General features: G+C 35.6%; 1 protein-coding gene across 1 annotated transcript; it reads right to left on the bottom strand.

The window, feature by feature from the left end:
• Window positions 1-17,994: 17,994 nt before the first annotated feature.
• CRISPLD1 (cysteine rich secretory protein LCCL domain containing 1) lies at window positions 17,995-63,952 on the bottom strand. Its single transcript, XM_008000926.3, has 15 exons — window positions 63,507-63,952; window positions 62,171-62,490; window positions 39,697-39,815; window positions 39,238-39,370; window positions 38,149-38,264; window positions 37,336-37,436; window positions 35,507-35,647; window positions 35,272-35,332; window positions 35,100-35,166; window positions 34,774-34,904; window positions 32,317-32,360; window positions 32,151-32,223; window positions 26,992-27,067; window positions 23,069-23,199; window positions 17,995-20,347 (listed from the first exon to the last, which is right to left on the bottom strand). The coding sequence occupies exons 2-15, from the start codon at window positions 62,426-62,428 to the stop codon at window positions 20,296-20,298; spliced, it is 1,503 nt and encodes a 500-aa protein (XP_007999117.1). The 5' UTR covers window positions 62,429-62,490; window positions 63,507-63,952; the 3' UTR covers window positions 17,995-20,295.
• Window positions 63,953-72,089: the final 8,137 nt, after the last annotated feature.

Genomic DNA, 72,089 nt, shown 5'->3' with positions numbered 1-72,089 from the left:
CATTTCAAACCAGTCAGGGACTGTCTCCATCAGCCTCACATCACCTCTGGTTTATCTCTACTCCTAAGATGGAGCATTTTTGGCATCTCAGATTTTCCTAGGGCCCTCATTACTGACAAGTCTTGACTCCCATTGTCTACCACTGTGATATTGGCAAAAGTTTTTTTTTTTTTTTCCAGTTATTCCATGTTTGGTTTTTTAGCATCTTGTCTTTCAGAGTATAATCAGCAAATTCCCTGACCTCAAGGGGAGCATTATTCAAGGCTTAGTACTACTTTGTGCCTTTCTTCTTTGCCAGACATGACCCCTTAGATTTTGGCTGCTTTTGCATCCGTAAACCTGAAATTTTCTCTTCAATGAGTAAAAAACACATTGTTAGTTTACATCTCTCAACAATCACTCTCTGCCTAGCTGTCCAGCTTTGTATTCAACACAAAAGTTGGGACTTGTCCTGTTGGGAAGAGGAATATGTGTAAAGATGGTCTTACTTCAGTAATCTTTCTTTTCCCATGGAGTCTGGTCTTTTGTATCTTAGCTGCCTTAGCAATTCTAATCTGTCTTCAAATGGATTGGTTATGAAAAATGTAAGCTGACTATTCTAATTCTTGGTAAGCATTGTTTCACTATTATAGTCAGAAGTGGAAGTTCTACACTGAGTCTTGAAGGACAAATTGGGGTTAGAAAGTTGTAAAAAGCATGTAGTATTACAGGCAAGAAACTACTATTATAAAAGCACAAAGTGGATAGAAACTATGCTGTGTCTTCTGGACATAGAATTCTAAGAAGAGATGTAGCACAAGATTGAAGAGGGATGAATTTAGAGAGATATTCTGGGTCCAGGTAAGCAAATACTTTATCTTTCCAAGTAACTTAGATTTTTATCCTACAGATATTGGGGTGCCATTAATGAATTTTGGCATATAAATTATATAAGATATACGTTGTAAAAAATAACTCCTATGATATTGTAAAGAATGAATTTGAAAGTGGCAAGACTAGCAGGAAGATCATTTAGGTTGGTGTTGCTATAATTCAAGCAAGAAAGCCGGAGGATTTAAAGTAAGATAGCAGCAGTGGTAGCAGAGAGGAGCATAGCATAGAGTCAATGTAATTTTCTGGTGGATGAAACATAATAAAGGAAAAGACTGATTCAGAAATAGCTCAAGTTTTTGGCTGAAGGAAAGTATTACCATTCAGCTGTATATGGAATACAAACAACACAGATTTGTTAGGGAAGAGAAGAACATATTTGATTTGTTGACTTTAAGATGCCTCAACTATGTGAAGATATACAGTAGTTGGTTATGCTTATGTGCCTGGATATTATTGCAGAGATCTTGGCCAGAAACAGATTAGGATATCATTGTGGGTTAGGTAATAGTCATGAGAGTGGATAAGATCTCCTAGGAAAAACTTGGTCCTTGTTTTCCACGAGCAATCTTGCTTAGTTACAGCTTATCAGTCCTTCCCAATTAAATCAAGATAAAACCCAGGAAGAGTCCCTCTAGAAGTCTTCTAGAAGTTGTTATAAATTTGTTTGGACTGCAACACATTTTCAGGTTTGCCAAAGTTATTTGCTGAGACCAACTTGGTCAGGGAGACCCTAATCCAGCAGTGCTAGAGGAAATAAAGACACACACATGGAAATACAGTGTGTGGAGTGTGAAATCAGGGGACTCACAGCCTTCAGAGCTGAGAGCCCTGAACAGAGATTTACCCACATATTTATTGACAGCAAGCCAGTGATAAACATTGTTTCTATAGATTATAGATTAACTAAAAATATTCCTTACAGGAAACAAAGGGATGGGCCAAAGCAAAGGGATGGGCTCTGGCTAGTTATCTGCAGCAGGAACATGTCCTTAAGGTTCAGATTGCTCATGCTATTGTTTGTGGTTTAGAAACGCCTTCATTCCAGTAAACCCACAACCTTCAGCGTGGGCATCATGGCCATCATGAACATGTCACAGTGCTGCAGAGATTTTGTTTATGGCCAGTTTTGGGGTCAGTTTATGGCCAGATTTGGGGGCCTTTCTCCAGCATGTCCCCCTTCTTGTTTTTGCAGGGCAATAAAAGCAAAGGCAGCTTTATCACAGTGAGCTACTTCTCACAGGAGTCGGGATCTGCATCTGCAGACTCTACAGAGAAAAACAACATGGATTAATAACACAATCATCATTGAAATCACAGAGCCTCCAAGTATTTTTATCTATTTTAATGGGTTACTAGCTGCTAATCCATCTGAAGCTCCTTTAAGCACTCCAGTTCCTGGCATTAAGGTCAGGTCCTGGCATTAAGGTCAGGTGTGCCTGGGATGCTTTAAATATTTGTTCTTTTAATTTTTCAACATCTAAAGACAAGTTTGTAGAGTGTCCTTCTAGATGCTTATGTATTCTTTCCCAAATTTTGATCTTATTAAGAGCCATTAATAGTTTCCACAAATTCTTATGTTTAGCTCCTAGAGCAGGCCATATCATTTGAGGTCGAGGTGCCGCTATACACCATGTTTCCAGATAATAGGAACTCTTGCCATATTTCTTACTATTTCTACCATCTGACCATTTTGTTTAGACCAGCTGAACATAGTGTGGCCATGGCATGCCGATTAAGAGTTGCGATTCAAGCTAAACATCCCCTTATGGGACCAATCAATAATGATTCCATAGGAATTGTTGCATAGCACCTCTGCCTGTTCTGCAGTGTAATCTTCCCAAATAAGTACGTTCATTATTTCTGGCTAGGTCCAATTCTATTTACAAATAGATTTTTCAGGGTAGTATGCCTCAATTAAAGGGGCAGATTTATTATGGTAAATACTGAGATCAGAAAGCTTGTGTAACTGTGTCATAGAGTGATTACAACCAGGCATTATTGCCAGCCAAGATTGATAAATATGCCCAAATGAGTATAATTGTTCTGTGTGTCAGCCCTTGTTGAAAGAATACTCATGACAATGGTGATCACTGCTATCATAGGTATCACGAAATTACTCATTGTGACTCTTTGTCCTGCTTTCCTCAGGTTTCCTTCTTCCATCTGTGACAGCTTCTTAATCTGTCCCCAGGTAGGTGGATATGTTCGATGAATGTTGCTCATGACAGTTGGGGTCCTCCTCAGCATCAGTCTCGACATGGCTGCAACCGGGGGTCCTTGGGATCCTCCTGGAATCTCTTCCTCAGCATTGGGCTCATGACAAGGTTCCAGGTGCCTTGATGGTATCCAAATCAGCTGATGATTCTGGCCTGGAGAAACACAAGCATAACCTCACCCCAAGTTATTATTTTACCTATTTCCCAACTATTTGTTATCAGATCTCTCCAGCAAATCAGTTGTTCCGCTTCTGTCTTTGCAGCTGGTTTCTGTAGATGCTGTTCAGCTGCTGATAGCATCTGACCTTTAGGCAGGCTCAAAAAATTTAAAGTGGATAATGCTAGATTCAATTGCATATGGGGTGTTCTGTAGTCCCTGTTTCCCCCTTTCTGCTTTTGCAATTGTTGTTTTAGAGAGAGATTCATTCATTCTACAATGGCTTGTCCTTGAGAATTATATGGGATGTCAGTAATGTATTTAATATTCCATACAGAGGAAAAATGTAGCTAGAGTTTGGCTACTATAGCCTGGGGCATTGTCCGTTTTAATAGAAGCTGGAATGCCCATCACCACAAAACACTGCCAAAGGTGATGTTTAACACAGGCAGAAGACTCTCTTGATTGGCATGTAGCCCAGAAAAAGTGAGAAAAGGTATCCACACATACATGTACATAAGTTGGTCTCCCAAATGAGGAAACATATGTGGCATCTATTTGCCAAAGAGAATTAGGTTCTAATCCTCGAGGATTAACTCCTCTTGTAAAAGATGAGGAATGTACCATTTGGCAAGTTGGTCATCACTGGATAACAGCTTTAGCTTCTTTCCAGGTAATGCTCTGCATTTGAGACCAGAGGCATTAACATGGGTTAAATTGTGAAAGTGTCTAGCATTAGATATTGCAGTAGCAACTAGGCGATCAGCCATTTGATTCCCTTCAGTTAAAGGTTCTGAAAAAGTATATGAGTCCTAATATGAGTGATGTAAAAAGGGTACATTCTACTCCTTACTGCTGTTTGCAATTGTGTAAATAAAGTCATCAGTTGTTCATCCGTGTGAAATCATAACTGAGCATTTTTAACTAACTGTGTGGAAGGAACCACATATGAAGAATCAGAAATCACATTAATAGGCATATTAAAAGCAGTCAATACCTCAACTACAGCTACAAGCTCCACTTTCTGAGCTGAAATATAGGGCATCTGAAAAACTTTACTTTTCAAGCCAGAATAAGAAGCTTTACCATTACTAGACTCATTTGTAAAAACATTCTCAGCATGGTTTAAATTTAGAGATTTTAGGGAGAATTCAATTAGTTAATTTCAAAAATTGAAACAGTTCCATTTTAGGAAAATGATTATTGGGAATACCCACAAAGTCAGCTAAATGGATCTGCCAAGTAAGACTATTTATAAAAGCTTGCTGTATTCATGCCTTCATGATAGGGTCAATACTTTTTCCAGGATCATATCCATGTAATTTAACAATCCGAGTTCTCCCATTACCTATCATAGTAGAGATTGGATCCAAATAAAGAGTCAAAGTCTGTGAATTAGTATGCGGAAGAAAAAGCCGCTCTACAAGATCTTGCTCTTTTTGTTTGTTTGTTTTGCTTTGTTTTGTTTTGTTTTGTTTTTTGAGATGGAGTCTTGCTCTGTCACCCAGGCTAGAGTGCAGTGGCCGGATCTCAGCTCACTGCAAGCTCCGCCTCCCGGGTTTATGCCATTCTCCTGCCTCAGTCTCCCGAGTAGCTGGGACTACAGATGCCCGCCACCTCACCCAGCTAGTTTTTTGTATTTTTTAGTAGTGATGGGGTTTCACCTTGTTAGCCAGGATGGTCTCGATCTCCTGACCTTGTGATCCACCCGTCTCGGCCTCCCAAAGTGCTGGGATTACAAGCTTGAGCCACCACGCCCAGCAAGATCTTGCTCTTGAACAATAACACCAGTAGGTGAATGCTGAGTTGGAAAAATTAGAAAATCCAAAGCCTTTTTTGGATTTATTCTACTTATTTGAGCTTTATGGACTTGCTTCTCAATTAGCTGTAGCTCTACCTTAACCTCCTTTGTTAATTGAAGAGGGCTAGTGAGACTAGGATTTCCTCTAAGGATAGAAAATAGATTACTCATGGCATAGGTAAGAATGCCTAGAGCAGGACGTGTCCAATTAATGTCCTCTAGTAATTTTTGAAAGTCATTTAATGTTTTCAATTGATTCCCTACATAGGGCTACTTTCTGTGGCACAATGGTAGTGGCATTTACTAAGGTTCCCAAGTAGCAGTAAGGAGTAGTAGTCTGAATTTTGTCAGGAGCTATAATTAAACCAGTGCAAGAAATCAAATTTTGCAAGTGATCGTAACATTGGAGTAATATTTCTCGAGTGGGGGCAGCACAAACTACATAATCGATATAATGAATGATGTAACACTGAAAATCTTTTACGAGTAGGTTCAATTGCTTGCCCTACATAAGTCTGGCAAATTGTTGGACTGTTTAACATGCCTTGTGGCAACACTTTCCAGTGAAAATGCTTAGCAGACTGCACGTTGTTTACTGCAGGAATTTTAAATGCAAACCACTCAGTCTTGCTCAGCTAAGGGGATAGAAAAGAAACAGTCTTTTAAATCTATGACTATTAAAGGCCAGTTTTTTGGAATAATAGCAGGAGAAGGCAGTCCTGGCTGCAATGTCCCCATAAGTTGTATAATTGAATTAATGGCTCTTGAGTCAGTTAACATTCTCCATTTACTTGATTTTTTCTTAATTATGAAAACTAGAGAATTCCAATGGAAAAATGTTGGAACTATGTGTCCTTTTTCTAATTGTTCAGTAACTAAGTCCTCAGAGCCTCCAGTTTCTCTTTACTCAGTGGCCATTGTTCTATCCAAATTGTCTTACCTGTTAACCATTTTAAAGATATAGGTTCTGGAGGCTTAACAATGGTCGCCATCAGAAATGATATCCTAAACCTTGGTGGGAACTTTGTCTTTCCACTTGAAGTGGTTCCTTCTAACCTTGAAAATTTTTTTCTAGTCCCATACCAGGACATACCCCATTTCATGCATCCTATGTTGACTTTGAGGGTTATATAATTGCTCTGGAATTAGAACTTGTGCTCCCCATTATTGTAATAAATCTGTCCCCCATAAATTTATAGTACAGAAGTTACAATTGGTTGAATAGTCCCAGGTTGTCCATTGGGCCCTTCACAATTGAAAATATAACTCTTTGATATACTTCAGGGGCTTTACCAACTCCAACTATGTTAAATTGAGCAGGTTGAATTGGCCACATGGACGGCCAGCGCTGTAGAGAAATGATTGAAATGTTTGCTCCTGTATCTCGCAAATCTTTAAATTTATTTCCCTGAATAGTTATTTCACGGATAAGATGTTTATCAGTAATTTGATTCACCCAATAAGCTGCTTTGCCTTGTTTATTTGTGCTTCCAAATCCTCCTGTTGGTTTAATTTCACTTTTCCCCATTTCCACATATGGCACAATCAGGAGCTGTGCTATTCACTCTCCTGGCTCTGCTTTCCAGGGAACAGAAGTAGACATAACAGTCTGAATTTCCCCATTGTAATCTAAATCAGTGACTCCTGTTTGTACTTGCACTCCTTTTAGATTTAAACTAGATGTACCTAGAAGTAATCCTATCATCCCTGCTGGCAACATCTGACTGGAGACAGCAACATTCTTTAACAGTTCCATTACAAAAGGAGAACCTGGTCCATATTGATTAATAACTTGTTTCAATTCTTTGAGTAATTTAAAAGGAAAAGGCTCAAATATAGCTATAATATTTCCCTGTTGATCTGGGAGTTGTATTCTAACAGGGAACTGCCAAGCCTCTATATCACCCTCATGTCTAACTTGCCGGATTCCTGCCTGAATAGAACTGAGAGCGGTCACTCAGGTGCTGCTTGAACAGTCACTGGGGCCACTACTTTTCACCCAGTGTCCTCCAGAAAAGAAAGATCTGGAGGGTCAGGCCACTCTTTTTCTTCAAAATAAGGAGGGGGTGCAGAAGGGTAGGGATGAACCTCTTCCTCCTTTGCCGCTTTAGCTTTAGCTGGCAAACAAACTTGCCCTGTTACCTCTTCTGTTACTTCGTTATGCTTTCCTTTTTCCTTATAATCTGTGTGAAAAGGTTCCACGGTGGAATGAACCAGAGCCCACACTTGTCGCATTGTTACCCTGATGCTTCTGAGCTCCCCTTCTTACTCACCACGGGGATTGCTTAAGAGTACTCAGGTGTCCTCTAGCTTAGTTCCACATCCTCCAACCATCGCTCTGGCAACCTTTCAACCTGGGTTCGATCCCCACGTATGGGCACAACTTACTGAGACCTGCTCAGTCGGGGAGACCCTAACCCAGCGGCACTATAGGAATTAAACACACACACACAGATATATAGCATATGAAGTTGGAAATCAGGGGACTCACAGCCTTCAGAGCTGAGAGCCCTAGAGATTTACCCACATATTTATTGACAGCAAGCCAATGATAAACATTGTTTCTACAGATTATAGATTAGCTAAAAGTATTCCTTATGGGAAACAAAAGGATGGGCTGAAACAAAGGGATGGGCTCTGGCTAGTTATCTGCAGCAGGAACATGTCCTCAGGGTACAGATCGCTCCTGCTATTGTTTGCGGTTCAGGAATGCTTTTAAGTGGTTTTCTGCCCTGGGTGGGCCAAGTGTTCCTTGACCTCATTCTGGTAAACCCATAACCTTTGGCATGGCATCATGGCCATCACAAACATGTCACAGTGCTGTGGAGATTTTCTTTATGGCCAGTTTTGGGGCCAGTTTATGGTCAGATTTGGGGGCATCTCCCCTGCAGTTCTTCATAGTCTTGATTGTATAGTTGTTTTATGAGGTCTTTGGGCTATGTATTTAAGTGTTTTTTTTCATGTATTGTCAGGTTTTATTCTTTCATTTCCATGTTTAGAACTCCCTTAAGGATCCATTGTAAGGCTGATCTAGTGGTAACAAATTCCCTTAGCAGTTGCTTCTCTGGAAAAGATTTTATTTCTCCTTTCTTTATGAAGCTTAGTTTGGCTGCATCTGAAATTCTTGGTTGGCATTTTTTTTTTCTTTAAACAAACAAAATAGGTCCCCAGTTTCTTCTGACTTGAGAAGTTCACTGTTGGGGTTTCTTTCATGAGTGATCTGACCTTTTTCCCTAGCTACCTTTCAGATTTTTTTCTTAGTGTTGACCTTGGACAGTCTGGTGACTATATGCCTTGGTAATAATGTTCTTCATATGAACTATCCAGTTTGGTCTATGCTTCCAGTGCAGAGATAACTGTGAAATTTTGCAGAAGTGTTATTATTCTGTAGATATAATATTATTACTAGAGGCTTATAGAAAATAATTAGGCAGGATTCTAGATAATATTTGCTGTGGATTCTTTTTCCTATTCATTTGGGAAGTCATTCTTGCAAAATAAAGCTTTTCATTAACAGTAGAGAATTCTATTATTTGAAGATATTTTCCAGATTATAAGGAAAAAAAATCCTCCTGGCAAAAATAACTCATCTGGGACATATTAAATTGTCCTATTATTATCTTAGATATTAGATCATATGTTTACTCATTCTGATACCATTTGCATGGAAAAAAATAAAAAATCTAAAACTGGGTAAATTTATATAAGATTAAAAAGGTACGTTATCAACATTACTTGGATAATACATTAATATATCTATAGTATCAAATATTCAAGATGTTGTTATAAGGAAATAATACTGTAAATGTCAAAAACATATTAAAGAAATCAGCTCAACTTCTAAGCTCTTAAAATAACTCTATCTAATATATTTTAGCTTTTTTTAGTTTTGCCCTTTTCATTTTTTCCATTTCAGGATTATAATAATTCAAAGCATTTGTGGTTCACAGCTTATGCCTTTAGCTTATTTTTAAGGCAACATTTTTGATTGTTTAGAGATCAAATTATCATGTTGAGCATATGTTTTGTGTTCTTCCAAGCTCCATTAGGCCTTCAGCATGCATTCCTGCTTTTCTTATCAAAATATTGGATCTAATAAGCTTGTGCTTTCTGTGAGAAGTCACTAACTTTTGATCGGAATTAGTAATCCACATATTTGAAATCATATCCAAACTTCTTGCAAATCATACTATTTTTCAAAGAAAATCTGTATACTATTATTTAATTTTTTAAGCTAATCAAATTAAAAAATGAGAGTTTCTCTTAGATTATCTTTCTTTTTATTAAAAATAAACTGAAGATTTCTCTTCCTTACTATAGTGAAATAACAAGGCTCAAACTTCTCTTCCCAACATACATATATATGAAGGAGGAAAAAATATATGATACAACTGTTTTCAGATATTGGTCACTAGGCAACACTTGTAGTGCCTAAGAGAAAGGAGACAAACAAAGTGATCCCCATGATCACCTGTCTGTGGGTCTTGAGAATCATTCCACCTGTAGTCCAGAGAGGAAGTTCCCAAGCAGAGCATCATTGTGTGAGTTGAGCAGACAAAGAATTAAGTTCAAGAAAGCTGAGACAATCAGAAATTGCAATGCAGAGTTTTGGAAAAGAGGAAACTATTCAAAGAAAGAAGTCCAAACATTTGCATGAGGTCACCTTCAGTTTTTCTGAATACCAGGCCACTCAAGCATAATATAATACTCCAAATGACTGACAAACAGCAATCAGAGAAGAATAAACAGAACCATTTTTAGAGCTCACCCCAGACTAGGAGAATATTTAGCTCTGATCAACAAGAGTGGAGATTCCTGGCTCATCACCTGGAACAGTTAATAGAGATCTTAATATGAGAGTAAACTATCTCTAGATTGTGACAAAGTGACAGTCCTAAAAGCTGCCAAAGTAAAAAAGAACCATTTCTATAGACAAATACATACAAGAATGACTACAGATATCTCTTCAGAAATTACATAAGCCAGAAGACAATGAAATAACATCTTTAAAGTGCTAAAAGTATACAACTATCAACCTAGAACCCTAAATCCAGTGAAAATATTTCCCAAAAGTGAAAGCAAAATAAAAACCTTTGAAGAATACCTGTAATAATAAGTTTGTGTGTAAATATATTTTATCATTTAAAATGTCACATACACTTGACTGTTTCAAGAAACATAATAATAAATTATGATATTTATAATAATGCAAAAGCAAAATTATGACACAAGTAGCCCAAAGAATGGAAAGGGGTAAATGGAAGCATTTTGTTGTAAGGTTTTTATGTTATATACAAATAGAACAATACGTTTTGCAGAATAACTGCGATTATCTAAAAATGCATATGATAAGCATTAGAGAAATTGTCAGAAGCATTTGAATCAGAGAGACTCCATCTTGTATGGGAGCTAGGTAAAATAATGCTGAGACCTACTGGGCTCCATTCCCAGGAGGTTAGGCTTTCTTAGTCACAGACTGAGGTAGGAGGTCAGCACAGTATACAGGTCACAAAGACCCTGCTGATAAAGCGGGATGCAGTGAGGAAGACCACCAAAACTCACCAAAACCAAGATGGCAATGAAATGACCTCTGATTGTCTTCACTGCTCATTATACATTAATTATAATGCATTAGCCTCCTAGAAGACACTCCCACCAGCACCATGACAGTTACAAATGTAATGGCAATGTCCAGAAGTTACCGTATATGGTCTTAAATGGGGAGAAACCCTCAGTTTCAGAAAATCGTTGCCCCTTTCTCGGAAAACTCGTTAATAATACATGCCTTGTTTAGCATTTAATCAAGGAATAACTATAAGTATACTAAATTGAGTAGCCTATGCCACTGCTCTGCCTATAGAGTAGCCATTCTTTTATTCCTTTACTTTTTTAATAACCTTGCTTTCACTTAACTCTATGGACTTCCCCTGAATTCTTTCTTGCATGAGGTCCAAGAACCCTCTCGTGGTGTCTGGATCCGGGCCCCTTTCAAGTAACAAAATCACTAAAAAATTAAAACAAATAGACTTGCCAATAAGCAAAAAGCAGAGATAAAATGGAATATTAAAAAAATTTCAATTAATCCAAAAAAATACAGGAAAGAGTTAAAGCAGGTAAAAAGCAAATAGCAAGCTGAGAGATTTAAGCCTTATCATTTCAATATTATATTTAATGTAAATGACATAAATATTTAATTTAACAGGATAAATTATCAGACAGGAAAAAAAAAAAGGCCCAATTCTGCTACCTACAAGAAAACTATGTTAAATATAAAGCAATGATAAGATTAAAAGTAAGTCTTTAACAGCGAGATCCCACTGCACACCTGTTAGAATGGCTAATAGTACATTCTAGCAAGGATGCAGAAGAACCTTCAGACATTGCTGGGAGGAATGCAAAATATGGTACAACCACATTTATTTGGAATATTGGTGTTTTTTTAAAGTTAGCCGTACAATGTCCCTTATAAGGGAATCCTTACAAAGCTTTATTTGTGATCACCAAAATCTAAAATGAATTGAAATGCTTTTCAACTGGTAAATTAATGATGTATTATGGTACATCCACATTATGGAATACCACTCAGAAGAAAAATGCAATGTACCACTGACACACAACAGCATGGATGAATCTCTAATCGTCTGTGCTGAGTGAAAGAAGCCAGACTCAAAATATTACACTGATTTTATTTTTTATGAAATTCTGAAAGAGGTAAAACTATCTGACCAAATAGAATGTGGATTACAGGGACTGAGAATAGGGGATGACATTGAAGACAAAGGGCCACCAAAGAATGTGTGGATTGATTGTGTTGCTTGCTAGATGACTGTATGCACGTGCCAATAATCTGAGAATAACACTAAAAATTATGTAATGTATACACTAAAATGCATAAAAACTGGGTCTCAAAAAAAAAGTAAGTGAATGGATGGAAATTATTCAGTCACTACATGTGAATCCTGGAGTGGCAATATTAATATCAAATAGTCTTCAGAACAAAATTATTACCAAATATTTTTATGCAGATTACATGTTAATAATATTTTGGATATGTTAGATCAAATGTATTATTCACAAGAATTTTTTTTCCTTTTACTACTGTAGATATTAGACAATTTAAGATCACATGTGTGGCTCATATTAAATTTCTATTAGATGGTGCTGGAATAGTGTATCTGAAGATAGATCCATATACTAGTGATCAATTGATTTATTTAACAGACGATAATGGTAATTCAATAGGATAGCATCACCTTTTCAACAAACGGTACTTGAAAAATTGAATATCCATATGGAAAAAATAAACCTCCACCTTTACCTCACACTATGCACAAAAGTTACCACAAATGGATCATAGACTTAATAAAACTCTTAGAGAAAACCATATTTAAAAATTCTTGCAACTTGTTGATAGCAAAGACTTCTTAGATATGACACACAAAGCCTAAATCCCAAAACAAAACAAAACAAAAGATAAACTGGACTTCATCAAAATTTAAACTTTTTGCTCTTCAAAAAACGTCATTTAAAAAAAAGGTTAAGCCACTAACTGGAAGAAAATATTCAAATTTTCTATATATAGTTTAAATATATATATGTGTATATATACTTAAAAAGATATACATATATATTTATATATGTATTTATATATTTATATCTAAATATAAAAACATAACCAATCAATTTTTTAATGGGAAAAATATTTGAACAGGTATTTCACAAAATAGATATACAAATGACACATGAAAAGATGCTCAATGGTATTATTCATCAGGTAAATGCCAAATAAAACCCCAATAAGGTAGCATTACACACCCGTTAAGTCACTAAAATCAAAAAGATCAATTAAAATTAATTTATTTAAATTAATTTAATAGATTTAAAAGACTAATTAAAATTGAAAAACAAGTTCGCCAACATGTGGAGCAAATGAAAGCTCTGTTACATTTACTTTGAGAATATAAGATGACACAACCACTTTGAAAAATAGCTCAGCAAAATCTTTTAAGTTTAATTGCATATTTACCATATGACCCAGAAATTCTACTTATTTACTCTAAAAATGAAAATATATGTATACCCAAAGACTTGTACATGAACATTTATAACAGCTCTACTTGTGTTAATGAAAGGATGGAGCAATGTTAATAGGTGAAAGATAAGACAATTAATGGATATTCATATAATAAAATACCACTCAATCATAAAAAGAAGAAAATTACTACTAAATGTAACAGTATGAACAAATCTCAAAAACATTATGCTAATCAAGAAAGGCAAGGCAGAAGACAGTAATACTATATATTAATATAAAACTCTAGAAAAGAGAAATCTAATAGTGGCAAAATGTGCAACAGTTGTCGCCTGAATCTGAGGGCATTTGGGGAATTGACCAGGAAGAAGAACCAGATAATTTGGGGGAGGCTATGAACATGTTTTATATCTTAATTATAGTGGTAGTATATACAAATGTGTACATTTGCCAATACTCATGTTATGGTTTGAATTGTGTCCCCACTAAATTCATATGTTTAAGTGCCCCAGTACCTTAGAAGGTGACCTCATAGGGAAATAGGCTCATTGCTGATGTAATTAGCTAATATGAGGTCCTGCTGGAGTAGGATGGGTCCCTAATCCTACATGACCAGTATCCTTATAAAAAAAGAGACATTTGGACACAGACCCACACACATGGAGAGTGCTGGGTGAAAATTACATTAATGCCAGAAGCCAAGGAATGCATAAAATTTTCAGCAAATCAACTGACGGTAGGAGGGAGGCATGGAACAGAACCTTCCCTAGTACCTTCAGAGAGAGCTTGGCCCTGCCAGCACGTTCATCTTGAATTTCTAGCCTCCAGAACTGTGAAACAATACATTTCTATTGTTTAAGCCACTTAGTCTGTGGAACTTCATTGCAGCAGCCCCAGGAAACTAATACACGTCATCAGAATGAATAATTAAAAGCATACATCTTTTGTATTTAAATTATTCCTCAATACATTTGATTTAAAATCATTGAACATGGTTCATGAAAATCTGAAATAAAATCCACACAACCTCTGAGAAAATGCAATATACATATGGAATTATCATTTAGTTAGTGTTCAGCAAGTGCTAGCTAATTTCAGCCATGTTCTATCATTTAATTTAATTCTGTTATCAACCCTGTGAGGAAGTAATTATAATTCCCATATTACATATGAGCAAAATATGCTTAAGCAAAGTTTAATGAAACTTGAATGGCATTAGCCAACTAAAAAGAAGCAAAGTGACTTGGACACACAATGTTTTTCCCTAGAAATGCGTTGTTATATCACAGTTTATGCCTAATTTTACATGATTATTAACGATATCTAATGTTATGTATATGGATCTCTATATGCATTTTGCATTTTTGTCTTTAACAAGAAATTTTCTGTTATGTTTTTCACTTCAATGCTTCTCCCAAAATTCCTACATTCTAAGCACAACCACCAAGCATGTCATCATTCTTGCTTCCTGAAGTCCAATGGCTAAGTTTTAACTACTTTAATGTCTTTCAAAATATGGTTTTCTTATTCTTTGATGGTTTCTTTTCTACACTAGTCTGTTCTTGTTTTATGGGTGTACTGTATTCCCTGAGGATATTGATGGTAAGATTTTAAGAGGTACTTTTCTCTGAAACATCTGCTTCTTCTGGTGTCAGTTGATGTGATGCTTGCTTTTCCGGGCTTTTGTCTGACGGTTCATTTTGTCTGTTTTTATATCTGTTTGAAGAACTGGATTGATTAAAGTAGGTATCTCTCGTTGTTAACCTGTCACCTGGATAAGAGAGGTCTGACTTAAAGTTGTTTATGTGTATCATGGCATGTTAATTAGTTGGACTCATTTGAGGGTATGTGGGCAGGGTGGGGTTGAAGGGTAGAGTGAAATCCAGGAGCCCACCTGAATGAAAATCAGAAGGCAGATTCTTCAAGCACTTTGCTTTATGGTTGTGCCTAAAGAGAAGCCTTCTCCTCAACTGCACCCTTCTCTTGGGTGGGCTCTGAGTTGAGGCTCCATGTGTTCTGAATTGTCAATATGATTTCAACTGCCATCCACTTTCAGGATATCCATGATTTTATGAGCACAATATTTTTATTTGTCTTATTTCCCTTTTTATGAATTGGTGAAAGGGAAGTAATTCAGTGTATTTTCTTGAAAAAGTAGTTTATTAATTCCAAATCTACGGAACACAAACCTCATCCTTTCCTGGTGTTCCCTGAATCAATGTTCTTGTTAAAATTTTTTGTAGTCTACTTTTAAAGAAAGCTAAATCTCTACTCCTCTTCTATAGATCTTTCTACATCTAACAAATGTATGGCACATTCAAAGATTACAGAATTCTGTATAAGAATATTTCTAAAACTGACATAAGGAGAGCTAGTGAAATTATTCCCTGTCCCCATGGAAATGTCCAGCAGTAGCAAGAGATGGGCTTTGGATTTAGAGAGACGGAAACATGAATCACATTTCTCAAACTCAAGACCCTAGACAGTGTAGATTAACCTTTTAGAATCTACATTCTAAGACATAAGAATGGGAAAATAATATTGTCCCACAAGTTTGTTGTGAGAAACAAATACATTAAATGTATAGCAGTGTTTCTAAAATATTGTTGGTTCTCAATACACGTCATCCTCTCTTCCTGCTCTCAATCATCTTCAATTCATTGCTTATAGACATATTAATCATGTAAGAATCAAACTCCAGATCCCAGGAGTATTAAAGAACTTTATTGTAAAGAGCTATAAAACTCAAAGTTTGTTATTAATACAGAATGTATCTCATACTTTGCTCCTGTGCTCAAAATCTGAATTCCTGAGTGCCTTTTGAGTATACTGGTATGTGTCACATCATAGCATTATTCATGTTGGGCATCTGTTAGAGCACCAACAGTGCCTTTTAACCCTAAAGAGATTCTTTCAACCTTTCTCTGCTTCCCCATTTACATGTCCAGACTCAATACAGCATGGCTTTGGCTTTTTGTTGCTGTTGTTTTTACGGTATTCCTGTCATAAGGTATTTTGCATAGTGTTTATTTATGTAAGAAATTATTCCCCTTCCAAGTTACTTCTGCTCATCCTTAAGTTCTTCTGAACTTTGTCAGTTCCTCAGGAAAGTCATCTTTACTCTTCCTCCAAGGTCAAGTCCCACTTTTGAATACTGCCATGGTACTATACAGACTTTCTTTGTAGTAACAAAGCTCTATAATCTCCATTGTTTCCTGTATTTACTTATGTGATTATCTAATTAATAATGTTTACCTCACTAGAATCTAATTTCCTGAGGACATTTTTGCTTATAAACATCTACAGTGATCAGCACAAACCTATAGCAGATTGTAGGAACTCAGTTTTTGGATGAATGAAAGCAGAAAGCTTCAGAAAGGGTTGTTTTTCATTATATTGTCCCTGACCATGCTGCTCTCATATCATTTTGTAAAAAATTCTTATCTGTCTTAGCATAAGGACTCAATCAGGTTAGGCTTTTTAAAAGCATTTCTAATTTTTTTTTTTTTTTTAGACTAGGTCTTGCTCTGTTGCCCGGTGCAGTGCAGTGGCAATCACAGCTCACTGTAGCCTCAACTTCCTGGGCTCAGGTGGTCCTCCAACCTCAGCCACCCAAGCAGCTGGGACTAGAAGTAGGCAACACCATGCCTGGCTAATTTTTGTAGAGACGGGGTTTCATCATGCACAGACTGGTCTCAAACTCCTGGGCTCAAGTGGTACACTCACCTCGGCCCCACAAAGTGCTAGACCACAAGCCTGAGCCACCACACCCAGCCTCTAATGGTATTTGTAATCAGTTTGTGCCTTTTAATTATGTATCTCTAATTTCTACTTCATATTCTGTACATGTTTCTTTTTAAAACTGAGCTTATCAGATACAGTCATGTGTAGGCCCTTTGCTTTTCATCTTCATTGGTATAGTGGTAAACATAATTGCCAATTCACTATTGTTAGTAATCATTGGAAAATTAGTTTTCATAACTTAATGGTTCAGTGCAAGGATGTTTGCTTACCAGCATTGTTTCACGGTCTGGTAATTCTGTGCAAAGTGACATAAGGATTGGGGGATAAGAGGAAGTAGAGAATATCTAATTGTTAAGAGCAGTGTTCTAACGAGTTTGCTTGCCTTTTTAAAATCTCGAACTGATATAATTTCGACTTAATTATAACAAATTAATAAAAGAGGATCAGATTATTTCACTAAACTATTTCTTCAGCTCCTGAATATTATGGTGCCAGGGTAGAAGTATCACCTCAGATAAGTTTTTTAAATCAACTCTAACAATGTAATTCTTTGTGCAATGAATTAGCTTAAAGTCCAAATCTGAAATTTGGTATGTCTGCAAAAATGATAGCTCTGTTTCTTTGCTTGGCTCACCATGCTATTTAGAAGTTTACATTTCTTTAAAAACATTTTAGAATGGCTAGAGAACAGTCAAGATTTTAGAGTACAGTATTGAAAAGTGGACCCTATAATATGCAAATTATCTAATATTAATTTATTTTCAAAATACTATGTTTGAAATACATAATAATTTTTAATATGTGAAGAGCATTAAAGTAACACATGGTCTGGTAAACTTTAAATGCTAATGTAATATTAATACTATTCTATAAGCATTGATCTGTTTTAAATCCATGTCTATCAATAAATTATTTTCACTAGCTATAGTACTTTATGTTTGTGTTGACATCACATTTTAATGTGGAAAAAAATCATTTTCATCAAAAATAAAATTACAAATTGTTGGAATGCTCACTCAACAATACTGATACACCATTTGTAGAGTCCACGGACGTAAAAATCATTGAGATAATTGTGCTCTTGGGTAAAGAGATGAGTATTACCATTCACAAAGAGCTTATCTTTTAAAGAATATAATCAAACACAAATTAAATAATTTAAATGGCCAAATTAAAAGGATATCGTATTAGCATTTATTTCTTACAAGGAGAATCACAGGAAAATTCCTGGAGGATTTCACATTTACTTAAGTGCCAAAGGATCAATAGTATATGACAGATGAATAGTTTCCTCAAACTAAATAACAAAAGTTATGATAATAATAGAAAATGGCATCCACGACCACGTGTTTATTATTCCTTTAAGTACATTACACATAATGTGTCAATTAATTCGTAGAGCAATCTCAAGGAGATATTATTTGTTCCATTTTACAGGTAAGGTAAATTGAAGCTAAATAAATTACCCGAGGCCACGCCTTGTGTCAAAGATAGGTAAACAATATGAACAAGACTATGAAAGTTCTCAAATGTTTTTACAAGGGTGTTCGGTTTTTCTTAAGCAATGGAAACTCACGGAAGAGTTAATTTCGAGGGTTCTGGAGCTGGGAAATACGAATGCATTAAAAAGGAATGGAAAAAGACACAAAGAAGAGGCTTCAGCTGAAGACATTACAACAGTAAGGGGAATTGATGATGGAGATTTAAACTAAGAGCAAATAGAAGAAAATCTTATACTGACAGAACTGATGGGGCGTCCCTGTTGTGGGAGGGGCAGTAAGGACCAGAAAAAGAGTCTATGTAAAGTCACACTATTTAAGAAGGTGGTAATGTATCCTTTCAAAAAATGTTCCCATAAAAATCTGCTTTTAAGTTTTGCAATCTTTAATGTATACATCATTGTTTTAATTACCAGTATTTGGAACCACTTAGCTATAAGCCAATACTTATTAAATGATCCAAAATGTTGATGTCTTTATAATTTGCACTCCAGAAGTGATTTATGTGAGCCCTTCTTCTTTCACTTTTGTATTATCCGCTCTCTTGCTTTCCTTGATCACTGCATGGTATTTATCTCTTTTATTCCTCCTAAGCTCCTAATCATTTACCTTCTAAAAGTATTTGAAGTATTTATTGTCCTGTTAATTCTTTTATAATCACTTTGTACCTTTCAGATTTTTTCCTACTTTATAAATTCATCTCTCTTTATTCAAAATCTCCCTTGCTATGTCTCTAAATATATGTTTCTCTTTCACATGCAAATACTGAAATAATTAGGTCAATTTTGTAGACATCTGGTATTAAGTATGTTATCGATACTAACGTCAATAAACCAAATTTAGAAGACTTACAATAATTTTGTTCATTTATCTTAAAGTGATTTCTAAATCAAAATAAGCATGCAAAAGGAACTGAAAATAAAATTTGAAACATGATTAATTTTAATATGTTTATGTGAAATAGTAAATCCACCAGCAGAAAAAAAAAAGTTACCAATACTAACATTTTACAGATTTTAGTATCAAAGCACAATACATTTTTCATAGAAACAAATATATCACCATTATAGGCACCATGATATGGCAATATTTATACACAAGGTCATTTACCATTAAAAAAAAAAATCAGTGGCAATGGTGATGTAATACATTAGTTCATCTTTGTTCAACTTTTTGCTATTATACTTCCTGCCCTGCAGGAGTATTTGCCAGGATACAAAAGAAAATATGTGACCTTAATTTTAACAGTACATAGAAAGCTCTGGCTGCCCATGCTTAACCCTACATTTACTATATGATCACTAGGAATGTTTTCATACCACTACTCTAACTTTATTACATTTATTTTTAAGGCCACTCCCAAGGAATCAAACATTTTAATAGATTCATTTGGATATTAAAGGATTATTTTATATAAAATAAGAAGTGCAATATCAGAACTTAATATTCTATATGCCTAAATTAACAGAAGAAAAAAAACCTTAGTTATTAAGTGGAAAATTATTTGAGATTATTTGGAGTTGATAATGGCATAGCATTGAACTGGGGAAAATGTGATAAAGTTTCTTTCAGTTTTATAGTCGATAGTTTTTAAATGTACTAGGTGATTTTCTGAGGGCCATTCACATTCAATGTTTAGATTCATTTTATTAGTGGCATATACAAAGCACCATATAATATATGAAATGTAGAACAATCATGACTATGTAATTAACTGTAGAAATAACTGCTAAGAAAATATAGCAATATTTAACACAGGATTTCTAAAACCATTATATTTTCATTACTTTTCCCAAAGCTAATGTCCCATGTTTTATTTTATAGACTTTGTTTATCAAGATTTATATGTATTTGGCACTTTTGGGAGCTGAAAATAGTTGATGTACTCTGTACAGTAATGTTACAGTTTTATACAAAATTCAGAAATACTGCATTTGGAATAGTCTTTACAATCCTCTTCCAAGTATTCCATTTCACACAACAGCAAATACTCTGAATGCCTTTCCTCCTGGAGGATTCTGTAAACTGCAAAAGAAAAAAAAAATACACAAAGTATATTGTTATCTCTATACATAATCCTTCTTATAAATCATGCTTTCTTATGACAGTCAAGAAAGCAGCTCTACGAATCCAGATGGTCAACTTTCTTAGGCTACTATAATTTATAGTTATTGGAAAGCCTGAACGAAAGAGCTTAACTCTTGGTTCCATGCTGGGCTGCAAGTACTAACAACATTTAAGATGTGTAATGGTAATAATAGTAGTCTCTACAGAACTTCATAGATTCTACATCATGTTTCCCTATATTATTTCCCTTCATTCTCATAAAGCAGAGTTTGGCAGCTGTTATTCCATTTTAATGGGGAATACTGAGATTCAGATTTACAACTGATATGCATGGTTACAAGCTAAAAATACAGCTGATACTTAGGCAATACTCTAGAGCACTAGCTTATTATCATTGCCCACTAGTTTATCATCATTGCCCAAGTCTGACAAAATTTAAATTACATTGCTATCATACCAATTAATACTCTTAACATCTATAATTTCAAGAAAAATATTAGTAAGGATATTTAATGGTCAAATCTGAAAGGACCTAAGAATATCTTCACTGAAATGAAAAAATACACACACACAGACACACACAGACACACACACACACACAGACACACACACATACACACACACACACAGAGCATTCAATCTCATTTTGAAAGTACTTTTAAATAGAAGTTAAAAGTAATGCAGACTCATAAATTTTACTCTTTACTAAATTGTTTATATTTATTTAGCAACATAAATCAAGGTATGTTTTGTTTAAAAGTCTAAAAGTTAAAACAGATTGGTAGTACCATTAATCATTATTTATTCAAATCAACTGTAAGCTTTTGAAGCTTTTACATAAAGTTTTATTTCCTTAATAATTACAAAAAACTTTTGGAGATCAATAAAATAAATGCTAAGAAAGAGAAAGTGAAATATCTTTTATATATTTATTCGTACAAGAAAAAAGGGAGAGAATTTTTGAGTGAGCAAAAATAAGGGTATCACAAGGGTGCACACACAACATATACACACATGTGCATGCATGCATGCCAGGTTTTTCATGCAAGTAGATGGCCAATCCAAATATTTTATTTATGAAAAACAGACTGACTGAGTGCCTCAGGAAGTGAATGTGTTTGCTGTGTTTCCTTTTTGTACACAGTTAAATACTGGAATAACACATATCTCTGAGCCTACGGACTGAATCTAAGCTTTGAGATTTACAAGTTATATGAACTTGGGCACATCATTTAACCCCTCGGAGTCTCAGTTAACATATATATACATATGTATATGTGTATATGTATGTATATGTGTATATATAAAATGTATGTGTATATATATACATTCACACATACACAGAAACACACATATATACATAAATATGCATATGCACCCTCACACATATATACAGTCACACACATATGCATATACACACTTATATACACATACTCATATATACAGACACACACACACATATACATACACACACACGCACACACACATACATACATACATATATATCTCTCTCTCTCTCTCTCCGGGTATAGACCTCACATTTCAAGGATGTTGAAGCTGAGCTAACATACTTAGAGTGCTCAGGAGCATCTAACATCTGGAATATTCATAGTAGGTACTCAAAAATAATTATTATACCATTTTATTAGGATATCACCTATCATTTTATGGTTTTAAAATAAATCTAAGAATTACGAGGCATGAATAAAACCGTATCACTCAGTTTAGCTTATAAAGTTGCATATCCAATTTTATAACTCAAAGATCCATTTTATATATTATTCTGCTTAAAGAGGACATCAGCAGGTTGTAGAGATGTCACTTTCTCAACACTCACCTCTTGATATAGTCTAATATGAAAACAGATAATGCAGATTTGTATTTTTGAGAGGATGACACCCAGATGGTTACATGGAAGCTAATCTAGATACCTCGCATGACACATCCTTTGGTGTACATATGTGTGCTCTCCATTGGAAATTTTGAAGAACCCAGGAAATACCTAAAAGTTAGGGATTTTTCTATATACAAATAAATAGGACTTTTAATATTACTTTTATAAGTAACAATGATTTAAAAAATCACCATTGCTTCATTTATTTTAATATTTAGTGATACCCGATAAAGTGAGTTACAAGAATTTTCTCACATCACCAAAATACATGACACTAGTGGGTGGGTTAAATAATATGAAAAATGACCTGAAAGAGTTCATTTATATCACACTAGGCATCCAACTTCAAATCAATTAGAGAGTTTGGTTCTAGGGAAAATCAGACATTGTTTTCGTCAAATACTTTGTCAGATAACTGGATTAGAGAAATATGCTGTGCCTTGCTCACCTAGAAAGAATTAAATATAAAAACCAATCTAGAAAATCCAAAAGAGGATGAAAGAAAGTTCCTAATTATAAGATCAATTAACAAAAGAGTAGTTCTGACTTGTAATCCGATTTTCATGTTGATTTTTATAAGCCTGCAGGAGACAGGCACCTCTGGTACTACAGCTTCTCCCATCCCTGGAAGGCTGACTGGTACACAAGTGTGCAAAGGAACACATTGACTCTGCCACTTAACTTTGAAAAAAATTAAAAATGTTAAAGTGGGTCAACTGTGCAGCAATCATGAATAGAGTGATAGATGGTATGTAAAATTATACATACATATGTTTTGTTTTTACCTTTCTGAGAAGATTCCATTCTGAAAAGAAGCAATGTAGGTCTTTCTTTTGTCCACAGGCATTACATCAACATAACCACCGTGATTTCGAACCACTCCAGCATGTACTGCTGCTCTGCAGATACTGGACAGCTGAGAAGGCAAGGAAACAAACAAACTGCCATTATTGGAAATTCCTGTTGGACTTGTCCAGCCTATTCTTCCGTTATTAATAGACTGAAGTCGCTGACATCCTGATGTCATGGATAGCCAGTGAACAGCTACAGGATGAGGTTTTGTGCATAAAGGAGTGTTTGAAATGTCACAAAGTCAAAGCCAATTCGGAGCAAGGCTGAAGGCCAACCTTAAGGGTGATGCAATGGTAAGACCCCTCCCCAGTCTAATCTAGCAAACACCTGTTCGGTCCAAACAGTAGGCTTTAGAGTATCAAAGCAATAAAAAGCAAATAAGCTTCTTTTATCTCATCTAGCGCCTGTTTGTCATTCTTCAGTTTTAGCCTTTGTTCTATACTGGGCTCACTCTGACTAAATGCTCACAGGTTAGATTATTCATCCCTCAGGTATGTTCACTTTTGCCTAATACAAACTCCACCATAGTTCTGCATATGACTATGGCCCTTGTTCCAAAATACAAGAAATGGGGTAGTTTTTTTCTTAGTAAATAATGTAATCTACACAGATAAACTTTGCCTAATAACCCTAAAAAGAAAAAAATGAAGAATCATCATAGCTTCTACCTAGATTTGTAATGCCTGTCAATTTAGTTTGAATGGTCTGACATGAAATACTAGGAAAGTCCTCTGATTACATTGTACTAGTCATATAATCTGAACTGAATGGGATTTCTATGGAGAAGAAAATTATTGTTTCAGTTCCAGTACTTTCAAATTTTTAAAACTACTGAATTCTAAAAGTCAGATCATTTCTTTTGGCCCATTAAAATCTTCAATTTTAACATTTGCTTTAGTCCAAATGTTTTACCAAACTTTGTCAACAACTAAGTACAATCCAAGGAAATCCGACCAAAGAAAATATTTTAACTGTTTCAGTATAAAGCAATCCATGTCAAATGCCCATGGGTCTTTTCTGATTCCATTGGTGTGTTCTTTTATCTCTATGCACATGTGAGTGATTTAATATGCTTTTTTAAGTTCGCATAAGCATGTATATCTTACATGACCTTGCTTTATTACTGTGCTGTGAACTCTAGAGCATCAGTCAGTATTTATTAGATCAGAGTCTGAATGCCAAGCTGTTTAATCCTTTCCATGCTTTTGCTGTATCACAAAATACCATGTATCTAAAACCTCCATCCTTACTCAAAGGCATTTTCTTCAACATTTAAAGTCCCACTGAATTACATTTGCATCCAATATGGTTCCTAACAGATGGAATTAAAAATAATTCTGTGCACATTTCAGTATTTGTTCTGTTAAAAGAGTATTAATCAGCATTTTTCCCAAGGCAACAAAAGTGCTTAGATACAACGTTTACTAAGTCCAAGTACTTAATATGTTTTGAGGCTATTGTATTGCCTGCAATTGTGCATTCAGCAGGCATCCCTATTTGAGTTCAAAGGTCAGAAGACATTTTCTTTTCATACTCAGACTTCATAAACTCTAATATGTGATGAAAAGAATTATTTATCTGTAAAAATAGAATTTTTAATGAATGCAGAAATATATAATAAACTATAAATAAAAGTTCAAATAAACAGAATGTACAAGGTCTAACTATAAATGGAAGGAAAGAAAGAGAAAGGAAGGAGGGAGGGAAGGAGGGAAGGAGGGAGAGAGTCTGGCTGATTGGTTCTCACATTTTCATACTTTATTTGGAGAGATAATGTATTTTGTCGGGCCAGGGAAGACTGGCAATTAATGATTGGATCTCTGATTTCATACTTGCCATTTGACAGTAATCTTTGTATTTCCAACTTACTCTTCAAACGACCTATATGATACACACATTACACACCCATTTCACTGAGGGTAGAAAGATAAAATGATCTTAAGATATGAGTTCTAACAAAACCTTAACTCTAACAAATAGATGGCTTTAAGGGTATAGAAGTATACAGGATATTTTGAAAGATTTTCACTAGACATGACTAAAATTAAAAGTTCTCCTGCTTAAAGGGAAAATCTGAAAAGTATAATTGCTTTGGAAATCTCTGTTGAGTTCAGATATGCACATTCCTATATATTTGTTAATCTACTTGTTTCAACAAATATTTATGTGCAAGGTACTTGGTTAATATCTGACGTAACTATGTGCTCTAAGCTCTGTTCAGGCAGGACGTGCCTGTCTTGTTCACGGCTTGGCAGACATCAAATTTGTGATCAAAAAACAATGAATGAATAACCCAGCTGCTGCCCTTGAGAAACTTACAAACTAATAAAAGAGATAGGGTAATAATCATAATATCAAATTCAACAGGCTAAGTGCCAAAAGGAGAAAATAAAGTGATAGGGGTTGAAATAGGGGCAACTTCATACTTGGGTTGGAAGGTCCAGCAACACACCCTCACAGAGAAAGTGGCAATAATTTAGGTTTTGAAGAATGACCACAATTTTGACACAAAATTTTCAAAAATATTGCATTTCAACAGAGGCAAGAATATAAGCACAAATGTGAAGACTAGCATGTTCAAGATACCAGCAGGACATTTCAGTGGCACATAAGACTAGTTCAAATCTGGAGCTTGAGAGAGACTCAGAATTGGAGAATAACTGCAAAGGTAAAGCTGAACTGAAAAAAATCTGGACCTAAGAAAGCTCACCAAGAGAAATAGGTGGTAATATACATATTCAGTCCTCTTTATATGATCAAATTCCCTTAATATTCTATTGAGTATGTGCATAAGACATTTCCTAAATTTGCATTTGTAACTCTCTGGCTTAGAAATCTGTAATGGTTTCTAAGTGTTTGCCTCATAAAATGTAAACTCATCAGTGTGCGCTTTCAGACTTTGTCCACACACTGATGTAAGCTGGGTTCCTCTCTCTCTCAGACTAACTTGGTTGAAGGCCCTTTTCGTTCCGATTTTCAGCAGATCAGAAACAAAGCTATCTGCTAGACTGATGTGCAGCTCATTTACTCTTAACTCCATTACTTTGTAAATGTCACTTATCCCACTAGAACATGTTCCCTGATCCTCTTTACCAATGGACACTAAAAACCTAGCTCAACAAGCACTTAACAGGCCTGGCACCTTGGAAGGCCAAGGCAAGAGGACTGCTTGAGGCCACACCAGCCTGGGCAACACAGTGAGACCCCATCTCTACAACAACAGAAAAAGAGCCAGGCATGGTGTCATGTGTTTGTTCTTCCAGCTACTTGGGAGGCTGAGGCAGGAGGATCACTTGAGCCCAAGTTTGAGGTTAAACTGAGATATGACCATGCCACTGCACTCCAGCCTGGGCCATCACAGCTCACATTCCTTGTCCAACCCCACTAAAGTCATCTCTTAAAACATCCCCTCAATTAGTTCTCTTTTGCATATATTTTAATGTAGCATCTCTATGACTCTATGCTACATTTTAAATGGTCGTTTGGCAGTGAAGATATTGTTTAGACTTTTGACAAAATCTTAATTATCCAGTTTAGACTTCAAATACGAAAGAATCAAAAGAAAAACAAAACACATTTTCCTTCCCAACAATGACTATAGACTATTTCATTATGTGTCTTATATAAAACATATGGGGAGAATGTGAAGAAAAGTTTTGTCAAATAATTATACACTCATATCTTACATATGGATATTAATTTTTTGGTGATATGGATGTTTGACTCTTCTGAGAATGCCTATTAACAAAGTCTGTTTCTTTGCTCTGTATATAAATGTACATATATACATTTAAATGTGGCTATACATTTATATATATACATGAATGTTGAAAGCTGTATAAATTAGGATACTTACATCGGAATAAACTCGAGTTCCAATTACACGAGCATAGTGTGGATTTGCTTGCATACAGTTACGAGGACAGTATACTCTGAAAAAAATAATATATATATTAAGTAAGCTGGTTACTTAAGTCTTTCTCATTAGTAAAACCACAGATATGTATACACAAAGTAAGCTCAAATTCTAAACCCTACTCATTGTTTTCTCCTGAAATAGGTCAATTGTACAAGCCCAGGCAGTAGACACAATTGCTTCTGTTTATCTATTTCTATCTTTTGGCACAAATGTGATTTTAAAAAAAGTAGGAAGCTGTCTAATGTGGGGATTTCGAGTCAAAAGAAACATCAGAAAGCATCTCTATGTATCTGAGAAGTTGGTACTCATTATATCTGTAGAATTTAGTAAACCAATAACTTGAAAATCTGAATCATTGTCTGCCTCATATATCTCATAGTTTCTCTTCTTTATATTCACATCTTTGGAATCTCATTCAGTTTCATGGTTTTAATTATCATCTTTAAATGGCTGATTTCCAAATTTACATTTCCAGTTGGGACCTCTCTTAATTCCAAACATGAATATCCTACTGCTTGTTCAACATCTCCACTTAGTCATAATAAACATCTCAAGCTTACCATGTATGAAACCAAATTCCTAATCTCCTTCTCTAGTTCCCAAATCTGTTCTTTCTGTAGGCTTCCCATTGCAATAAATGGCACCTCCATGATTCCAAGTGCTCAGGCCAGAAACCTTTCTGTCTTCAATCCCTCTCTTAATCTCACACCTTATATTCAACCCATCAGCAATTTCTATTGGCTGTACATTAAAACATATTCAAGATCAGAGCATCCCCAAGCACCTCAATCATGGTAACTCTGGGCTCTATCATCAACTCTCTAACATACTGCAATAGGCTCTTCTAGGCTTCTTCTATGGTCTCCCTGCTTCCAATTTGGCCCTCTTCAATCTGTTTTTCATACTTATATTAAAACATACAAGTCCAGCCAGGTGCGGTAGCTCATGCCTGTAATCCCAGCACTCTGGGAGGCCGAGGTGGGTGGATTGCCTGAGGTCAGGAGTTCGTGACCAGTCTGGCCAACATGGTGAAACCCCGTCTCTACTAAAAATACAAAAATTAGCCGGGCATGGTGCTGGGTGCCTGCAATCCCACTACTCGGGAGGCTGAGGCAGGAGAATTGCTGGAACCTGGGAGGCAGAGGTTGCAGTGAGCTGAGATCGTGCCACTGCACTTCAGCCTGGGCAACACAGCAAGACTCCGTCTCAAAACAAAACGAAACAACAACAAAAAATGTACAATTTCAAACACATCATTCCTCTGCTCTAAATATTCCAGTGGCTTCCATCACATTCAGAGTAAATGACAAGAGCCTCAGGAAGGTCAATAAGCCCTGCATCTTCTATCCTCACTGCCTTTCCAACTTTTTATCTTACTCCTTTCCCACTTTCTCACCCTGCTCCAGTCACACTGGCCTAATGGTTATTCCTCAAATGCACACAATAGCCTTCTGCCTTAGAGCCTTTGCATTTATCTTCCTCTCTGCATGGAATGCTCTTCCTCTAGAAATCCTACTGCCTTACTGACATCTGGTTGGCTTAGCCCACTTAAAAGACATTTCCCAACACTTTTTTTGTTGTTGTTAGGCTCTAATACAATATGACCAAAAGCTTTTTACTTAAACAAAGTATCCAATTGTCAATATTTAATCAATCACATGATGTTTTAAAAAATCTACTCCCAAAGTTCAAGAAACTGTCAAATGGCACTTCACTTTTAATCAAGTGGCTCGTCTGCATTCACACACACACACACACACACCCATCACTAAAAGGAAATACAAACTAAAACTGGAAAAAACACAATTTTAAGTAGTAAATGAGACTCTCAACATAATTATGTGATAATCATTGGTGGATGATAGCATCAACAATTTTCCTGAAAGTATTCTAAATATACTTCAGTTGAAACTACCCTTGCCAGTTGAAGCAGATCTTCCTTAAGATAGCTTTTAAGAAATAGTTATAGTTCTTATTTCTAAAATTTGTATAACACTGTATACTCTAGAGTGTATATACTTCACATAACATGGAAACCAGAACCATTTAAATATAAGTAATAAATGCACCTGAGTTTCTATAACTTTGACTTAAAGGATTGATTGTTGTAAAAGATGCTGTCTGGGGTTTCTGCAGGAGGAAGGGTGTCCCCTTTGACTGGAAACTGATCTTACTGTATTTGAGAACTACTAGGCGTTCACTGCCATCCTTATGGTTGTAAAATCACTTGCTCTGCATGCTCTGCAAACTCTATCTTGCCCATATTCAGCTGTTGGTTTCCGGAATGCCAAAGACAATAATCCAAGTTGAGTTAGTTTCTACTCAGATAAGTTCAGGTAAAACAAAGATTGGGGGAAGTTTTTGCTTGTTTGTATTCCAATCTGTTTTTAATAGCTTGTTAAGTACTACTGAGAAGGTAGGTACTGGTCCAGTAAATGGTTTTTTTTTTTTTTTTCACCCACAATTTGTTGGTAAACTTTGAATGAAAATGCTGATATACTTTAATATCTACTTTAACATCTTGAGCATTCAATAAATTTTAAAGATCTAATTGTTTATAGATATATATAAAACTGGATGTTTCTTATAATTTTTATAAGATATTAAGTAATAATTACTACAGAGTAACCAAATGGTTACTAAATAATAGTTTAAGATAGAGTTTATTTTGAATTGTTCTACCAGACATGGAAACTTTCAAGGACATGACTTGCAGGTAAATCTTGTTTCTTCAAGGTTTTCTTGAGCTAATTTAATTTATTTATTGGCATTTTTTCTCCATAATAGACTATGGCTCAGCCTACTTAAGTGATATGAAATTCTAAAAGAAATGTACCAACTACATGGTTCCCTAAAAGTTATAACCTGTCATATACATAATATCATAACCTAGTTTATGAAACTATTACGAATTTCATACGAGAAAAACAAAAGACAATTTTGTTTCACTGAAATAAAAAAAAAAGGAGAAGCTTTTCAGACTACTTAACGTCAATATTATGTAAAAATTGTCATTTCTATGGATTTATTATATTGGTAACAGTAAAGGCTAAAATTAAATTTTAAAAATTTATATCATTTTCCCTATTTCGATGTTTTGCTTTCTGAAACAAGCCAAGAAATAGGGAGGTTGTTTATTAATGCTTTACTTGATTTATCCCTTCTGCAACAATGTTGATATAGTTTGTTTTGTAGTTATAAAATTACCATTTATTGAGCATCTGCTATTGAGAGCCTTATGTTAGAATGATGGACAGAGACGATCCTTATTATTTGGTCCTCATAAACCTAGTCACATGGCTGACATAAGGCTAGGCATACTATTGGTACTTAGTAGGTATTTAATAAATATTTATACATTTAAATTCTAAAGTTCCTGGGTTTTCCCCACATATTATGATGCTAAAATTTACCAGCTTCACCTAGCAATACATCTTTACTTTTTTCTTTAAAACTGCAATTTGTAAATGTAGGGGTCTTGAGAAATCTGAAAAAAAATATTTCTACAAAATTGTCTAAGACTACACAGCAAATAATGATTTAATCAAATATGTGGGCCTTATAAGAGCATAATTGGTCAAGCTCTAGTAACAGCAGATTGTATTTTTATCACAAAAATATTCAGCATTGGTGAACAAATGGCAAAAAGTATATGATGCACTTCACCCAGTAAGAGGTTCTCAAATTATCCTGCATACTTGGTAATCTGCGGATTTCAGCAAACACAAGCTGAGGATTTCTAAAATTCTCAATTAGAATGCACCAAGTTAGCTGACCAAAAACATTATAACAGCAGTCCTGCATTAGTAGAGACAAATGATTTGAAAAGAAACAGGCTATGTGTATGTGAGGAAGTCTATTGTTTATATCACATCTGTAACTTGGAAACTGATAGAAAATGAAGTACTCTGTTATATGAAGATCACAGTCTTCTGTTATAAAGATTCCCTTATGTACCTTGTGAACAGCCAGTCCCATTCTTTAAGTGAAATGTTGCTTTCATTTTAAAAGGGTAAGTAATGATGTTTTTCCAAAGTAGATAAACTTTTCCATAAAAATTAAGCTCTTCAAATTTTTAGGTATGTTGTCACATTATAATTATATCTTGAAATCTCATTACTAGTTTTTAGAAGTAGTGTGGATATTTGCATTAATGGAAACAGTGCAGATAGAACTAAGACTGGATATATGGAGACACAATTTATTTTTCCTATCTACTGATTATGGATTAAACCATAATACTTCTAACAGTTTTCATCTTAGCTTGGCCAAGATAAATAAAGCTTTTTTCATGATTTTATAGTACATAAATTCCATTATAATTCTGTAAAAGAGAATATACAAAAAAATGAAAGGCAAAGATTGGCTTTTTAACTTACCAAATGCAATCAGATTGATCTAATTTAAAAAACTAGATAATAATGTTAAAAATATGAGTTATGCCACTTTAGTTTCTGTTGTAAGAAACTGTTATGCACTGAATGATTTTGTCCCTTTAAAGTTCATATGTTGAAGTCTCAATCCCCAATTTGACTGAACTTGGAGACACATGGCCTTTATGAAGGTAATTAATGTTAAATGAGTTCATAAGGGGGGTCCTCATCCAATAGGATTAGTGTCCTTATAAGAAGAGATGTAAGAGAGAGAGCTCTCTTTCTTCCTCCACCATGTGAGGACACAGAGAAGGTGGCCATCTGTAGACCAGGAAGAGAGCCCTCATCAGGAACCAGCCAGCACATTGATCTTGAACTTCTCAACCTCCAGAACTGTGAGAAACAAATTTCTATTGTTTACACCACCCAGTCAATGTTATTTTGTTACAGCAGCCAGAGCAGACTAATAAAGGACTCTTTGCAGCACAGATGAATATACAGATTACATGCATAAACCCTGATATTATGAAATAGCAGAGAATACTTTTGCACTGGGAGAAAGTACACTCCACCTGCCTGGAGTGCATGTAGTTTATGATGTTCCATTGCTCCCTCCGGCTTAGCAGTTCAAGATTATACATCTTTTGAATCCCAGAGACACTAGAATTTCAGGCAAAAACAGTTATTGCAGGGCCAAAGTTCCCTATGTGTACACTGGTTTACCTTGGGCAATGTGAAGCAGGCTTATGAAATGGACAGAGCTGTTCCACAGTTGTTTCACAAGTCACAGCCTGAACTGAAGAATTAAAACACAAAACAATGAGTGAATCCTTTGAAAGCAATAACGTATTACTTAGTACTAAGAAAATAAGATGAAGAATGTGCTAACCTGTTACTTTAGAGACTGTGAAGGAATTAGCAGACTGATATTTGCTGAAGGTAAAAATACAGAAATGTTCATTATTTTCACACAGTCATCATAAGCAGCAGCATCATTTCTGGAATCTTTCAAGTCTATGAACACTTAATTTTCTTTTTAAACACTTATTACACTAGACAAGTAGCAATGTAAGAATACATCATCAGTTTTATGCTAAATCCATATTACCATCAGTTATTAACCAAATCAATACCATTCTTAAGGTGATCTCTTTTCATTATTAATCTCAAAAACTTATAGATAATAGCATAAAGCTATATCTATTTTGATTCCTATCAAAATTAAAACCCTCAAATACTAATTTCCTGCCTCCACAAGACCGAACTATTTATTCTTTCACAACAGGAAATACAAGACAATGCTATTAAAAGACTACAAAAAATAAGTACCGAAGGGAGTGTACATTATTCCTTTTCTATTCCCCCTAGTATCTAGCAAAATGTCCACAGTAAAATGAATTAACTTCTCCTCTTTACGTGCATTATTAAAATGCTGAAATATAAGATCAGGCACACAATTACACATCAATATTTTAATTGGTTGATGTATATCCAAATTTTTAGAAAAACATCTATTGCAAAAGGTAAGGCTATTTTAACGTGGTTCACTCTCTGAATACATTAGCTCAGAACTGAAGGTGTAAAATTTCAACAACTCTCTATTTCTGTCAGCTTCAAATACAGTATTTAATATTCCTCATCTATAATGTGTCCAAAAGAAATAACATTCTCTGAGGCATAAAATATACAACCTATTAAATATAGCCTTCAAGTTTCAAGAGAATTTCTGTAATAGAGATAATTAAAAATTAAGAGGAAAAAAAGTAAATAACAGGATAAATGTCCTTTAATGGAACACCCACTGCTTGGCTACTAAAGCTAATAACTACTATTTATTACTTATTGAAAGTAATTAATAAATGTTTGCCAAGTGAACAGGTTAATTCATGAATATTTCTATAGAACTTTTGGCCAAGTGTGGTGGCTCACGCCTGTAATCCTGGCACTATGAGAGGCTGAGGCTGACGGATCACTTGAAGTCAGGAGTTTGAGACCAGCCTGGCCAACCTGGTGAAACCCCATCTCTACTAAAAATAACAATTAGTTGGACATGGTGGTGAGTGCCTGTAGTCCCAGCTGCTTGGGAGGCTGAGGCAGGAAAAGTTGAACTTGTGAGACTCTGTCTTAACAACAACAACAACAAAAATTGCTAAAAAGAGTTATCACTAACAGCTAAAAACCACCGATCAAGCCTTTGAATAAGACTGTATAAGCTGGGTGCGTGGGCTCACGCCTGTAATCCTAGCACTTTGGGAGGCCGAGGCGGGTGGATCAACTGCAGTCAGGAGTTCAAGACCAGCCTGGCCAACATGGTGAAACCCTGTCTCTACTAAAAATACAAAAATTAGCCGGGTATGGTGGTGCGTGCCTGTAATCCCAGCTACTCGGGAGGCTGAGGCAGGAGAATCACTTGAGCCCGGCAGGTGGAGGTTGCAGTGACCAGAGATCATGCCACTGCACTCCAGTCTGGGTGACAGAGTGAGACCCTGTCTCAAAAAGCAAAAAAACAAAACAAACAAATGAAAAACAATAAAAAAAAGACTACATAGGAGATCATTCCACAAATTTTTAAGAGTTCCTAATAGTTTTTTATAGTTATTAATTCTAACTTAACCCCACTGTGAAGATATCATGCAACTGTATTGAACAAAAGAGACAATGTCAAATTTCCTAAGAAAAGGCATTCTGTATGAAGTTCAGTAATGTTTACTGTTTTACTTAGAGGAAAAAGACACTAAAAAGGTATTTCAAAAGCCCCCATTTTTCTACTTTCTATATAGTACATATAAAAATGCACAGTGTTTTGGAATAAGGTATTTGGTACACCTCATAGGAGAAACATTAATAAAATTAAATGCTTTTATATTGAGATACTTTTAAATGGACAAAAGAACGATGACATAGCATAACACATATTTAGAGAACTTTTCAAAATGCTCTTTTCTGTAATGTAATTTATCTTATCAACGAAGTTAATGTTACATGAAATAAGCCATTTTCCCTAAATAGGACAAGAAGAACATACAAATTAATTACCCTTCTCAGGGTATTTTCTGTCAAGCTAAAAAATATATTGCTTTACATTGAGAATTAACTGTAAATTTACACATTTTTAATGCAACTCAAAAATTTGGAGTTTTAGCATGCCCATTACAAGCAAAAGGGTTCAACTTTGTCCTTAGATGCTTTATCTTCTTTTTGTCTAATAAAACTACAAGCTAAATGAGCCTTGAAAATTACCAAATTATTTCTTCTTAAATTATTCTATGCTTTGCTCTTAAAAAATGTGTTAGTTCATTGCTACAATTTAAAATTATCTGGTCCAAAAGATTATTTGTGTACTTACCCAATTGTCTGAATACCATTTCTATTAGACTTGATGAAATAATGTTTTCTTCCTTGTCTAGTGATATCTACCCAACCGCCATCATTGTCTATTATACCATAATGAATTGCAGCTCTACAAATGCTGGATTGCTTGGAAAAGAGTAGGAGATAAAAGGATGTTAAAAATATAAGAGTTCTGCATAAGTTCAAACTATTTACCATTTATATGATTTTAAATTAAATATTTCTGAGCAAAATATACTTATGTAAGTTATTTTGCACAATAAAAATAAAATATTATATGGAAGGACCCTATCCTCAAATAATTACATTTATAATACTTACCATTTCATAATGTACACTGCCAATAACTTTAGCTTTACTATCCACACAGCCAGCAGGACATTCGTACCTAAATAAAAGTAATTGGGCACAAAATTTAGTTTGAATGTCAGTACAAAATAAAAATATTTATTATATTCAGTCAATTAATTTTCAAAATAATAACAAATATTACCTATTGCAGGTTGTTCCTTTGCACTGATCTCTTAATCTTACTTCACAAGAAACAATTTGGGCTATAAAGAAAAAAATACCAAAATAACTCATATAATATAAAAGCAGTTGTAATTCATTATATATAGCCTAATGACAAAATTTTTGCCATTCTATAAATGTTCAAATTAATAAAATCTTGATGGACACACCATTTAGGTACCTAAGAAATTTTATAAGTAATATAGAGGTCTTACACATTTGCTGTGTGCTTATGACTTCATTTCTGCTACTATCATCTGATCTTGTCTGGACATGGGTGTCATGGACTTGTGACTGCTGGCGTTCTATTTCATTTGTTTCCTCTTCTCGAGGGGTATAATACCCATCTGACCCTTCTGTTAGAGAAAGCAGATTTAGGAAATATTAACCCTATTTTACAAGTGCACAAATTATCAAATAATAATATACTTTGATACTCCCGTTAACATTGAGAACTAGAAAAATCAGTATTTTTTTTTTTTTGCACAGGATTTGGCTTCAGGTGGTGATCTTAGGTACCGCATTGGAGTAAGTGAAATACACACATAAGCCTTTTAAGTCCTTGATTCATTTATGTTAATGTTTGACTAATATTCAATGAAGCCTCTTCTAAACTTTGCTTATATTTCAACATATCATTGTTTGACTTTCATAATGATACCATGAAATCTACACAGTGATCTAATAAGGTCATGGCTTAGCAAAATCAAATTTGATTTCAATTAAAATCATATTCTTAATATTTTCAGGAGGATCACATTTAGACTTCTCCCAAATGGAAATGTGGCCTAAAGAAGGATTGACATGCCCTTTTTATATATGACAATATCCATCTCCATAGCAAGTTTTTTTCCTTTAGAAGAAAATTCAATGTGCAGAAATTTAAACTTGACTATGGAGAATAATTTCAAACTTTGAATTTAATGTCTTTTTTTCCAGATTGGCCTTTATCAAAGGCTTGACAATGGCACATTTTGGAGAGGCGTATGATTTTGATGAATGCCCAAGAACTCAGAACCTAAAAAAAAAGTGGGAAGTCACAGGAAAGTCAGCTTTAAGTAAAAGATAATGGTCACTGGGGAAGAGGCAGGTAGGTTGGAGGTTTGGACATAGAGAATATGAAAAACACCCACACAAGGAAAAAATGCTGCAAATACTTCCAGGAATTTTTAAATGGCTTATACAACACAGGGATATATATGGGCACTTCTCTACACATTTTAGTTAATGCATCATTAAGGGAAAAAAAAGAGACACGTGTCATTATGAGCACTGAAAAAGCGCTGTAATTGTTCAAATATCATATTATACTCAGTCTACATCATTCTTCCTTTAGTCATCATTAAGAATAAAAGTACAAGGCAGTAAAAAACGTTCACTTGAATGCACAAGTGCGTGACTTTTCACAAAGCTTTGTCATAACAGTTTATCTTTATGTGTTATAAACAGGACACCATATTTACTATTTAAGACATCAAATGCATTTGAGAGTACTACTCAATGTACTACTCAAGTAATATAAAACTAGTTTTACAGTTTTATATAACTATTATACTTTTCTTATTTTAGCATGACAAATTGAATAGTGTGCAGTGAGAAGTGAAAAATCAATATAATTCATTGAGCATGGTTCAGTAAGATACACAAAGGGGTATTTTGTTAAAAATGTTTAAAGTGCTAAAAATAAATTGCGTTAAATTGCTAAATCCTTTAAAAAAAGATGACAGTTATGGAAATAACTCTAGTCAACCATACATCAAGATGATTTTTAAGAATATAAATATACTTGTCATTCTGGGGTTATTTCAAAGTAGAATCAGAAAGTTACTTGAAATAATCGTGGAACTTTAAAAATTTCATGTTAGTATAACAAACTTCTTATTAATATAAATATTTGTAAAAGATTTCTTCAAAATATTTGAAATAGAGTTCTAGAGACTTCGTGTAATCATTAAGTGTACTTCTGGCTTTTTTAAACATAAGTAATGCAGGAGCTGGATTAAAGTATAAATCAACATGAATACTACAACACAATAGCACTTACCTTTGTAGCACAGATTTTCTCTACAGCCCCCTCCAAAACTAGGTGGGCAAGCAGAACAGGGCCGCCCATGTTTGTAAGGGGCGTGGCCCCACCAGTTTCCCCTTTAAGAGATGATACGCTCTATTAAAAAGTAGTCTAACGGCATAATTTATAAAATATTGTGAAACATCACTATATATGAACATTCTAAGTAATTCTTTTGGTGTATAGATTTAACACATTTATATAATTTATTACAGAGCCCTTTTGGTTACTAGGTTTAAATATAAATTACTGCCTCATTTTGAAAATTTCTCAAGTAAATTAAAACATATATTGTTAAAAATTACAAAATCAAACTTTTGCAGAAAGCCAAACTCTGCCATGGAATATTCACTATATTCCATTTGTTTTAATAAAAACCCATTATTAAACTTGAATTTGACCCTAAATATGATTGTGTCACATTGTTAATATAATCCCTTAAATGGTCTTTACACAGATGAAAATATATTTCTCAATTAATGTATAGTTTTAATCTCTAATAACACTTATTCAATATTTATGGATAGTATAGGTTAGTGAGTAAAACTGAATACATAAAAATATGCTTCCCATATTCACAAAGATTATACATTCATATTTCATATTCCCCTTTATGCATTTATTTTGTGCATTAGGCAACTATAATTGTTGCCATATTAAATAAACAGAATTAAAATAATACACTTCATTCAGTGATACACATGGAAAATGGGCAACAATCAGGAACATAAAGGTATTTTCCTTTTGTTAAGAAAAATGTACATTTGAAATAGTGTTTTGTCTACTCACTTTGGGGAGTAATTGCACACCAGGTAGACAGCTTTGGGCCATATCTGCCCCCAGATGTTCATGTTATTACACAAATTAATGGCACAACCAATTCTGCTACTAGTTGCCCACACCACCTATATTAGAAAAATGAAAGGCTCAGAAAAAGCAGGCTGAAATCAAATAGGACAACACTTCTGAGAGAAAAATGCATACAATTTGAAGGTGAGAAACCAACGTGTATCATTCAAAATGAACTGAGATCAAATCAAAAGGGTTTTTTCCCTGAGTCTTTGAGTAATACCTAGTTCAATTTTAAAAAGAGAGCTGCAGAAAAATAACTGTGTTTGGTTATAATATGCAGGCATTTTCAAATGCAAACTTAGTAAATAATTCAAAAGTTACATCCTCACGAACCTAATGTCATATTAACGTGTCTATGAAGAAACTTTTCTGACAAAGGAACAGAAAATCACATCCTAAACAGCAAACACTGGAGCAAAAATTTACATGTCCAGATTTCTTATACAACATGATCTTTCCATCATGCCACAGGTTATCAGGTAGTTTGATGCTGGTCAGTCTTGTCACATGCAAAAGCATACACAACAATTAATCTGCTTTATATTCACTGATAATAAGTCTGATCAGCAGTGAGCTTTATCTAGTTCAACCTGCCTTTAGTTGTTTGATTTGGAAATTTAGAACATACCAATTATGAACAGGAAATATAAATATATAGATATACATGTTGCACATGTAAATATTGAACGTCATTGGTAAATAAAACTATATTTTTATTCCTTGAGATAAAACTTTGACACTGAAGACGGTAAATTTCTCCCCATATTACTGGGGCCATATTAAAAATGTGTGATATGCAAAATCACTGAAATAATGTCTTTTTAAGTAGATGCTTGGACTTTTGGGTGTGATAATTATTTTCATTGTTTATAGAAATTTGTAAGCCAATTCAACATAATCAATATTCATATAATTTTTTAATAACCATATTAAATGATATAAGAAAGACAAGTTCACTAGCCTAATTTCTTTCATAGTTACATTAACTCAATTTGGGGAATTAAGTATAATACCCCCTAAACATACCTGTGTATAATGTGTACATACAGGACCAGAACACCTGAATGGACAATATGGGTTGCATTCATGTTCATAAGGGTAGCTAAAGTCTTTCACTTCATCATACCATGCTTGTACATGAAACGTCGGGGGCCTATATCTATTAGAAAGAAAACAGTCACAGACGGCAAGCAAAGTTGCAGAAAATACAAAACTAAATATTGCAAAATACATTGGTATAATTTGGTAGAAAGATACTTTGGTGTAAATTATTAAACTTAAATATTTATGCCCATTACATTACTAATAAATTGATGATTTAAAGTCTAAAAAATTGCTGATTGTTCTGGTGTGATATTTATTTTTTGTTACTTGTTTCGTGATGATTTCTCTTTCAAGTCTTTGAAAAACTGCACTGATGAATTAATAAGGATTTCATTTTAAACACTAATGTTTTCAGAAACAAAAAGTTGTGCTTTAAGATACCTTCCCCAGTGTGCTCCCAAATTCTGTCCAATTGATGGAAGCAAGCTTGCAGGTCCATGTTCCCACTGGCAAGATTCAGCCCAGGATTCTGCAGATCTTTCCAGCTCTACATCCCATGTCTACAGTTTAAAACAAAAGCAAAATGTGCACATGTAGCATTTGGACACTTCTTCAGAATATAGCGTTAAGCAGTTCTTACATTTTCTCCTTTCTTTCTTTACAAAGTCAACATCATAGTTTGGATTCTCACCAGACTCAAAAGTCATCTAAATTTTTGTGCTGGCCTCCAAATCAATCTCCATGTCTCCATCTCTTAACCCTCCAAATTGCCCCACACGTGCTTAGAAGTACTTAAGTGAACACGAATATGCTGAAGTGATTCCTCTGTCTAAACACATAAAACAAATCCCCATACACATAAAGTCGAAGGTCCAGGGTCCCATTCTTCCCTATCATAAAGCATACAAGTCCTTGCTCTTGCTGACATTGTTTCCTCTGCCCAAGCACCCTTCTCCCAGTTATTTGTCAGACAGGTCCCTACTCTTCCTTCACAATCCAGCTTTATAAAATACTTTTTCTGTGACATCATATCAATTTCCTTAGATGTAAGCTACCCCTTTGGGACTCTTAAGGCTTTGTTACATTTCTTTGTTTAGCACTTATTACATTGTAATATTAGTATTTGCTTACATATCTATCTCTTTCATGAGACTGTAAATTGAACGGGGCAGTGCTGCTGGTATCCTTGGTCTATTTTCTAGTGTCTATCATCTGGACAAGGTGATTAATAAATGCTTCTTAAATACATGAATAACAAATCTAATTCTCATAAAAATATATACATAAAATTAAATAACTAATTCATTTTTTAAAATAATTTAAAAAGAAATAATTCAAATCACTAAGTTACTTTAGTGAAATGATTACTGAAATAATTTTGCAAGTTCTAGGTTTAGTATTCAACTTATTAATTTGAAAAATATGCAGTATAGTATGTGTGGTGGTAAAAACACCGAGTTAGGTAGACCCGGGTTCAATCTTAGCACTACAATTACAGGACTCTGGGCATGTTATAAAGATGGGAAAACAAATCTGAGAATAGAAACTGAGGACACAACTTAAGTGACAGTGATGAAGCTGGAAAAGAGTAGACAGTGAAATGATGTTTAGGAATTTAAATTCCTACAACTTGATAAATGGCTGGAGTAGGCGGTAAGGGAAAGAAAAGGTGAACACTGACGATACTACCAAACTGGAAGAAAGCAAATAGGGAGAGAGAAATAGATGGTTGTAATAGAAGTGTGTGTCTAGGTATTTCCATGCATATTTCAAGGGTGACGTATGAGGGCACATATGCCAAGGAGAGTAGAACTATACGACTGGGGATCCAGAGGAAAAAATGTGCTCTGAAGATATGAATCGTGAAGTTATTCAACCAGAGATAAATTTATTTGGGAATATGATATAGAATGAGAAGAGGAATAAAAAGAAAATTCTGGGGTTGTCAAAATCTAAAGGGAAAATACTCCAACAAGATAACAAAAGAAGCCAGGCAAGACAGAATAAAAGAGGTTAAAGAAAAACTAATTAATATGAAATTATAGAAATAATGAGAGAGAAAAGATACTTTGGGAGTAGAGAATGGGTAACAAGTTTGAATAACACAGAAAACTAAGATTTCCTAAGTACTAATTCATGACTAAAAGCAACTTCAGATTAATGATGGGTGAAGAAATCAGAACACAGAGCATCAATAAGTGAAGAGAAAGTATGGAAAACAAATGTGAGTTACTTTCTCAATACTTTAGATAGGAAGAGAGATGTGGCAGAAGCTATAGATGAGATGCCAGAGTCTAGGGAGAACTTGTTCACTTGCTTTGATTTTTAAAGGATACAGGAAATCTAATCACATCAATATGCCAAAAGGAAAACACCCTAGGGACAAAGAGGCATGGAAAAAAAAATGTATGTTTGAGGAGAAGAAGATTCCTAATTCATTCATATAATTTTTCATAGGTGAACATCCCTCCCCATTCCATTGTGGTACTGAAATACAGATCAAATCACAAAGGAAAATTTATACAAAATTAGAATAAGTTTATCATTAGTGTATCTTAATTTTCTAGCAAAATACAAAAATAGTGTATTTATATGCAACTAAAAATATAAGAGCAGCAAGAGTTGTTGCTTTTCATAAAAATTTTAATTTCACTTTCAATTAGTTTCAAATATTCCAGATGGTGGTTTTAAGATATGGACATCAGAAACAAATGCTGTAAACAAATATTATCAGGTAAGCACTTTATTTGCCAATTATGGGCATATTATTAAACTTTACCATTTAACTTTGACCTAATTTTATAATTATACATAATGTTTATTACACAAAAGTATAATTCAAGTTGTGGTCACTATTTGTCCAAAGAAGAATTAGGTAAGAAACAATGAATTTGGCTGAAGTCCAAGAAAATGGGCAAAATGTTGATTTCCTTTTGTATCTAGAAAGTTGGAGAAGTAATCGTCTCTCAAAAGCAAGCAGGTTTCCAGGTGGAGTTCTCTAAAGACATAGGTTGTCTTTAAGGGACAAATTATTATCTGCAATCCAGGAAATCAGATTCTTGCAGAGTTCTCTAGTTATACACACGCTATAACTACACTTACCTGTAGGGTTTTTTTTTTTTTTCTTTTTTTAATATATCAATCGCATATTCAAAGACTAGCCAAAAAATAGGAAAAACAGAAACAGTTCCTAGAAAGCTAAAAATAATTGCTTTGAAACAACTGTGATGGTTTTAAAACGCCCTTTCCACCAAAGGTGGAGTTGAATTCCCCACTCTCCCCTTGAATTTGAGCTAAATAGTGACTCACTTCTAATAAACAGAAAGAGGCTGGGAGACTTTGGGTAGCTAGGTTAGGAAAGAAGGCTTCTTTTTTGTTTATTTGTTTGTTTTTCCTGTTAAGACACATCATGATAGACCCAAGCCAATGAATTAGGAGTCCAGTTACCATGAGTAGATAGCTGGAAAGAAAATACGGAGAGACCACAGAGAGAGATGCAGACAATACTCCAGAGATGTGAGTTTTTCTAGCCAAGGCATATGACCTGTGAGTTTGCCAGCCCTCAGATGATGGCAACGCAAGTCAGGGCAATCGTGAGACACCTCAAGTGAGGACCATTCAGCTGAGCTCTTAAAAGAATCCTCATGGCCTCTACTCAAGTTCAATTTACTCTTGTTTCACATATGATTCTACAATCTTAGGGGTCAGTTTTCCCTATGAAATTGAAAATGGATCATTTTTAGAAAAGATATACAAGTAGTTCCACACGAGTTTAATACACTACGGTGCACCTAAGTGTTTCAAGTTTGCTTATATTTCTGTTGTATAGAAATCAGAATAAAATGTAAAACATACCATTCAAATACTTTGAGCTAATTGTTCTTATTTGTAAATTTGCTAGCTGAAATAGAAGGTAACTCAGATCACTTTGAGGACTAAAATTCAATGTTGAATATATACAATGCATAAGCTGTATTTGAGGTATGACTTATGATTTTATTTAGTCCATTAAAAATAGTGGGAAAGCATACTGAATAAACTATAATATTGCTAAAATAAGGGCATACATTTTTAATATAAGTGCTGAAGCAGAGGGGCATGCAACCAAAATTTAGTTCTTTGCCAATATTAATATTAATTAGTGACTAAAAGTAATATCTATTCCCAGAATCGAATAAAGCATAGCTGTTTAGGTCAAGTTCAATAATACAAATCAAGTCCTAAAAACTTATTAAAAGAAATTCTACCATGACTTAACAATAAGCATGGCACATATTTTTTTAAAGCTACAACATATTTCATGTTTTAAAACTGCCAATAAGTTATACCCACCCCATTAAACATAGGTTAGTCTCTATACATTTCTATTTAAAATCAGATGTGCAAATTAAATCAAGATAGCCTAAAGAGCTTCTTTTTTTCTTCCTCTGAACTATTCACTCAGCACTAATTTAAAGTCAAACCACACTACAATTACCATTTCTCTATAAAATGGGTAGTTGGGTACCCATTTCTATACATATGAGGAGTGCAAAAATGAAAACAACTCTATTTCCCAACTACATCTGAAAGTTGTTCCTTCTTGGAGCATTGCAAAGGCAGTTATGCTGGAAGTCCAGATCTAGGCTGGAGGCTCTCAAGTCTTACCTTTCCACTAGTGAAAGCTGAAAATAATGATAGAATTATTTTTAAAACTGTCTCTTAGCATTTGCAATAAGTTTTGAACAATAAATTCCCCAAACATCCTTCTTTTGAGACACATAAGTGTACATGCTTAACTCAGAAAAGCACTCCAATATCTCCAACCCTACCTATCCCAGTTCTGTGCAGTCAAGGGCTGACAGAAGTAATGACAGAATTATGCTTTAGTTTCCAATGGTGCTAAAAATACCCCTTCTTTAGTGCTGTGTGTTCTGGACCTATATAAGTCAAGGGCATTCGTGATCAATTTTCTTCTTCTTTTATTATACAGACAGAGACAAAAGTTTGCATTGTTCAAATGACTCAAACCATAAAATACATGAAACACCCTGGAAGAGTTCTCTTTCCCATTTAAATTGTTTATTTCCAAACTTATATCTTTGATTACATCATTTGGTTTCTATTTCCTTATCTCTAACATTACAGAGCTGAAATAAGTCTTTCCAAATTCTTTTGTACTTAAATGGAAAAGACAGCTTTCCAATTCCATTGTCTGTACTTCACGGTCTCTTAGATGACATCCTGTATTGCTTGTAGTACCCCATAAGAATCAGCTGTAAAATACTATTTCTGGTGACAAAGGCATCTGATGACAATTAAGATGACAACGAAGAGCATCTCTATTACCTAAGAAGCAAAAGCTGTTTTCAAACAGCCATTTGAGAAGCGGTTTTGTGATAACCAAGGAGATTTCAGATTTTCTGATTACGAGCCCATGACAGCAGAGCTCAATTGTTTCGAAGTATTTGTTTTAATATTGTTCATAACAGATAAATGCAACAGAGAACCTTAAAAAAAACTTTGCATTTAGTTGAATAAGAAGATAATCTTAATAAAAATTTAAAACCAGGCCTTTCTTCAGTTTAGTACTGAAAATATGATGGTAAAATATTTGAAATAAAGCACAGATTTCTAAATATAATTTTTTGCACAGCTATCAGGAATACCAGAATTTTTCAAGCAGCTCATGAATGCAGAAGTGATTTGAGAAAATCAAAGGCATACAGAATTATCTTTCTAGAAATACTGCTTTAAAATATAATTCTTGCTATGCTATCATTCTGAAATAAAACAGGTTTGTAAATCATCCATCTTAATTCAATCCCTCCCCAAATCTTTTGTTTTCCTTTTTAAATCAGAAACTACAATCCAAGAATCTGATAGAGTAAGTTGTCAATATGATCCTAACTACAGCAATAACCTGAATTCCAAGATAACCCAATAGTTCGTTATTCTATGAAAATAACACATTGGACAGTTCAGAATACATCAGATTCAAATTCCAAATATAATGACTCATTATAACATCTGTAAAGCTACGTAATTTTCTCCCAGACATCAATGAAATAAATAAGTAAATAAATCTGTGCAGAAAGAGTGTGACATGCTTTTGTGACTAAATCATCTGGTATTAAATGTACTATGGCAAGCAGCTGTATTTCATTCCTTACAATTCAATTACTTCAGGTATTTTAAGTGTTGTGCTTCACCCATTCTGAATAGACTTTGTAGTTATAGGGAAAATGCAAGAGGCTCAGATTTCAAAGGAAACACTTATGTTACAGGGCACAGTGACTTTGCCAACTACTGAGAAAGAAGCATTACCTTAAGGCAATGCACAAATTAGGGTCTCCTGGAAATTGAGAGATGTGAGGCATGTGTGGCAGTGTTTCACTTAAAATCTAAAACAAAGGCTTAAAACCTTAAAAAAATAGCACCCTAACAATTTAGAAAACTCCTCTGTATTTTATTAAAATTAAAATATCTTTTGTAATGGAAACAATATGGAGATATACTCACAAGATTATTTCAATTAAACCCATTGTATCAATAGATACAGATATCATATTGAATATTACATCAGATGCATGACACAGGGCTTACTGTCTTTGTGGGACAGCAAAGCCATTAATTTTCTACAGAATTACAATCCTTACATTTTCTACAGAATTTCTACTGATTAAGCTCATCTCATCTCAGTGTCAAGGTCCCCCTCCCCAAGTTTGACCATACCTTACCTACCTCGCTTATCAAGAAAATCCTTTAGTAATTGCAAATGTCTCACATAATTGATGGTACTTTAAGTCTTGATCTATACATATTCTTTACTTCTTGATCTTTAAGTCTTCATCTATAGACATTAGGCCATTTTACAAGAATAAACATCTGTGTTAAGTTTATTCATAACTCAGTAAATTTTATATAGATGCAGGATTGATCTAAAAGTCAAGTCTATAAAAATGCACGATAGGAAAACTCATTAAAAAATCCCTCTACAGTATCTACTTATGAATTAGTTTATGTTTCATATTCAAATATCAAAATAACCATAACTTAGGTTTTGAAAGTAAATAAAAAATAATTGCTTTTGTGTATTTATGTGGAGACACCAAATTTTCAAAATGAAATAAATAAAAAAGATCTAACAAGTGAAAAACTTCTTGGACAAAAGAAGAAAGTTTATGGAGACATAGAAACTGAAATCTACAATTTGACATCCAAACTTCAATTTAAACCAAAGATGACTAATATAAGAAACATTCAAATGTACATTTACACACTTTTAATGAAACGACTATGTTACATTGCTTGGTGTCTCTATATTGCTATATTAAGAATTCTGTGATAAGTTTCCACTAATAATTCCTGCATCAAGGATGATAAATTGCTGTGCCTGCAAACAGGCAGTGAGAGCTACAAACAACATACAGTTTCCTGTTTTCCGTGAATGCCACGAAGCTCAAAGCTGGTTTAGGAACCATAGCATCCTCAATCAGATTTTTAGACATTCCTCAGGAATATGACTATAGCATTATTTTTCTCAATATTAAAATAATGACTAAAAGGATGATTTTTTTAAAGAATGGTTTTCAAAAGTCCTTATTTAAAACTCTGAGAAAGAAGATGGTGCTAAATATTCATTTACCCCACACAGTCAGCTCAGCCGCTTACTGCCAAGTTCTGTGTCTTCACAAGATAGCTCCACATACTGAGTTACCTCAGGCTCTCCTGCCCTCTGGCTTCTGGTTAGATTTGGCCAACAAAACACACAAACAGGAATTCCGAGGGTGGGATGTGAATTTCAGAATGCGTTGCCCCTCTGAGTCCTCTAGGCCTCACTGCAATGGTGACCGGGTCCTCTCACATGACCCTGCTTCCAGGCACCTGTCTTCACCAGCCTGTGTCAGGACCACAAAAGCCTGGGCACCCTGCCACACCCCATGGCTCGCCTTAATCCTGCCCACAACTCTGCATATAGGCCCTTCATTATTATTATTATTTTTTTACTGTTGAACCCTAGTTATTGTGGCATTTGTTTCCTGTGGAGAAACAAATATTTGAAAATAAAAATCTTTCACAGAATTTTGATTAGCAAACTGCCTAACAACTTGTTACCTGACACATACTAGATCTTAATGAATGCTCTCTTCTTCCCCTGTTCCTATGAGAATCTGTTTGATTTGCTGTAATTAACATAGCCTGTCTCTTCACATTTGGAACATTACTGGTATTTATATGAGTAAGAGAGAAAATAAAATTCAAAATTTTGAATGATTGAAAAATAAGAGAATCACTGCTATCTAAAGTTCCAACAAGAGAGTAAACAATCTTATAATTCATGTTTAAGACAACATGAATTACAAAACAAAGGTTGGAGTAAGTTACTCCTAGCTTTGCTGCAAATTCTTAACAATTAACTAATTTAAGACCTTAGTTGAAAAGAAATCTTTCTGAGATTCATTTCCAACTGAAGTCTGCAAGTACCCCTGAAGTTCAGGTGACACTAACATACATACATTATACATAAAAAACATTTTTTAGATCAAGAAACTCAAAGTTTGGAAATAATTTGTAATAAATGTTTCACTTTAAAAGGTCAGACTAATACTGTCATATTACCTCAAATAAAATGTTTCATCATAAGAAGCAGATAAGACAATGGAACAGGGCTGTGCTGCTCAAGTCTGCCATGAATCACACTTGACAGAACAAGGTTGTTTCCACCATTTGGGAAAATCTGACCAAGCCTAAATATCTCCATAATTGAGGCTTAGATCAATTCACACAGATTGTGACAGCCATTTCCTCCCCATTGAATCAGCTGGACACATATTTTCACCACAATCCCTTACTGATGAGGGTCTCACCATATTCCCTTCCATACAATGATGGTAACCTCTACCAAATACTATTTCAAAACACACCTGTTCTAAGAAGCTTTACTCGTCACTGCTTTATTCTGAAATTTTTCATGATTTATATGCAGTGTAAAATATATTAATTTGTACTTCGTTCCATATAGTGACTTACATCTTGAAAACAGTTCATCAAGAGTTTTGCCATTCTGATCGCTGTATCTCCTGGAATATCCTATCCTGAACTTCAGAGGGCTTCTGACCACCCCCAAATCGTGAGACAGAGATGTCAGAAACCCAGTGCAACTCAGAAAGTCACTGAAATCCAGTGATAATTTAGCCACCTGTCATGTTTACTAAATGAGTTTGCACTAACCCAAAATGAATGAGTTTGCCCTAAGCCAAAAACTATTCTACTTAAAAACATAAAATTTTGTTTTATATAAAATTGTTTTATGTAAAATTATTTTTTGCATAAATTCATGTTTAAAATATATAAAATTGTTTTACATAACTTTATTTTTTATTACTTTTTACATAATTTTATATTTTTCAATAGAGTATATCAGGATATGTAAAACAATATTTACATGTCAAGCTTGCAATGATATGTAATTATGTAAAACATTTTAGTGAAAAGCTTTCACTAAAAAGAATGTTTTTGCAATTTTCTAATAAAACTATTTTGTCAAGACAGAATTAAATCCTTTTCATTCTGTCCACTTTAAATTGTTGTTGAAAATCTCGTCATCTTTTCATTTTTTTCATTCATCCCATTTTGTTTTCCTTCCGGCTAACACAAACTGAGCTTAGGGAATGTGTCAGCCACACAACCGGGGAATGCAAAGATTACCATGGAACAGTCCCTTCCTACAAAGGAATGTGAGGCTAGAGAAAGAGACAAGGATGTAAACACTGCAAGCAGCGGCATGTAAAGGAGGCTATGGAAGCCAGGGAACTGGGTCTGGGAGGCACCTAATTCTGTATGGAGGGTTTAGACAAAAGCAGGTTAGGCTCTAAGTGAATCTTAAAGAAAGTAGAAATTCATTACAAAGAAAACAAGGAGGGCGATAGGCATTCTCACCATCTGCAAAGGGGAGCAGGCTTGGCAAGATCTGTTCAGCATCAAAAATCTCAAGGCACATGGAACAACATGGTAGATGTTCACGTGAAATAGCACTGCTTTATTATTTGTTCAGGTTGTACTCACTTATTCACAGTACCCTTGATTTAGCAGACCTCTTGGCCTTTTCTTTCCACACAGGAGTTCCCATGTTCTTATTCCATCTTCATTCAAGAGCTGCCCCTCCCTCAACACTTTTTTTCATTTGATTTTCCTTCTCTGGACAACATCTGATCTCATTCATTATTTCAGATATGGATTTAATATGTCTTGAGCAAGTATAAGATACGGTTTTATGTTTTATTACCAGCAGCCCCTTTACCAGACTGTCTAGCATTTTGGTGGTTACTTTGTGTTGTTTGACTTGCAACAACATACAGGGGACATTCTAGAAACACTAAGTCCCGTATTCACTCTCAGTCTTGCCTAATAGCTCATTATCCTTTTATCTAGTTGCTGCCCTCCAACCCCTCATACTTGCCCAACTGAAATTCTACTTCCTCCCTTCTTACTCATATGGCCTTTAAGGTTTATTCTGTCAGTGGCTGAATTTCACTTTTCACTATCCAGCAGAATTGTGCCATTAACTAACTTTGAGATTCATTTCCCATTTCTCCTCCAATTAGACTGACTTCAACATTAGACCTTAGAGGAGAGAATCTTATTGTTCAAACTTCTCCAACATTATGCATTATAAGTACTTTGTAAAAAAAAAAAAAAAATGAAAAAGCAATTCCATTTTCCTGCCTTAACAGTTGCAGTCAGTACCTTATATATAAAAAAAGGGGAGGAGAATGTGATAGTTGAAGAGGGAGAAAATAAAGAACCTGTATTTTACAATTATTCAGGTCCCAATTTAAACCTCACTTCCTCCAGGAAGGATAAAGCCTTGTACTTAAAATGAGGTTGCTAGAATAGCGGCCACCACATCACCTGGGGGTTTGTTAGAAATGCAGAATATTGGGGTTCCCAGACCTATTGAATCGAAATATATATTTTAACAAGATTCCCAGGGGATTCATATGCACATTAAAGTTTGAGTACTATTAGACAAAAGCACCCCTTATTTCTACCCCCCAAAATCATACCTACTTGCTTTGCCATGACAAAAATATGCTTTCTATCTTTAATATTCTGCTATTTTCAAAACATGTTTTGGCTTAAAACTTAAAATATAAAGCATGGCTTACTAAATAGACTGTGTCCTTTTTCAAATGTTTGCCTTTGAGGTTTATGAGCTGCCAACATAGAAAATCTGCTGTCTTTTTCCCAATAAGCATGTATGTGTAAGTAGTTGACTTAATCACACCTTACTGATTCTGTTAACAAGTCAAAAGAAGAAAAAAGTAAGCTTCGCCAGATCAGTTTCAGCTTCTTATTTTTAGCCAGTTTAATAACCCAGTAATCCAAGTAACATATTTGGATCAACAGTTCCATAATTTTCATAATTTAGATTCCTGTACAACCATATGTATTTAGTATTCAATTGCAATATGAACCCCAAACAAGCTATCTGGTATGTATCTGTACTAGATTCATACTATCTAATATCTGAGTACTTAAAAAATTAATCCATCACTAACATGTCTTTGATTATCTCTTCCTAATCTCCAGATGTTGCCTAGTCAAATGTCTCCAAAGGGAAAGCAGGTGACACCACGTACAGTGGTTGGATAGAGTGGTATGACCAATGGCAAATCAGAGAAGAAATTATTACTTTAAATCTCTGATTCTTGTCAATACCTTGAAATAATAAACTTCTTCGCTGCTATTAAATCTCTGAACTTTACTTTTTTTTTTTTTTTTGGGATGGAGTCTCTCTGTCACCCAGACTGGAGTGCAGTGGCATGATCTCGGCTCACTAAAATCTCCATCTCCCAGGTTCAAGCGATTCTCCTGCCTCAGCTTTCCAAGTAGCTGAGACTACAGGCATGCATCATCACACCTGGCTAATTTTTCTATTTTTAATAGAGATGGCATTTCACCATGTTGATCTGACTGGTCTCGAACTCTTGACCTCAGATGATCCACCCACCTCAGCAACCAAAGTGCTGGGATTACAGGCATGAGCCACCACACTGGCTCCATCTCAAAAAAAATTCAAAATAAAACAGAAATTTTTATTCACCTAAAAGGTCAAAAAGGATTCTGGGACCAGGCACAGTGGCTCTTGCCTATAATCCCAGCACTTCAGGAGGCCGAGGCAGGAAGATGACTTGAGCCCAGGAGTTCAAGACCAGCCTGGGAAACACGGCAAGACCAATCTCTACAAAAAATTTAAAAATTAGCTGGGTGTGGTGGTATGTGCCCGTAGTCTCAGCTACTCAGGAGGCTGAGGTGGAGGACTGCTTGGGCCCAGGAGTTTGATGCTGCCGTGAGTCATGATTGTGCCACTGCACTACAGCCTGGGTGACAGAGCAAGACCCTGTCTCAAAAAAAAAAAAAGAGGATTCTGGCCCATGTTTTTATGTCTACCTTATTTTCTAATACTTACCGTGTTATGGAATAAAATTCAGTCCCACAGTCCTTCTTTGTTAAATTCCAACCTTATTCCTGACTTGAAGACTTTGTGCCTAGTATTTCTCCTGCCTAGAATGATGGGTCTCTGTATCTTTCCTTAGCTGACTCCTTGTAATTCACCAATTCAGAAAAGCCTTCTCCAACTACCCAATAGGATTAGCTCCACCTCCCTCATTATCACCTCACTCTGCTTATTTTCATTAACTTGTCAAACGCTTTATAAACTAATGCATTCCTCAGCATTAAGAACAGTGTCTGTCACATAAGTGCTCAGTCAATATTTGTTGATTTAAATACCTTTTTAAACGTAAATTTATCAATAACAAATCACTTTAATCAATTATAAAAGCCTTACAAGTAGCTTTCTAAAATTATGAAGGCAACAAATATTTAGGAAAATAAGAACATGGTTAGACATAAATACTGTAATATCTTCACCAGATAATTCATTACCACTTGAATTTTCACATTTTTCTTCCTGTAAACTAAATATCATACATATACATGTATTATATGTGCATACATGTATAAACATCCTCCATGATGTATGTGCATGTATAAATATAACATATGTATATTTATGCATATATAAATAAATCAATGACCCATAGCCATTTTTATAAAGACTTGGCTTTGAGTTAGTAAAAATCACTAAAAATATGAGAATTTAAATTTTAAAGCCATGTGCAATGATTTGGTGTATAAATTCCTGTAAGGAATATGTGAGAGAGCACAGCCTGAACAATAGCAAAGAGAGAATTTTCCTGAACTAAATGTAACTCTTAAGTGTGACTATATGATTATTATATTTTCATATTTAAATAAAGGCATTCAGCAAAGTGCAAAAATTATGCAAATAAATTACATTTTCCTATTTATTGTAAAAATTTGAGATACATTCCCAGATTGAATTATCTATTCTAAAACTAAGTTGAAAACTTTAGGCTGGAAGAGAGTTAAGACTGTGTATTAGCTGGGCCTGGTGACACATTGCTGTAGTCTCAGCTACTCGGGAGGCTGAAGTGGAAGGATGGCTTGAGCCCTGGAGGTCAAGGCTGCAGTGTGCTGTGATTGTGCCACTGCACTCCAGCCTACGGCACAGAGACCCTGACTCAAAACAAAAGACTGTGGGTACCACCTGACCCATAGGAGATATTGCGTGTTCGATAAATAAGTAATGAATAATATTTCTGATCCCATTCTTGAACTAGTCTTAGACCACTATGACTTCATCCAAACTGTATTATCAGATTTCAGTAGCCTCTATATTGTCAAATATGTTGTAAAATTCTCATATCTGCATTTTACTTGAGCTTTATAAGCAGCATTTGACAGAGCTGATCACTCTTTCTGCTTTTCTTCATTTGAATTCCAGGCCATCATGTTCTTCTGGTTTTCTTCCTAATTCTCAATTTTCTTTGTGTTTTTCCTTCTCATCTTCCCTACCTCTACACTTTAAAGTGTGTCAAGAACTCATGTCTTGACCATCTGTATCTATACTCATTCCCTTGATGATCTAATCTCTCCTCATGAGTTTAAATACCATCTAAATGATGGTGAGTCCTAATTTCATGTTCGAGATTTGCCTCCATATATTAACTGCTTTGTATCTAATGGCATACTTGACACATTCATTTGGATATCTAAGCTAAATCTCAATTTGAATATGTCTCAAACTGAGCCCCAACTTTCTCTACCTAAAACTGGTCTATCCATATTCTTCCCCATCTTAGAAAAAACAACAACTACAACGCTTCTAAGATCTAATGGCGCAAACTGTACAGCTATACCCCATATGCCAAATAAGTCTGCCAAAATGAAATAAAATCCCAAAGACATTCCCATGATAGTGCAATTAATAGTGATTGCTGGGCAGAAACTGGACAATTTCCTGTTCTACTTCTCATGCAAAAGTTCTCATCTTCTGTTTTTATGGAGGGAGGAAGGAGACTGAATTTTGAGAGGGAAGGCAGACTAGGTGAGGAAACAGCAGGCAAATCTATCCCAGGAAGGGAGGAGACAGAGGTTGGGTTCCGCCTCCTCTAATCTCTTGAAATTGTGTGGGTAAAATGGGTAACCAGTGATTTCTGGAATCTCTGCAACCATTCCAGAAGTCCTTGCAAGTTGAAGGATCCAGAATCTTCTCCACTGATATTCAAACCAGAGGGGAAACTGCCATCAGTTTTCAAAACACGGCAACCAAGGCTTGGATGGATTTAGATCTTGCATCAAATGCAGGAAATCCCAGCCTACTGGCTGGCTGGCCAGCCAAGTCAATTTCATTCATCTTGCAACAAGGCCTCCTTGAATTTTCCAAGATGAATTTTATGATCACATAGGGCTTTATATTCATACTCTTTCCATTTCTTACTACCTTCATGGCTGTCACCCCACTCCTAGCCACCATCAACTATTGTACGATTACTGCAATTGCCTTGTCTTCCTGTTCACAGCTGTGCTCCTCTTCGCACCGCCTAAAGTATGTTCTCAACAAAGCCAGAATGATTCTAAATAAATGTAAGGAAGGTCATGCTATTCATATGTCGAAATGCCTCAAATGGCTTCTTATCATAAACTCAGCTAAAAGAAAGAGTTTTTACGATGATCTGCATCTCTTCCCCAATTAAACTTGTAACCTCATCTCCTACCATACTTCTCATACTCTGTCTGTCTGCCACATGGGCACCCTGGCTGTCTGGAGACTCGCATCTATTCCATGCAAGGAAGAATGTTTGTTCTGTTTATACTAGGACCCTAGATAGTGCCTGGGATTTAGTAAACTTCCAATACTTGCTGAATAAAGGAACGAATAAAAGTACAATTCCAAAATTTTGTGGCATATCTCAGGCTCTGGATGTTCCATTCTCCTATTGAAACTACTTTTCTTCTCTTGTCTTTCTAAACCCATAGATATGTTGCTAATATTTAAGGGAGAACAGAACTGGGTTGTAATGTCACTTTTCTTTCTATAGGTATTGCCATCTATGGTGCAATCTTCAAAAAGAAAAATACACTCACTTTAAAGGTCGAAGTCTTAAAAATATTCAAAATAAGGTTTTGTAAACTTTAAAATTCTGTAGAAAATGATACTTAAAACAACTTTATTGTATCTCAATACTACTATTAAAGCAAAAACACTTTAGGAAAATTAAATAAGCTATTTTAAATTCAGAATAAGGGAACTTTAGTAATTTTAAGTAATAATGATACTCTTTAAATAAACAGAAATTTCATATACCTTTAGGTGTATGTAGATACCGTATGTCAAAGATATAAAAATATTTCATTTTTGAAAATGACCAGTCAAGCAACAGTATACAGAGAGAAAACTATTATTTTAGGAGTTAAGAATTGCAGTAACCTTAATTGCATTAAACCTTAATTGCAATAAAATATTTATTGCAATGAATTCTTGGCACTTGTACCAAGATCAGGACACAAGCTATGGGTAATGAAGTCATAAGGCCATCATTTCTTTATCTACATTTATTCTGGACATATATCACTGATAGCAAATAATGTTAGAAAATGTGAATTTATGAGAGTAAATGAAGCAATTCACAAGCTAAAGATCACTTTTGCATATTCCAGATTAGCATTACCCTGTTCAACAAACTAGGTTGTCCCATGTCCAGTTTCTGGAGTTATCTTCTGTACTGAAGCACAGAAGGAAAAAAACAAAACATAATTTCTAATTTTAAGCATGGCCTTAAAAAGAACATAAGTAACCAATTGAAACCAAGACATTGTTTGCATCAACATACACCCAGGACTGAAAGTACCACCAGTTATTTGGCCCTTGGGTTCTGGTTCCCTAGTGAAACCAGATGTGTTTCATTTTACAGTTAGAAAAGTGTCATTCATGTGAAGGTTCTGCCCATAGCCTCTCCAATATATGAGGGGAGAGGAGGCATGCATAGCAATCAACTCCCCAGCAGAGTGTCTGCCAACACTTCTCAAAAAACAGGGAAACAGTAATAACAGCAAGAAACAGTTTACACAGTTGACCCATGTGTCCTTTTTAGGTCACCTGCCCTCCCTCGTTGCTAAAGTACATTCTACACTTAGGTACACTTTGTATAGTAACAAACTATTTTGAACTTTATCTACAATATTTTACAGACTATTTTTAAAATATGCAATAAGGGGTAAAGACTCATTAATCTGTTTTATTATTTAAATTCCACAACATTTCAATACATTTACTAACAGTTTAGTAGCTCTATGTTATATGACAATTTTTAGCAGCTAATGAAAATTTGAAAAATGAGGGAAAAAATCTTGAATTATTTGAAGCATTTATACTTTTTTCTCAAGTGTTTCCAATTTCCCACATTGATATCCCTGGTTTTGGTGATATTCTACCTTCCAGAACTTTTATTATTTTAATTTCTCTGTCTTACCTGTCCTCCATATTTGTTTCATATAATCTTACCTATTCATCTATCCATCCCCTCATTCAATAAGTATTTATTGAGCAACAATATTATATCAACAAATGTTTACTGAGTAGCCCTTCTATTCACCAAGCTTAGTTATAAAGATAAATAATGTATGATACTTATCCTTCTAGTAATTCACTCTTAGAAAGGAAAACAAGTATGATATTTCACTGCAAAAAAAAGGCTTTAATACTATAAATAGGCTTAAATAAATAGGAATGCAGCAGTGGAATGGCAAGAGCAGAGGGAGCTTTATAGGAAAGACAAAGTTTAAGCTGTTTTGAGGGAAAAGTAAGAGTTTGTGGCCGTGCCCGGTGGCTCACACCTGTCCAGCAGTTTGGGAGGTTGAGGCGGGTGGATCACCTCAGGTTCACCTCAGGTTCAAGACCAGCCTAGCCAACATAGTGAAACCCCATCTTTACTAAAAATACAAAAATTAGCCAGGCGAAGTGACACACGCCTGCAATCCCAGCTACTCAGGAGGCTGAGGCAGGAGAATCTCTTGAGCCTGGGAGGCGGACATGCAATAAGCCAAGACAGTGCCACTGCACTCCAGCCCAGCACGAGGGCATGAGGAGGTATGCCTATCTTCAAGAACACTGAGTAATTCAATGGGAACACAGGTTCAAATAAACACAAGGGAGTTGAACACTCTGGGGCAGATTGGACAACATGCTTCCATTTATAAGCTAATCATGGTGGGCTTTAAATTGTGAGCAGCCAGAAGTCAACAGAACTGTTGTGCAACTAAGCAACCAGCACAGACTGGTTTGAGGGAAAAGTCACCTTCACTTATGGTGAGGAGAGTGAGCTAAATTAGAAATAAAGTAGGTACAAAGACTGGCATGGTGGCTCATGCCTGCAATGCCAGCACTGTTGGAGGCCAAGGTGGGCAGATCACTTTAGACTAGGAGTTTGAGACCAGCCTGCCCAACATGGTGAAACTCCATCTCTATTAAAAATATAAAAATTAGCTGGGAATGGTGACGTGCGCCTGTAATCTTAGCTACCTGGGAGGCTGAAGCAGGAGAATCGCTTACACTTTGGAGGCGGAGGTTGCACTGAGCTGAGATTGTGCCACTGCCCTTCAGTCTGGCAGACAGAGCGAGATTTAGTCTCAAAAAGGAAAAAAAAGGAAAAAAAAAGAAAGGAGGAACAGAACAGACTGGTATAGTCTGCTAGGTGGGAAGCTGTGGTACCAGTGTAGGTATGCAAAGAGCAAAGATTAGAATGCAATAGAAGAGAGGGATTCAAAAGACATTTGAGACAGAATCTACACAATTTGGCAAGTAATGGTGTATTGATGTTCGTGTGTGTATGATATACGGAAATGTGTGGTAAAAAGCTAAGGATGTGACCAATTTTCTGGGTGTTTTTTTTTTTTTTTTTTTTTGTATGTTTCTTAGAAAGTACTGAGAAGATGTTAGTGATATTCATCATCAACAAAGAGGCTGACAGGTGAGGGTACAGGAAAAGGATAAGGCAGGTTTTTTTGTTTGTTTGTTTGTTTTTTTGACACTTGCAGTGTGCAGTATTATGTCTGTGGAGTAATATTACATGGAGATGGTCCAACAGGCAGTAGGAAATACAAAAATGAAGCTCAAATGAAGCTCAAAGACAGCGTTGTCAGCTGGAGATACAGAATATGGAGCCACAAATACAGGATATTTAAAGTCAAAGGAGTACAGAAGTCCCTGTAGAAAGGGAAAAGGACAGAAGTGAAAACTTGGGAAACAAACTTTTCAGAGATGTGTGAGAAACAAGAGCATGGGGACATGGAAGAACCAAGCAATGCAGTCTTAAAATACACAATGCAAACGCTTGAAGAAAGCAAAGCTGTTCCACAGTAGCAAATGTCTTATCTCATTACAACCTGTCAGGTTTGTATTCTTTTTTTTTTTTTTAATAGACTTAAGGAGTGTAAGTGCAGTTTTGTTACATTGATATATTGTGTAGTGATGAAGTCTGCACTTTGTAACTACCACTCAGTGTACAATATACATATTACATGATTACATATATTACATAACGTAATATACACATTACATAATTTCTCATCTCTTGCCACCCTTGCCACCTTTCCAAGTCTCCAGCGTTTATTAATTCACTTCCTATATCCATGTGCACATAGTATTTAAACTCCCACATGTAAGTGAGAACATACGGGATTTGACTTTCTGTTTCTGAGTTATTTCACTTAAGATAATGATCTCCAGTCCCATTCACACTGCTGCAAAAGACATGATTTCATTCTTTTTATGGCTGAGTGATATTGCATGATTTATGAATTAAATATTTACATGTAAGACCTGAAACTATAAAAACTATACAAGGAAACCCAGGGAAAACTCTTCTAGACATTGGCCTAGGCAAAGAATTTATGACAAACACCTCAAAAGCAAATGCAACTAACACAAAAATAGACCAATGGTGCTTAAACTAAAAAGCTTCTGCACAGCAAGAAATAACCACAGAGTAAACAGACAACCTATAGAATGGAAGAGAATATTTGTAAACTATGCATCTGACAAAGGACTGGTATCTGGAATCGACAAGGAACTCAATGAGAAAAAAACAACCCCACTAAAAAGTGTGCAAAGGACATGAACAGACATTTTTAAAAAAAAAAAAAAAAGAAAAGAAAAAAACATAAAAATGGCCAATAAACATATAAGGTTTATATTCTTTCATTTATTTTGCCAATGAGAAGAACAACGCCTAGAATGTTTGCTGACTATCAGGGTTCACGTGCCAATAAGCAGCAGAAGCAAAATGTGAACCTGCTGAAATCTAGGTCCAAAGCCAATACTTTTTCCTCCAAAACCCACGGCCACTTCAGCAACAGTATCACTGAATGACCTAAAAGTTCCAGTTTCTCCATTTACCCCAAATTAAATGTAGGTAATCTCCTTCCTTAGGATTACTGGTTTCTATCACCAATAACTTATTTCTCCCCATCCTGACTCTGCCACAAGGTCTGTGCTTTCATCAACTAATCTGCTTCCATGAACTTAATCTGCTTCCAGCTCTCTACAACCAGCCTGCCAATTCCTGCCACCCTGCATTTTTCTCTTCCTCTTCCTCTAATTGACATATACCCCCAACTCTTTCCTACGATTCACGTTTCTGACCACCTTCAGAAACAATATATACCTCATCTCATCCACTGATTAGCACTCAAAATTAGAAATGTTTCATTTGTTCTGTGCTCCTCTGGCATTACTCACAGACGTGAACAAAGAATTCTGTGTCCTTGCTTACAAGCAAATTTTCAAATGAGTCTATTTCTTTATTCTCAATCAACACCTAAAGCTCTTTAAGAGAAAATAAGCTTTCCAGACTCAAGTTTTTGTTTGTTTGTTTGCTTGCTTGTTTGTTTTAAGGCAGTGTCTCACTCTGTCACCCAGGCTGGAGTGCAGTGGCATGCTCTCAGCTCACTACAATGTTCCCCTCCTGGGTTCAAGCATTTCCGGTGCCTCGACCTCTCCAGTAGCTGGAATTACCCGTGCATGCCACCATGCTTGGCTAATTTTTTGTACTTTTAGTAGAGATGGGGTTTCACTATGTTGGCCAGGCTGATCTAGAACTCCTGACCTCAGGTGATCCTCCCACCTCTGCCCCCAAGTGTTGGAATTACAGGCGTGAACCACTGTACACAGCCCAGACTCAATTTTTAACCCTAAAAGTTAAATGAGTAAAAGAGTAGGGGTAGAAATGTAACATTAATAATGTTCGGATACGGCCTAGCTCCCATAGGTTTAAGGACAAAGAGTTACCTAAAATATGCACCAAGTATAAATAAGGTAAGTGGTTATTCAAACATTTAACATGAAATGACAGACACATAGGGTAGAAGGGGCCAAAACCAGTAGTACTTATCATAGGACATTGCAGATTTTACAGGAAATAGCCCTTTAGCCAGTTTAAAGGTTTGTTTTCTCAGAATAAATAAATTTTAAATAACGATTTGAATAAATTGGATTTTCACAAGAATGATCTACATTTCATTTACATTGCTATAAAATGCCTAAATCAACAGTATTTCAAATAAAATAGTATTTTAGACTTCACCTTAAATGTGTACTCTAGAAAATGTGTATTACAGTTGGGCAATGCACTTCTCTGCAGACCAGTTAATGGCCAAGACACAGTTCCAGTGCTAATAGTATCTAAGGGCAACACAACATAAACCCTGGCTGGTTTCTGAATCTACATTTCAAGGACAGACTGAAACCAGTGAAACTAAAAAGAAACTCATATAAACATCCCAGACCAGATATCATACAATAGGCAGTTATTATTATTATTTTTTTTTTGGAAGCCAGACATGAGAACGAATCACAGAACTGTTCTTCCATGATTTCCATATCACTTAAAACACACACAAATATTCTCAGATTGCATTTTGTGGGTTTGAACTCCCAAGTTCTTCCTTAAGTAAAAAGCAGCTGAATACCTATTCACATGGAATAAGCATTCAGTAGCCTAGTTGGAAAGGCTCCAGAACTGGCCACTCTGTTTGAAGTCTCACGGATGAAGAAGTATAGAATTTTTCACTTTAGACAAACACTATACAAGAAGCAGAAATATGAGACATGACAGATGTCATGTCCTGCACAGTATTTTGAGAAGAGCTGGCAATTTCCTTAGATATTATATTTAAACCATATAAGGAAACATAAAATTAGTTATACATGTCTTGGTAACATTTACTGAGATCTTGAAGTATGTTTGATAATGAGCTAAACTGTGTCCAGGTTATCTCCTTTTATCTTCACAATAATCCTTTGAGGTGAGTATATAATGCTAGACACCAGGAAACTGAAGTAGAGAGAAATTAGCAAATGCCCAATGTCACATAGCTAGACGGTGTCAGTGCCAGAAGTTTAATCCAGACAGCCTCATTCCTGAGTCTCAATTCTTAATCCCTGATTAGTTCTCTTGAGTGCCACCTACTTTCTTTAGGGTAAAATAATTTTTTTCTGGTAAAAGTTAAAATAGTGTAATGCCATACTTTATAATGGGCAATAGGAACTCAGAACTTCCATGCTTCATGAAAATTATCCAAATAAAGAATATCCACCAAAACTAAGGTAAATGCAGAAAAAAACTAATGTATGAAAATTAACTGCAATGAAAATGCCATTTCCAACATTTGTTAAGTAAGTTTTGCCATTGCCAACAACTATTTATTATCAGGCTTTGCTAGTGCATTACTCATTCATGGAAGGAATATAATAACTGATTTTTGAAGTTTTCTAAATGTTTAGGGTATGAAATGGCAGTATACTCATAAGTTACACGCTAGCAGTCTTAAAGAAGTAATTCTGTCCCTTAAAGTTACAAATTTACTCAGAGTAAACATAAGGTTGTTAAGTTGCATATTTTAAATTAATCCTTTGCCCAGGCTTATTTTCATGCTTCAAGTTCACAAATAATAAATCCAAGGGGAGAAAAAAAGCCATTGCCAAAGCACTGTTTAACATAAAGCGACCATAAAAATGTATCTTTTACAATGTCATTTACATGTTTATAAGAAACAAAGACCCATTAGAAACTATATATACCAGCAATCCAGAAAGTTTCTTCTAATTATTAGTCCATTTTCAGATCCACCATTCATAAAAAGGTTCTATCAGGAATTAGGACGTAAATTTTCAGTGAAGTCAATTAACAGCAAATATGCCAGCTGTTTTCCATTTTCACTATATTAACCTTCCTGGTAAGAGTAGAATTTACAGCACTTAGTAGGAACATTGCATCTAAAGGCATTTAGTCCTACTCTGAAATGTCAAGAGCTCTTAGAAACAAGAGGAACATTATTAATAAATGAATAAGTAGAGGAAAATACCCTGAAAGAAAATCTTTTCTTAAAACATATAAAATATTCTTATAAAACAAATGATTAAAGAGTAAAGAACAGCATGAGGACTGCTGACTGAAAGCATGAACAAACATTTCTTTTGTACATACCACTTGAAAAACGTCCTTACCATATACTCCATATTAGAGGCTGTTGGATACACCTGACTTCGTAATTTATTATGAAGGTCCAATATACTCTGCATGTCATTGTCTGTGATGGCCCTTTTCCCTCGTTGTTTGGCTGTCCACCACTCACCATCCTCATCCATGTACTTTTCCAAAAGTTTCTCCAATAAAGTGGCATTAGGAACCACCATGGCTGGAATTGCTCTAGCCATGAACAGCACTGTGGTTACTCTGAGCCACTCCCGCGCGGTACACTTCATAATGAATGACCTCAGGATTTCCCCAGGAAAATCTCCAAGACAGGCTCTTCCACTCCTTTTGGCTATAACGACATGTCATGTGATTAAGATGAAAATACCGGCAGATATGAATTTGCTAATAACACGAGCAAAACAATAGTTACAAAGGAAGTGTGTCAGTTTGATCTATCTATTTAACAACAGAAAATGGACACCCACATTTTGAAATAACTTATCTCCAACCCATTTTTTTTTCTTCCAGAGGAGTTTTCACAATGCAGTTTCCACAAAATAGAAAACTGTATTGTCCAAGATAATACCCCTGAGGCCAAACGTAAATGGCAAAAGTAGCCTAGAAGAGTCAAAGCTTGAAAATACTATGTGAATTGCAAGACTTTAAGTGGCTACACATTACACATATTCTGCAAAAGATATTATATACACCTAGAATGTTTGATTTCAATCTAGAGGTTCATGTTTCTCTATGAAGAGTTTTAAGGTGTTAATATTTTATTTGGTATTATTCCAGTGACACATCTCTGTTGCACAGACACTCAAAATGTCCACAGCATTCTAAAATTGAGAGTGAATGTTTCAAAGAAATACAAAAGGCTATTCATATATGCATCCAAGGGTACATCTAAGGGGCCCCGTGAACTACAGCAAATGAACGGTTTGGGTCCCTGGGGTAAGCCTCTTCTTAATCAGGCTCAGGTCAAGAACTCAGTATTTCCTGGAAAGTTTGTGACTAATCTGTGGCCTGCACCCGAAGAAGTCAGCAGCTCCCCAGCAACTTGAGAGCTTTTTCCTCTCGAGTGTGAAGGCACACACAGTTCTCTGAATTCAAATGGAAAGCGCGCGACAGAGAAAGGAGGTGAAACCAACAAAGTCACTTACAAGAACTGGAGCTCCCGCTAATCTCTATCGTCGCTGCTTTCCGAGTAGCCCACCCACCCCTCGAGCCTAACCACTCTGTACCAGTAGGCATTTTTTTTTTTTTTTTTTTTTTTTTTTTTTAAGTACAGTTTAAGAAGGAAAAGGGAGATAGGAAAGGGTGGCAGCTTTACGACCCAGCGATGCGTTTTAGAATCGCCCTTACCTCTCCAGTGTGAAGTTTCCTGGCAGAGCCGAGCCAAACCGGACGGCCGGCCTCTGCAGCCGCCCAGAGCCTTCACACGAGACCGCAGACCGAGAGCCCCGCTCGGGAAGGGCCCGAGCACCGCGCGTCAGGGGGGCGACGTGGGCTCTGACTGCAGGAATACGCGAGCCTCCGCCTCTCTGGCTCCCTCAACCTTGAAGAAGTGGCAGGCAAAGCGTCCAAAATTAGACCTGCAGTTGGGGTGAGAAGGGAGCTGCTTCGTTAGTTTGCCAGGGTGGGCGCCCCAGAGTCTCTGAGCATTATCTGCAGGAGCGACGGGCGGGGACACGAGCAAGGCTCGGCTGCGGAGGCTGGAAGCGACCTCTTGCTCTTGCTGGGTGCAGCCGGTGCGCGCAGAACCAGGCGCCGAGCGCTTTCGTCGCTCCCTCGCGCTCCCGAGCATTTATTGCGGCCCTAGCGCGGGCACGTGACTTCAGCGCCCCTCCTCGCCCACCCCCACCTCCAGCCTGCCTTGGCCAGAGGCCCGCCAGAGCCGCCAGAAGCAGCCCGCCCTGCTTCTCTGGGACGCTGCGAAGCCAGGGCGCTCGGCCTTTGTAGGCGTGCTTTGGGCTCCCAATACCCGAGCCCGGAAGGTCTGGTCCCCCCGTGGGAGATATGTGCAAGGAGGGCCCCAACCCCCGTCAACCCCGCCAGCTACCCTGCATGCAAAGATCCTCCTCCCACTCAGTTCCTTTCTGCTGATATGTTGAAATGCCTTTTAGGGTCCTTACAGAGGAAGGGGCTGCCCCAGAGAGCATGGAGTGGGTGGGGGATGGGGTTAACACCTTCAATCTTGGAGGCACAAAAGGGGGAAATAGGGGATGAAATGGAGAAAGAAAGTCTTTTCCTTTTATTTTTCCCAGGGGTCCGCATCCTTGATGAGATCCAGGTGGGGAAGATGTTCAATAGAATTTGGGGTCAATATGTGACTCAGAATGGCCTGACAGTTGAGACACCCTCTTTATTCATAAAATATGAGGCACTGTCTTCTCAAGGTGGCCATAGCACTTTTTTTTCTTATGATGTATATACATTTAAGGAGTTGATATAAAGGATGCCATTAGTTAATTTATCAGGGATTGTTGACAAGAATTGAAACGCCAGAATAGGTAGTGAAAAGAGAGGTCGTTCCTTTGTTCATGTTGTAATCTGGAGTAAGAAAATTGCTAATTTTAAATTCACAACAGTTTACCCTACCGAGTGTGGGGCTGTTTTTTGTTTTTATTTTTAATTATTTTAATCCATCTATGTTTGCTTCCCTAATGTGGTGAATCATAATCTCAATTTTCCTTCTTTCTAAATGCTAGAGTATCTAGCATATGATCAAATCAAGTACAACATTGTGGTCATAACTCAAATCATCCCAAGCTGTTGCCTCTCTCTTTCCACCATTCAACTACACCGTATCTATCAAAGCTAAAAACTCAAATGTAAGCCTCAACTGAAGGTGAGACCTTGCTTCCTGTCACAGACAAGGGAAGCATCACTTATTAGAAAGATGCAGAAGGTGAAAAGTTTTGATGCACATAAGACTTTTATAGAAGTGTAATTTTGCAATTTTATAACAGTTTTAAGTACAAAAAGTTCCTAACTTTGTATTTTTCTAGTAGCTATTCATAATTTCCATGCACAGGGTTGAGAAAACTGGCTTTCCCTCCTAGAAACTGATAGAAAACCTCCAAAGTTTAGACTAAAATAACTATCATTTGTTACAGCAGATGAAAACTATGTTTTTATACTACAATCTTCATGTGGCATTGAAAAGTATACTGAATGTTGAATAAAGAGCCATTGAAAGTAATAATATTACTTGAAACATTTGTAAAGAGAATTCAAATTAGGAAGAAGGGAATTAAAATGATAGGGAAGTGAAGTTAAATGAATTTGTAATCCTTGAATATTTGTTATAAACATTCTTACACGATGTATGATAAATCCAACACCCTAAAGGCTTACATTAAAGAAAATAAAAATTGTTTTAAGGCTTTAATTCCAAATCTTTCTCTAAACAAGGAGGAAAAATTATCCTTTGACTCAGCATTTCTTTTGGCTTCCAGTTTGGGTACTGCAGGTGATTTAAACATTCATCATGTTAACTTTAGCATTTCAATAATACATCTTGTCATTCCTGATTGACTATACATGTCGGAAATGCCATTTTGAACAGTAAAATCAAACACAATATTCTTGAATACTCAAAGATGATACTGTTCAGATTTTTTATTTGTTGTTGAGAAATCTGTGTGTAGACATAAGAAAATGTCTTCTTCACACAGAATTCATGTAAAAGTGGCACTTTGGTTTGTGGCTAAGGCTGTTACTTGTAAAGCCCTGGTTGTTTTTAGCATTACTACTTTCTTGTGGCAAACACTGGTGGTTGCCTAACCAACACCAGCCTTCCACCCCTTTCTTCCTTCCAAGCCCATAGCCTCCAATTTACTGGGGGTATCCACCCTCTCACATGCCATCAAACTGGCATCTTCAGGAGGCGAATGTTGATTAGTCAAAGCCAGGCATCACAATCTATCCCTGCCACCAGTGACTGATTTAGCATGGGCATGTCATGCAACCCTAGTTGTTGAAAGGAAGACTTGGGGGTAAGGAGGAGGGTTGGCAAAGGTTTTCTTCTGTGATAAAAAGAGATGCAAAAAGAGAAAATGTCTCTTTAGGTACCAGTGTGTAAGTCTGTGAAACTGAAAGATGCAGCTCTTACTTTGCAAAGAAGACAGACAAGCCTGAGGGCAGAAACCCATTACCATGGCCAAACAGAAAGACAACTGTGCCTGACTCCCCTGCCATTGACCAATCACCGCAACACCTGTCTTCCATTTTTCTTGCTAAAATAAATAATGAATGTTTAAATCACAGTGACTTGGGTATTCGGTTGTGTGCACCAAAAAGCATTCTAACAGATACATTTCTAAAAAGAGATACATTTTTCTGTCAATATCGTATTTTCTCCATGTGGCTATTATTTTCTGCTTATGTACCTAGTTATCTTTAAATCTATTCTTATGTGTTTTCCTATCCCTGAACTTGCAAAAGTGGGTATATAGAGACATTTTGTTCACTGTATAATTTCATGACTCCATGTCTGTTCTATCACCACTTTTTTTCGTTAAGTACATCCTCTATTGGGGAGGTGTAAGAATAGAATTCCTGTTGCGTTAGGAGATAGAATCAGTGTAGGACAATGTTTTAAAACATGGAATTTAAATTAAGCTGCCTAAATTAGATTCATGAAGTGCCATTAGTCATTGGACTTTGTACGGCCCTGGATCCTTTCTCTTTAAAGGGGAATAATAGTAGCTATCTCATCTGTTACTTTTGTATTAAGGTGAGTTAATGCACGGAAGCACTTAAAACATAACAGTAAGTAGAAAGTACTTGAATAGGGTAAATGTTATTTAAGTCCAGAAACTGGGCTTAGAAGACCCAAGTACGGAATCAAGGTTGTGGAGTGTCCCATCTCAGGAAGGAATGCTGAAAAATTGATTTGCATCCTTGTTGCCTCTGGCCAGACCTCCAGATGGCCCCATTATTCAAGATAACCATCGCAACCACAGATGCTGACCTGCATCCGGTACCCCTCACAAGGTTTGCCCAACCTAGCCTGCATAACTTCTTACACATGATGTCAATTCCCTTGATCTGCCTAATTTAAAAAATCCATACCAGCTTTTTCAGGGAGTCAACTGGAGGATTCTTTTGATTCTGCTGTCTCCCTTACACTCAAGCACTAGCCCCAAATAAAAGCCTTGTCTGGGAAATCTGTTTGGCCCGTATTAACTTTCATTACATTGGAAGCCAAAGAGTCTGTGGTCTATAATAATCCCATTGTCTGGCTTCTTTTTTGTCTGCTTTCTTTTATTTCAATATGTTTGTGAGATTTAGTCCTCTTGTTGTATGTAGCTGTATATACAATAACTACATGGCCAATTAAAAAAAAAAAAAAAAACTTTGGCAAGGTACAGTGGTTCATGACTGTAATCTCAGCACTTTGGGAGATTGAGGCAGGTGGATAATTTGAGGTCAGGAGTTCGTGACCCACCTGGCCAACGTAGTGAAGCTCCATCTCTACTAAAAATAAAAAATAAAAATTAAAAATTAAAAAAAGAGCCAGGCGTGGTGGCGGGCTCCTGTAATCCCAGCTACTTGGGAGGCTGAGGCAGGAGAATCACTTGAACCTGAGAGGTACAGGTTGCAGTGAGCTGAGATTGTGCCATTGCACTCCAACCTGGGTGACAGAGGAAGACTCCATCTCAAAAAAAAATAAAATAAAATAAAAAATAAATAAATAAAAACAACTTTAAAATTTCATTTTTGTGGGTTTTTTTTTTTTTTTTTTTTTTTTCCACTACCCTTGCTTCGGTCTATGCAGCTGGAAAGAAAGTCAGTAATTTCTATATGTACTTCTGTGCTTTTTCTTTGTTGAACATACTACAATTTATTTGTCTGTTCTGTTGTTGAATATTAGGATTGCTTTCAGTTTAGGACTATTAAAAATAGTACTGCTAAGAACAATCTCATACATGTCTTTTTGTGCACATATTTACACTTTTTGAAAAATTGGCTATGTAGTTTAGAGTAGAGCTACTGGAACCTAAGGTATGCTTCTGTACAACTCAAGTAGATAAACTAGGTTGTATACCTTCTTATTATTAATTTGTAAGATTTTTTTTTGTTTTTGGTATATGTCCTTTTTAGACATAAAGTATATCATACATTTATTATTCCTCTCCTTGCTTTGCCTTTTCAGTTTCTTAGTCCTATCTGCTGATGAACAGAATGTCCTAATTTTAATGAAGTCCAGTTTATCAGTCTTTTTCTTTATGGCTAGTGCTCTGTAGGACCTTTAGAGAAATATTTGTTTATCCTGGAATCATGAAGAAAAGTCTCCTGTGTTATCTTCTAGCATTATTATTTTACATTTTACAGTTAGATCTTTGATCTGTCTGAAATAGGTTTTTGTGTTATAATGTGAAGAAGGAATAATTTAACATTACAATGATTATGTGTAAAGCTTACATTTCTTGTCATCACTATTAAAAAACTTCATGAATTTGTTCTGGAGAACATTCAAGTTCCAGAAATAAGAGACAGAAAAAAATGCCATCATTCTTTAAATCTAGAATTATTATGATGTTTCAACTGGATTATTTAAAAATATAACTGCTGAAACATGGATGAAACTGGAGGCCATTATCCTAAGTGAAATAGCTCAGAAACGGAAAGTCAAATACTCCATGTCCTCACTTATAAGACGGAGACAAGCAGTGGGGACACATGGACATACGGAGTGGAATAATAGACACTGGAGACTCAGAAAGGTGGGAGGATGGGAGGAGGGTCAGGGATGGAAAATTACCTATTGGGTACAACGTTCACTATCTGGATGACTTCACCACTACACAATATATCCATGTGACAAAACTACACTCATGTCCCCTAAATCTATAAAATTTTTAAAAAGAAAAAGGTGTATTACTGCTGAGGCCTATATTAATTCCATAATCTGAAAACTCCTTATTTCTTGATTGTGGAAAGTAATAATTTTAAGCTTATTTTTACATTTGCACGCCCACTTTGTCGTCTGTTCGTTGAAGTTTGACTGATCTTCAATCACTGAACGTAATAATTCATTTTTAATTTTCTTCTGCAGTTTTACTGTCCTCTGTGCATCTGAAAGAAATGGCAATAATTTCTCTATGTGTTTCTGTGCTTTTCTTGATACTGTTTTCACAGCTTGAAATCTCTTCCATGTATTTTTTCTGAGTATGCACACCCTTACCATCCCCATTGCAAAGATGTTAATTGTTCTAGTCAGCCATTTTTTTTCTCGTACTTCTCATTTCTCTAAATCTAATCACTTTCTATTCTGTAAATTGTAGCTATTCACATACTTGTTGTTTTTCTCCCACAATGCTAAAATCTCCTTGCGGAAAGAGACTATGATGATATGATCTTTGTATTTCTTGCCATGTGTGTTTAATGAACAAATAAATTTGGAATTTTGGAATATTTATTATTTCTTAGAAAAGTACACACATGTCCCCGGATGTACCAGACATAGCATAATTGCTCCCTACAATATCTGCAGAGCCACTACCATGAACGGCTTTTCAGTAAGCAGTTAAGAAGTATTGCACCAGCCATTCACTGAGATTCAAATGTATATATGTAAGTATTTCTTTTAAAGAAGGAGAGAGGGTAATGCAATCCATTTCTAGACCATTCACCCTTTTCAATATACTCTTCTTAACATCCACAGGAACATGTTTTCTAGAGAGAGGACTCAAATATTCATTAAGAATTGTATTTCAGAATGATGCTGTTTAACTGATGTTCTACTATGTATGTTTTATCAATTCATGGTTTATATTTCCATAAATCTCTTTATCCCTTATATGAAAATCTGGCATATTCAGAGTGTTAGCATCTGAGTGTCGTAAGAATGTCATAAGTAAGAGCAGGAGCCATAGATGTAAAACTAAAAAAAGCACTTCACTAATATAAAACTGTTTGTCTAGATTGAAGCACTGTATTTTAATTTCTTTATATCACACAATATCCAGAATAGTGGATAATACTAAAAAGCTTTAAAATTAAAGAAGTATTTCTGAAGTACCTTCAGGGTGGCATGAGAAATCTAGCTGCAGCTTCATCTTTTGCTGATTTCTTATTTCTCTAGACCTGTAGAAGTGCTTCTCAATGTGCCTGGCTTCGAGGTTGTCTTTCAGGTTTACCAGGAGGGGCAGTTGAAAGGCAAGCATTGTAAAAGGAAAAGTGTTCACCCTTTTATCTACAGAATTAACGTCAGAGAGAGGCTTTTCATCCTAATATAAGGAGGATGAAAGCTTTCTCAATTGTTGTTAGCCCATGAGGAATTAGTTGGCAAAAACTTTGCAGTCCACTTTTAATGGTAATTTAAAGAGTCATATTTTACAGAGGTAAAACAATTAAAATCCCTGGGTTCAGCAAATACATACAAATAAATACATTAAAAATAGTATATGTGTGCCTATGTATGTAACGTTTCAATGTTAAATACATTATTTCACTAGATAGTGAAGGAGAGATTTAAAAAGTTAATTAGATAAGTTGCAGGGAAAACACGGGAAATACAGAAGAAAATATGCAACTTTTTATTTGTAATGTCACGTCTAACTAGTCTCCTGAGAATAAGCCCGAGAATTAACACAGATTTAGAAATACTTTCCTTTAAAAAAAAAAAAAAGTGGAATATGATAAAATAAAAAATAAAAGTTTTGTTAAATAATGACTTTATAAACAATAAACCGAGCATGAAGATAGAATATATGCTTAAATAACCAGCTTTCACATACAGATCTAAAACATCCATAACCTCTATTGTGTGTAATTGCATTGTTCACAGAAGGTGCCTTGTGCTTTTGCTTCCATCTTGCTTCATGCTGTGCGCTTAACTCGGGTACCCATGCTTGGCACCTCCCTGCCTCTAAATATTTTTGTCCTTGTGTCATTTGACCAAATGATTCCCCGAATTATAACTTCTCTCAATTGCTGCCTGTCTCTCTCTTCTCCTTCCTTTCAAGTTTCATCCCAAATCCTAAATCTTCCAATAACTTCTAATCATCCTCATATAGAAGTATTCCACCCACAACATAAAATCTACACATATCCTCAAATACTCAAAGAAAGCAAAGTTCAACAGGAAGAACACGTCTTTTAGACTTAAGAAAATCCTCTTCTCTAAGTGGAAGTTTTAATGACACCTGGGGTCCAGATATTAGGATCAGTAAAATATATACTATTTGATTTAAAATATTTTTTAGCTATCTAAAGTCATAATAAACAACGTTAAATGTAATATGTACTTGCTAGAATTTAGGTGCAAAAATGCAATTAGTCAAGGAAGTGGCTTTGTTTTTGTTTTTGTTTTTGTTTTTAAAGCACCATTTATTGATAACTAAGTATATTCCATATAGTGATAAATCAAATTATTTGCCTACAAATCTTCTTTCTCCTGCCGCTGACTTTGGGCTGGGTCATGTGACTTGCCTTGCTAAACAGAATGTGGGTGGGAGTGACAGAGTGCCTATATCAAGCTAAGATTTGGGGGCGTGGCGATTTCTGCCTTCCCTCTTTGAACTTCTACCCCCTGCCATCAGAACAGCATACCCAGGTATCTGTTGCTCTTTGGTTTGAGTATGTCTGAATTGACCTAAACCCTGGAGTCTAACCTAGTCCTGCTGAGGCCAGCCAAGACTGCAGCCAATCTGCCAGATACACAAATACAAAGTAAATGTTTCTATAAGCCCCCAATATTTTTTGTTAATGTATTACTGAGTTTCTTTCATTATTGATTCTTGTATTTTTACTCTCCTCTCACTGACTAGATCAGATAAACAGTAAGTAAATTGCAGTGATAAAGTGATAATTGTTATTTAAGATTTGCTTCTGTCTAAAAGGTGAATTACTCCTTTTTTATTGATACACACACAATAATTATATATATGGGATACATGAGATATTTTGTTTGATAAATTCATATAATGTGTAATA

This window comes from Chlorocebus sabaeus, chromosome 8 (genome assembly GCF_047675955.1).
Source record: "Chlorocebus sabaeus isolate Y175 chromosome 8, mChlSab1.0.hap1, whole genome shotgun sequence".
Lineage (NCBI taxonomy): Eukaryota > Metazoa > Chordata > Mammalia > Primates > Cercopithecidae > Chlorocebus > Chlorocebus sabaeus.
This window is presented reverse-complemented; position numbering and strand designations above follow the sequence as displayed.

Excerpts from the sequence above, each read along its gene's own strand:
- CRISPLD1 (XM_008000926.3), bottom strand. The coding sequence starts at position 62,428 with ATGAAGTGTACCGCGCGGGAGTGGCTCAGAGTAACCACAGTGCTGTTC. Across the intron at positions 35,167-35,271 it reads AAAGGAACAACCTGCAATAG|GTACGAATGTCCTGCTGGCT; the intron begins GTAATATTTGTT and ends ACTTTTATTTAG. Across the intron at positions 27,068-32,150 it reads CCTGCTTCACATTGCCCAAG|AGTATACTGTCCTCGTAACT; the intron begins GTAAACCAGTGT and ends TATTTTTTTCAG.